The 72,089-nt window shown below is 45.7% G+C and overlaps 1 protein-coding gene and 1 long non-coding RNA gene across 3 annotated transcripts in view; one reads left to right on the top strand and one right to left on the bottom strand.

Annotated features, from left to right (window-relative positions):
• Positions 1–4,457, bottom strand: part of LOC119402709 (uncharacterized) — a 10,575-nt gene extending 6,118 nt beyond the window's left edge. The window contains exons 1-2 of the long non-coding RNA XR_005185891.2: positions 4,266–4,457; positions 2,428–2,510 (exon numbers count right to left, since the gene is read on the bottom strand). This is a non-coding gene — a long non-coding RNA (uncharacterized LOC119402709). The remainder of the gene's footprint in view (positions 1–2,427; positions 2,511–4,265) is intronic.
• Positions 4,458–26,434: 21,977 nt separating this feature from the next.
• Positions 26,435–69,659, top strand: LOC119403191 (phosphatidylinositol phosphatase PTPRQ). 2 transcript variants are annotated; one of them, XM_049418146.1, is made up of 14 exons: positions 26,435–26,650; positions 28,200–28,282; positions 30,684–30,910; positions 32,774–33,079; positions 38,974–39,285; positions 40,156–40,449; positions 40,653–40,970; positions 41,876–42,805; positions 45,323–46,270; positions 46,548–47,501; positions 48,885–49,820; positions 50,488–51,420; positions 66,268–67,275; positions 68,244–69,659. In XM_049418146.1, exons 1-14 carry the CDS (start codon positions 26,564–26,566, stop codon positions 68,582–68,584), a joined length of 7,677 nt encoding a protein of 2,558 aa, XP_049274103.1. In that variant the 5' UTR covers positions 26,435–26,563; the 3' UTR covers positions 68,585–69,659. The 2 variants fall into 2 exon arrangements, with proteins under 2 accessions (XP_049274103.1, XP_049274104.1); XM_049418147.1 differs by lacking the exons at positions 66,268–67,275; positions 68,244–69,659 and adding an exon at positions 53,063–53,722.
• Positions 69,660–72,089: the final 2,430 nt, after the last annotated feature.

The following is a 72,089-nucleotide window of genomic DNA, read 5'->3' as shown; positions in this document are numbered from 1 at the left end:
GCTTAAAAAGTTTTTTTCTTAAATTCTATAATTACTGCCCTAATTAATGTTTGTACGCCTCTAAAAATACCCTCTCCCACAGTAAAGGTAACGCCGCAGGTAGCACGCAGATACCTCCTTTCCGCGATTTTTTAAAAATACTGGACACATTTTTTTAAACACTCTGTATATGATACATACGTCATGCCGGGTTATCGTCAGCTGTAGCTCCAGTGTTGGCTCCACTTTTATAGGTGTCTAATAAACATTACACTTGCATTGTTATGATTCAGCAAGCTATATTCAAGCGCTGCTCGACCCCGGAGGAATACACTAACGAAAGTTGCATATGATATTCACATCACTGCACCGTAAGGTGCACTTTGTTTCAGTAATACTGACGTATGTGCTCTAAACTGAGTGCAGACGTTACGTCATACCATAAGTTACTCTTTAAACGCCAGTGTTGTCGACGTGCCTGGTAAAGCCACGATGTGCACACAACTACTACACTTAGAAAAACGTCGATCCACCTTGTAACGTTTGGCTCAAAGACAGCAAATGCAGCGTAAACTGATTCACTGATTCACTCAATGATTGCTTCGCATGAAGGCGATTCCCGCAAGGCGTGGGATCTGCCGAATTTTAAATGCGAAGCATTTTTTTAGCAAACCTCTGGCACTTTGAGCGTTTCTATCTATCTATCTATCTATCTATCTATCTATCTATCTATCTATCTATCTATCTATCTATCTATCTATCTATCTATCTATCTATCTATCTATCTATCTATCTATCTATCTATCTATCTATCTATCTATCTATCTATCTATCTATCTATCTATCTATCTATCTATCTATCTATCTATCTATCTATCTATCTATCTATCTAACCGCCTACGTCTGGGTGCTTTCATGATCACCTCCTTAACTTGGTGTAGACCAAAATTGGCATGGGAGGGTAAAAGGATTTGACGAATATGACTGTCGGGTCATAACATAAATAACGTGAAAATCCTGTCGCGTACGTCGTCAAATCCTTTCCTTCAGACACGTGTGGCACATACCCGTTTACTACAAGCCGCGGTGTACGGGTATGCGCCACAGGCGATTGACAGTATATATCTACCCAGGAACGGCGAGAACAGACATTGGTATCTTAAATGCGAGAGCGTTAAGAAAAACCGACATCGGTAGCGTTGACCCAACGAATGTAAAGAATGAAAATTAGGATCCCAGCAGGAATAGAACCCAAGCATTCTGCGCGGCAATCAGGTATTCTACCACAGAGCCACGCCAGGTCTATAAATTGGTTTGGAAAAGCAGCTTATGCAGGCGTAATGTCGGTGCTACGTCAATTGTGGTTGTGGTGCTGGCTATCAAATTTTGCAAGAAAGCAATAAACACCACATGATACAACTACGATGTGTACTCCTACGATACAGGCGTCTTATCAGATTAACGTCTGTCGTTCCAGTGTTGACTCCGCTTTTATAGCAGTCTAATAAACATTACATCTGTATTCCTATGATTCAGCAAGCTATATTGAAGCATTGCTTGACCCCTGAGGAATGCATCAACGAAAGTTACGCATGATATTCACCTCATCGCACCGTAAAGTGCACTTCGTCCGCCAGAACGACGCAGTGTCATCCTCATTTCTTACGAGGCTGGGCGATGGCCTCATGCTGACCGAGGATGATGCCAGATTGACGGACAGCCGCTTTGTAGACTAGGCTACGTAGGCCACGTACGCCCAGATAGCCTACGAATGCGACAAGCGGCGTCCACTGATGTTGGTCTACCTAGCACTATCCAGGCCTACCGGCCTCGACGGCCTATACGTCACCAACGCGAACGGTGACTTCAGGTTCCGAAATGTCGCCGGCTCTATCAACAGACAATTTGTCGACGAAAGTACCGAGGCATCCATGATTTCCAACAGCTGTGCTATACCTGATACTTCACTACACAGGGACCACTCGTCAGCGCCATCACGACCGAATCGAATAACAAGTCATGACCAGCTGCTGGTGCTCAATGACCACGGTGAGGATGACCTTGTTCAAGAACTGTCTAAAACTTCTTTCACACATGCACTCGGGTTCGTGAAACGTGCCTGAGTTCTCCATCATAAGGGACAAATATAAGCACTACATATCAGCTTACCGCTTCTGGTGTTGGTAATACCCACGTTGCCGTTGGCAGCGTTACCCAACCGAAAACAACTGGTTGTATAACACATATGCTGCTATTCAACATATATGTGTGCGTATAAAATTTTTACAAATCTTTATCGCCATTCTTTTGTATCGTTTCGCTCAGTAAAAAAAATACGCCAGTCATCTTACCGCCTCATGCTTCGCAAAACATCGACTCCCACGGTAAGTGGGATATGCCGAATTTTTTTGATACACTATTATCATAGTATTATACAAAAGCTCTTACCTTTTGTATAACTGTACTTGACTGCATTTCTTGTAGTATAATTAAGCGAAGAAGCTGTCATCACTTTTTCATCAATGACGTGTCTAAAACGTGGAAATGTACAGCTGATGTAGACGTTATGCTTTTCTAAAGCCTGTTCAAAGTTCACTTAAGAATGAACGCATGATTGTTCCTCTACGCGAAGACATGGGGGCGTGAATTACAGATGCCCTTACCTGGTGTGACAGCGACAGATAATTGGTGCTAGAACGAGAGTGACAGAGGTTGTGGGACACCGAAGAGTACATAAATAAGCTTGAGACATTGCAGTCATGCTTATTGTTGCAGTATACTTGTAGACACCGCGGTCCGCCGCGGTGCTGTAACGGTTATGGTGCTCGGCTGCTGACCCGGAGGTCGCGGGTTCGATCCCGGCCGCGGCGGTCGCATTCCGATGGAGGCAATATGCTAAAGGGTCGCGTATTGTGCTATGTCAGTGCTCTTTAAAGGACACCTGTCCCGATTACCGTATTTACTCGCGTATTGACAGCACTTGTTTTTCTTTTGTCGAAAACCTGAAGTAAAGTTGGGGAGGGCGTTTAGTATGCGGGGTCAATTTTATGCAAACATTTTCGGGCTGAACAAAAACGCGGTAGTGCAAGAAAAAGAAAGCGAAAAAAGTTTGAAGGCGCTTGAGCTTCGCTTTCAACAGTCTAAAGTGATAGCGTAGTTAGGCCTCTTTCGCATCGCCTTCTAATTTGCTATAGCTACGCTTCGCTTCTCGGTGGATACTTCAACTCACTCTACCGCGAGGAAAGCGACGTCTTTACGCGTAACATTGGCCGTTTCAAACTGTCCTGGAATGCCTAATGCAAATAAAGTTTCGAAGTGCCCACTACAGCATAAGTCATCACTCAGTCGCGCATAGAACACCCCTACTAAAGCGTTCCTTCTGTCGTTAAATATTTACACGTTTCTTTATGGAATCCATATATTTTTCATATTTAGTCAATCCTCCATACATGGAACTCACAAAAAAGCAGTAATTAGGTCGATATATCGCCTAATTCGATATAAAACATCTAAATAATTTACCTTAATTTGAGAGCGAATTTCGGTGCGCAAGTTGGCCTCACAGTACTGCTCAAGGATAATGCAAGAAAGGCGGCTTTAGGGCACTCTGCGTGGATTTTTGTTTTGGTTTCTATTTTTCTGTGGATTGTACTTGGGGTGGAGGGTTATATGCAGGGCGGGTTATACACGAGGAATTACGGCGTCGCTGTAGACAGCTCCTGAACATGTTCCCACGCATCTATGCGCCTTCGTCGGGCGCTGTAAACCTCTAGTCCACCTTGGCTCCCATCTCGACCTGCCACTAACTGCTGGCTGGTAAACAGATTTCGCGAAGTTAGTAAAATACGCTCGAAACTAGTAAATGAAAGCATTTACTAACCATTTACTAATTTTTTTTCTAAGAGTGTAAGTTCAACTTCCCGTGGCGCAAATTTTTGTTCAGTTTTTCTTTGCCATCTGTTAGTATTTATATTTTGCAACGTAATATCCGTGACGGAAATACGTCAGTGGAGCCCTGGTGGACCCCGGCAAAATTTTGCGTTAAAAGAGGAAGTTGAGTTTGATTAATAAACCGTAACCGAAGGGAACGTCAGTCTCTCTGTCTTCTGCAGGCCCTTGCATGGTCTCGATAAGAGCGAGCATGTCGCCCCGAGATGCTCAAAACTGAAGGCCAGCGCCAAAGATCCGTAGAATCTAGCTTGCTTGTTCCACATCTTCGTAAGGTCCAGTCCTTGTACCTGTATACTATAATGATATATAAAGCACATGAATTACGATGTACGTACACTGCCTGCGTAGCTGTAACCAGATAGCTGTACTCCCGAACTCCTTCTTGCGCACTTTGATCTAGATTCCGCATTTCCACACTCCAGCAAGTGTAATTTGTCTTCAACTTTGTATTTTTGTTATCATATATAGTCGCCGACATCAGTTCCGTAGCTTTAATTTCGTAATATGTGACATTACTACTTTTGTTTAAGCTCTGAAATGAAGGTACATTTTAGAGAAGATTGCTAAGAAATGCGACGTACTTTCGCGTACAAGCAACAAAATACATATTTGCGGTTATCACACATGAGTGATCCTATAAAGACGCGAATATTCGTGTCCTTATTCTCCGCATTCTTTTGCTACTGCTTTATAGCGAGACTCATCGCTTTTGTGCGCTTGCGCAATGTACATATACACGTTTATATTGAGCAATTTCATGCAAAATAGTGTCTAGGGCCCCAATTTTATTTCTTACTGTATAGCACTAGACGGTAGTGTTTTTGTGCGTAGGAAAATGCTTTACCGCTACTCTGGCGGTCTTTTCTAATTTGTAGCTTTGTGTCTCGATGTTGTGAGGGAACTGGATGCCCAATATAGATAGACGTTGCTCTTGCTACATGATGAAGATTAGCATATAATCCTCTGTCCCAGCATACGGCAAGGCTTGTTTTTTTTGAAGCTTAAGCTAAGGTGGCAGCACAGAGACATTTTGAAACAAGCACCCATATTATGTTCATAGTCATACTTATTACAATACGCGATAACATCGCGAGGCTGTTTAATGTTCTAGGAGGAAATAATAAAACGAAACTATATATTTCGCACGAGCTACGTTAGTAGGAGTAGCAAGGATTGCTGATATTATTGCAGTCCAGTTAGCGAACGTGAATAACTGTTTTCAACTTTAGCGCATAGGAACAGCACGAGACTAGAGAAGGCACACCGGGGTCTCGTTCATGACACCTGCTCGTCTGTAATCCAATTACTTGCGCTACACTTCCAAATTTTTCAATGTTTACAGACTTGTTATGAATAATGTAAGACACGATGCGCTATTGCGAAGTTAACAGAGATCAGAGTACGCTGAAGTTTTATGAGTCCTATAGGTGCGGTGGGTTGTGCTACATTCTTTACGTTAAAAATGCTAAAGAAAGCAATAACGTGTTTGAGATCTAACAATCAATCATATACGTGTACTTTATGAATGGCGTGGCTTATTTTTGTGGCCAAATTAAATGACCCTAATTATTACTATGCGTGATAAATACTGTTCAACAGATAATGCCGCTGGAGCCGATGTTTCGAGACGTGGACTTGCCTTATACAGGGCAGAAAGTGACGCGGCATCACCTGTGTTCAACAACTTTTCATCACTTCCTGATCGCCTCTGTATTGTTTCGATTTCTGAATTATTGTTAGTGTATCCTAGAGAAAAAAAAGAACATCTGCTATACGCTGCTGAAAGGCGTGGGATGTGTTCCAGTTGCGTGTTCGGGATTCCAAACTGATAATCATTTAACGGAGATATTTGCATTATTTCAGCGTGGGCTGCCGTAGTTATAAACTTGTAAAATGCCATGAATAGCGTGGTAAAGAATATAGGATCGGAAAGCAACCGGATGGACCTTTGTCACTACAGTGCCACTCGCGCTTATTTCTCTATTGCCATGTTCCCATTACACGTGTTACCGAAGCCCGGCGCAGGTCGCTCAGTAATGTATGGGAAGCTTCCCGATTTTTGTGGACTGCATCGACGCGGCCAGCTGAGTTTTTTCTCGAACTAAGGACATCACCCGCGATAGCGCTGTAAGGTTCTATCAGGCATGTAAAAAGCCGAAGCATTTCACGGACAATCACATTAGCGACGATCGACGATTGTGCTCGACGCTATCGTTGCTCGGAGTGCGTCGCTTTTTTTGGGCATAGGTTAGCCCGATAAACTGTTTCATCTTTAACTTAGCTTGGTGCTCTTCACCATCACGATCACGTGGCAACTCACAAACACCTTGGCAAGGGGCACAGGAAATAGAATAGGTCGATCTCTTTTAAAATACAATATTTCATTAGGACTGAGGGCGGCTTTTTTCTCCGGGGAAGTTCAGAACAAGGCTTTCGGTGCTATAACTAACAGTCGCTAATAAAGCCGATTGCTTGCCTACAAAGCGGCCAAACTAACCAAACCGCGATCAACAACAGCCACGTGTTGACAAAGAATTGAAAAAACAAAACAAAAACAAAACGAACGAGATGGTCAGACCTTGTCTGTCGCGTGTGGAGCACTTCTTAAGTCACTTTCGCCGCAGTACAATCTCGTGATGCGAAAAAGCATAAATATTCGAAAGGGGCTACCATCAGTCACCGGCCACAGAGCATATTGATGCTTAATTACACACGCATGAACGCATCTTATAGTAACAAGTACCATTATGATCACTGTCGTCTAAAAACTGAACTGGCAGTCATTCATGTCACCCGAAAGGTTACAGCATTGGCGTCGCCATAGGGCCTCGCATATTAGGAAGCGATACATAAACATGAAACAATCAGTCATCTATTTCACCTGCTCTGGAGCAACTTAAAGGTATCACGTCTGGTGGAAAGATCAACAAGAGAAACAAGCGAAATTAAACACAGCACAAAGGAGTAAAGAAGTACAAAAGAAAGAAAATGTCAACCATAAGTAAGAAAACCATGGTATAACGCCATGAAATAGCACAAGAAATGCAAAATGACGCTGGCGATAAAGCAAGTTCGCAAAAAAAAACACAGTAGCAAAGCTCAAAAGAAGTTGAAAAGAAGCAAATTAAAGGCACTCGAACAATGCGTAAAATTATTAGAACAGAGCAAAGCTTGAAAAACAAAATCATAGTGAAATGTAAAAAATATATTATGGTAAATGTTATAATAACGGTATTAACAGACGGTTATGTGTAAGCTACAATAGGTACCAACGCGTGAACGTGTATGCTCTCTGGCTGTCTTACGTTCAATTTGAAAAATGATGAAAACAAGAAGCCCTGGACAGATGCTCATTTGCGTACTTTTCATTTGCGTTTTTTTCTCGCCGTGTCGTGTGATCGTAGACAAAAAACACATGTACTCTTACCTTCTCGCTTATATCAAGGTTGTGAATCCTCAGGCGCTAATTTCCGACTGTACTCCCATGTTTTCTAAATGATGATAAATCATCCAGCGCAATTTCGTTGCGCTGGTGATGTGTTCTTCACTGCGCAAAACGTTTTTTCGAAATAATCTTTATTTATTTATTTATTTATTTATTTATTTATTTATTCATACTGCTAGCATACATGCCGAACAGGAGTTGCTCAATCGGGCACAAGTTCATTATTTTAAAAACCAATATTAACGGGAAGAAAATGATGAAATGAAACGGGGAAGAAATTGGCGATTATGTCAGTCGAAACTTTTACGTGCCGATTCTAAGTTTGTGGGAATGATTATAGAGGACATTTATGTTTCGAAAGGGTGTTTCTGTGTAGATGGGGTACACTTCGACACGACGAAAAAATTTGTAGGAACCTTCAAAAATCCAACATTCATACCAAGGTACACGATGTTTTGAGGAGGAATATATTTGTTTGAAAAACGCATTTACACATGGCTGCATATATTAAATGACAAAAACAATTCTATATTTTCTATGCACACACAGTATTGAAAAAATATTACGAAATTCTAAACGTTACCGTCCATGCTAACTGGTACTCCCCCAGTTTCTCTTCATTCTGCCAAATTGGATGGATCTCTTTCGCATCAGAAGATATGAATAGAGTTGTAAGCGCTACGAGCGCGAAATAACTCATGGCTATCAAACGCACTGCGAGAGGCCGCAAAGCTTTCAGCTTTATATCTAAAAATTGTGACGTCTTACTAAACGAAACTGTCTGTCTCGACTTCTTTTGTGCGTACAAGCAGCCATGGATTTTAGTACTGACATTTACGAGCAAAATCCCCCAATGACGCTTGGACTCGACGATACGTTTTTCAACCCTTTTATAGTATCAGCCAGAAGAGCGCATAAATGCACATTCTTCAAAATGCCTTTTTAACTGCCACTAAGCAATGCACTGGAAGCACATTGTGCGCGATGCCCACCATTGGAAACGCCGGTGCCACCGTCAGCGTGACGTGCATGGCAAGATCACGTGGTCGATGCGGCCGCGTCGGCTGCTTGTGGAGCGCTGCCACGTGCTTTGAAAACGAGTTTCAATTTCCACCTGCGCTGCGGTCTGTTCAAATGCAGAGGTTTTCGCGCATTTTGAACACAGTTGGACCCATTGTGATAGGAATCGTTCCCTCCGAAGGCGACGAAAACGCTGCTCTACTTCTATAGGTGCCGCAGTGTCAGGCTTACGCAACGGAGCCCTGGTGCCAGCCTGCGCCGGTACCCGCGGGACAAGAAACTGCGGGAAGCGTGGGTTGTGAAGCTAAGAACCGGCAAGCAGCCATCAGCTAAGTCGTGTGCGCAGCAAGCCCTTCCGCAACGAAGACTTTCGCTACTGCGTCGGGGCTGTGATGTTCGGCGAGCAACAGAAAGCGCGCACCGAGACGATCGCTCGCGCGCTCCTCCCGCCGGCCAGTGGTGCTTATCTGCCGCAGGGTGGAAAAGGCGCTACCTTTTACCAGGTGCGATACTACTTCAGAAACTTCCCGCGCGACCTGTTAATCTTTGGCCTCGTGCACAGCGCCAACAACATCGGCTGCAAATACTTAAGTCATTGTTTAGATACGTTGGATTAAAGAACTCACAGATTCTCTTATGCATTCCCCTTAGATGACTGGAAGGCGAAAGCCATCTTCTTCTCTTCAGCCGATATATTAATTCTCCCCCGCCCTCCTCCAAAAGCTTTCTGCACTTAACGCGGTTTTTCATTTTATCCGTGTTCGGCCCATCGATCACCGAGGCTGTGCAAAGCGACGACAATATCATTTGAATACGTCATCATGTGTCGTCACGTTAAGTGGCGTCATGGTGACGTCGTAATGACGTCACAAAATTTGTCGATCTGTGACGTCATATGGTGGCGTCATCACGTGTTGATGTTTTGCATCACCGTGTAGACGCCGCCGACGCGGGACGCTGCGGTCAATCTTCCCGTTTGATTAGGCATCTATGGCTTTCGCCTTCATAAGCCGCACGACATTTGCTGGTGGATGTACATCGCGAGCGAGTGAAATGCTGCGGCTGTTGTGTGCTGCATTTATGTTAACAATAACATTCTTTCAGTCAAGCTTGCGTTCTCCTGACGTAAACACCACGTGCTTAAAAGCCCACATTTATTTGTGACACTCTCAAACTCAACTTGGCCTTCTGCGACCCCATGTGGAAAGAAAGAAAGAAAGAAAGAAAGAAAGAAAGAAAGAGAGAAAGAAAGAAAGAAAGAAAGAAAGAAAGAAAGAAAGAAAGAAAGAAAGAAAGAAAGAAAGAAAGAAAGAAAGAAAGGAGCTAGTAGATCGGGCACGCCGAGCTTCGCTTGCCGCAGTTTTCCTCATAGAGGAAGGGCTCCTGCATTTTTCTACTCCAATCTCGCGCAATTCAAGGTTTCCCTCATATAATGTTTTCCGCTGATGCATATGTTTGCATATGATGCGCAGTTCTATGGTTCGTATATATGGGCATTCTCCAAGCGTAGGTGCGCAGTCCAGTGGTGACGACACTCGGCTTCGGTGCTTATGAGGCCAAGTTCAATTCGCAGCACTGACGAAATGCATGACGAATGCACAGATTGAAATTTCGCTTTTGGCGGGTGTACATAATAAGTTTGGCTGCGAAACGAATATTTCAATTTTTATTAAATGGATGAGTCTGTTGTTCTCACAGCTTTTTAAAATGCTAGATGTCCGCCTGACGCACATAAATTGACGCTTGCTGATGACGGCTATAATCTCTTCTACGTTTCCTCACACCATCGCTATTGCTGCGACGAAAGCTTTTTTTGACTTCACTCACTGACCTTTATAACTGATAGAAATGAATCTACTTTGACTTTTTCGATGAAATGTCCTCACTATTCATGAGCTTAAATACGCCCTGTTCACTCTATTTGACTACGCCTTTCATGGCACGTCGTCAAAAGCTTCGAAATTGAACTGTCGTTCTAACCCAGCTAACAAATGCTTCCACTACACCATGCGGAAGAAATATGAATGAAATCGCCTCCTTGCTTACACCGCCAGCAACCCCTGCCGCATGTCATTCATTCCTGCCATGTGGAACATGCAGTTTCGTGCCTTTATGTATTGGCATGTAGATTATTTGCGCGTGCGTTGCGACGGTGACGTGTGCAGCCGCGAAGTGTGCACAGACGTAACTCTATATCCGAACTTGCGGCCAACAAAACAAAACACTTACATGGATTTGTAAGGGCGAGCGCGGTCGTCAGTCGTTCAAAAATATACCCGCCACGGTGGTCTAGCGGTTGAGGTGCTCGACTACTGACCCGCAGGTCGCGGGATCGAATCCCAGTCGCGGCGGCCGCATTTTCGATGGAGACGAAAATGCTACAGGCCCGTGTGCTTATATTTAGGTGCGCGTTAAACAACCCCAGGTGGTGAGAACTTCCGGAGCCCTGCACTACAGGCGTCTCTCATAATCAAATCGTGGTTTTGGGACATTAAACCCCAACCATTTTCTCTTTCGTGCAAAAATATGCCCTTCGTGTGAAATGGGTCACTTTACGCGAATTCGTCGTCGTGCATTACAGCGTTATCCCTAACGCTTAGGTAAAATCTAGAATGGACTCAGGTATGTACTAAGATATATTCCGACTGACCGAAAACATTCTGAAAGGTTCTCACACATTCAGGTGCGACGTGTGCCGAGCGGTAACACGTGCAACACGAACGGTAACACGTGAGAGATTGCTCGCCAATGTGACTGCATTTTGCCTTCGATGTGGCTGTACGTTATAAATTTTAGATGACGGTGATTTCTGTTATCATGATATCTTGCCTGTGAACCTGAAGTACAGCTGTGGATAATATTAAAAACTGACACCGTTTCGGTTTTGCACTGTACAGTCATTTTTCTCTTTATCTTGCCAGTTTAATGTTTTGCCAACATGGTGGTACAGTCGTTCTTGTTTCCATAGGCGTTGCTGCCACGTTCGTGCGCATACGCTACACTGAAATGCTTGCCGATACCGCGCAGTGCGTCGTACGCTGTAGAAAATACCACAGAGAGTGCCATATAGGATTGCATATTTGGTTCGTTTAATGCTTTATAAATTTAAATAGTAAAATGTAGAACCACGAAACTAGTGACTTGCTGGGCTGCCTCTCTTATTCACTGTGCGGAGCCGTGAAATATTGTGTATGTAAAAGAGAATGTTATACCGTGATGAGAAAAAAAAAACGTTATATGTACGAGATTGCACAACACTGCACAGGTACTATATGTGGACAGAAAAAAAAAGGACTCAGTGCATTACGACATATATACTTATACATCCCAACTCGATAACTTTCAGTTAGCCTCATATTTGTCATTTAGATATCTAAAACAAAATACATCACAACTTGCTAACTTTGAGTTAGCCACACATTTATTATTTCGATATCGAAAACAAATTCTAGGTGCGAGCTGACGGATAGAAACACAAAGGTGAGGGTAGTTTGAATAAGCAGGAGAATGTGCCTCACACAGGCTGGCCTGTGTACGGCACAACCTCTTCAATCACCAACTCGTCCCGCTCGCTGTTTTGATTCTGATAGTATCTCCAGATGCCACCGGATTTACCCGCCAAGCATTAATCGAAGCCTTCCGGCTTCCTGAAGTGTACGACGCTTCCGATTACGAAAGAAGCAACAACAAATAGCCTGTACTCATTGCGATGCAAGACGTGTGTCTTAGGCTTTCAGTATTATGCATTTGAATGTCTGGCGTCGTTTGTTGCTCCTGTGGTACGTTGCCGAAGCCGTCGCGGGTGTGACCTCTTCACTCTTGCCGCAGAAGACTCCCCGCCGTTTAATGGTGTCCATGCACGGACACAGCAGGAGAGTGCTTGGTTCGCCGTCCGGCCGAGGTCATCGGCTCTGTCCGGCTAGTGTTGCCGGTGATGATGAAGTATACGACAGGTTACGACCTATAGGTGGGACTTGGACGAAAAGAGATGCGGATGAAAGGGGTGAAACAGTTCACTCCTCGTTGGGAGGGTTCACAGGTCAGCAGATAGCACTCTATTACTCTGCAGGCAAGGAATGTCACGGCCGCCGACTATTAGCGATCCTTCACTGCCCTTGAAGAATTCTGGTGGCCATGTGGCGTACAGGAGATCGCTACTCGTTTCTCTTCAGTTGCAAGCCTTTCCTGTCTCTTAGAGTCAATGTTCTCTTAAAGAAAAAGGGAAAGTCGACTTACTTGTTACGTTAGGTTTAGGTTAATCGTCGTCACTTGAAGGTCTGTTTGGGCTTCTTGGAAATTTCATTCGCACTAATAGCGGCGGACAAACAGCCTACTTTTCTAGCATATCCTTTCGGGAGCACCTCCCAACTCACATCAGACAATCCTATACGTTATGTCATTCTAATTTTTTAGCGGATGGTTTATTTCTTTGGGTATTCTTTCACATGCAAACATACATGCACGAAATTCTAGGTTGCGCGGTTTGTAAGCTACTGCGCGTTACTGATACTCCGCATATACTTTTTCATTTATGTAAAATTCTTTTATGGCCTAAATACAACATCATATTTGTATGTTGCTGCATTTGTTCTTGTTTCATCAGCATCATGTCTGTTTTTATTTTGTGTCGTGAGAATTTGGCACAATTCATGGAAATAATTATGTGTGTAGTGGATTTAACGTTATGTCTGTCACAAGTTATTGCTTTTGTCTTTACTACTTTGCATCGTTTACACTGCTGTACTCAATAATGTTATTCTATGCACAAACTAACTCACTGTCCCCTTACAGCTCGGTGCTGTCGGATCTCCTTTTGGATCTTCATTTATGTACTACATTTAACACAATAGAATATTATTTTGATTCGTAGTGTTTCTGGTATGACCTTATGTTTCTTTATCGGGTGTTTTACTTTAGGCTGAGCAGCTTGCTGCTTTTCACCTCCTGTGAGCGCCCACGCTTTCATTAAGCGAAGCATGTGATCGCTGTCAGTTCCCTGAGATAAGTAAGTCAGTGCCACAGCTCTGATGTAAATAAACATGCGATAAGCAAATAAACATCAAACATTGCCTACGTTCATGTGGCTTCGCTGCGTCAACGGATCAAGTGTAAGTCTGTGTTAAGCACTGCATAAATTTCGCTATATTTTCTGCTTGTGATACAGATACCTTGCTTGGCAGTAATGTGCAAACTGTGGGAAACATAATTGTAGCAGATGATGGCGCGTTTTGTAGCAAGGTAATGAGCAATGTAGTAAACATTGCATTTGCCTATAAAGTACTCAAGTAACCACACTAAAAAATCTTATCTGCATGCAGATTAAATCGTTAGCATTGAATAGCTATTACTTGTATAATGTTCTCTTTTGTTCGAAGTGACCTTAAGTGCTGTAACAAGGAGGTAATCAGTGCAGTGTGTAGTAAAGCGTTGCAACTTCGCCCATGGAGCATATTACGCCCAGAATGCTTCTGTCCATACTCACAGTAGGCAATCTTGTGCTTATTTATTCATAATATTTATTCTTGGGTTTTTGCGTGCCAAAAGCACGATATGATTATGAAGAGCGCCGTAGTGGAGGGTCCCAGAAATTTCGACCACCTGGGGAACTATCTTGTACACGTTCTGTGACAGAACAGAATGAAACGCAACGAGAGGGCGAAAGGGTGCCGCATGGGATTGGTCGAGGCTCGTTTGACCATCAGACTTGGAAATAGCAACTAGAAGAGGCAGTGCTGTCAATCATTTTGGCAAAGAATAGGCACAGAACTGACAGAGACACCGTTCTCTCCGATATGACGGATACAGAACGGTCTCCGGACGACCTGGATTGGATCGAAACCTAAGAGCTTGGGCCAGAGAATCGAATTAGCCTGAGGCACCAGCTAGCACGGGCCCAAGTAAAATTCCAGTAGGTAGGATATGTAAATCATAGCGGTCATTCCTCTTGCTTGCAGTGTGTCGGGCGACGGAGAAAGGAACCAGGGTCAGCGTTCTCATTAAAAAGGAATTATTTCTATATCTGCGTTAAGCCGCGGTGATGTGCCAAACGTGCCGAGTAGGCGGCGTGGCACACTCAGTGTACACTAATTTCCCGGCTATTTCTCTGCGCCTACGTTCACTGTGCGTGAAACTCTTGAATGCCTACCCTACCCGTGATGGAGGCAACAGCGATATCGTCACCAAAGGTGAGGTGCGATTGCTGAGCATGCACTGCTGTCAAGTGTAATTACCTAGGTAGAGAACCACAATGGCAGCAGCTCTTCCACGAGGTGTACGGCCTGCGCGGAGAGCATGCCACTAGTTTCCCAAACGATGACAATGCCACCAAATGAGGGGGCGATGATTCGACACGCCCTTTTTTTTCAGGTCTGATTGCCTAAGCCAAATGACCACGATGGCAAGAGAGACATATATAGAGAGGAATAGATGGAAAGAAAAGGCAGGGAGCTTAACCTTGTAGTAGTACCCGGTTTGCTACCCTGCACAGGGGTCGAGAAATAGGGGTCGGAAACTATAACCTGCGCGGAGTGCGTGCCGAGAATTTCCCAAGCGATGTCACTGAGAACAAGTCAGAGGCCGACAATTAGGCAGGCCCTTTGGTGAAATCTAATTACATACAGCAAAGGATCACAATGGTAAGAACCCTTTCACGATCTCGGCGACATGTGTGGAAACCATGCCTAGAATTCTCGAAGGGTACAACAGCCTAATAGCCGAAAAGCTGATATAGGCCAGCGAAGTGACAGCGTAGGATTCCACAAGAACACGCCTCTGAAGGAGGGTTTGTTAATTGCCGATGCTCAAGGTACTTCTGGTATCCCACTGAGAGTGGGCGTGGCCACAAATTACGCAGAAATGTGGCAACACTAATTAGAGGCACCCACGCAGCGAAAAATCGCTAAGAGTTCTAGGCTCTAACTTCGGAAAAGCAGAAGAGCAAGACTCTGTCAATCTCTGCTTATATCATCAGTGTTCTTCAAGCTGTTCATTTGTCTGTGCAAATATTTCGCTGCAATTTATCTTGAAGCTTATTACTTTCAATGAGCAACAACAAAGTTAGCTATCAGTATTGTGTACTGTAAAGAGCATTGTTTACAGTTAAAGCAAAAATGCAGACAGAGAGGTAAACTCGTCCTGTGGTTAAAACACAGCACAAGCAAACGGAACTCGTGCCTTCCGGTAAGCAGGTGAACTGTTCGCGCACTCACAACATTTAGGAGCTCATCGCGTCACCGTTTAAACTACGTAAGCTCAATCCAGTTAACGTTAACTGAACGTCAACAAAGGAGTCTGACGCGGTCAGAGCGGCAGCTCGTGCCGTTGGCGAATGCTGTGGCCGGTCGTCTTGATATGCACTAAATGGTTCCACTGGTGGGCGGTGAAGATAGGACAGAAAGGACGCGCCACGGAGCGGATGGACAGCGCGTTACCTGGCGGCTTTGTAAGGCACACGTGCAAGCCCGTTTATTGGACAGGGGAATTGAATATCACCCGTTTGCAGCCTGAAGACACACGGGAATCTGTACGGATTTCACATAAAGCTTCTTAGTTGCCGAAAAATTTGTCCTGTCCCGGGGATCGAACCCGGGGCCAACGCCTTTTCGGGGCGGTCGCTCTACCAAATGAGCTATCCAGGAAGCCAGCAATTCGCAGCGCGAGGGCGAATTATTCGACAACTACAAGCAGAAGGACACAGAATGTTGCAAATGAGCTCTGCGGAATCCCGAAAGGTGGCGGAAGGGTTCAGAAAGGGAAACTGCAAACCAGGCATTGTGCTTTGCAGACGTCCTTCGCAAAGCCCGCCTCGATATTGGCAGTGGGTCCATTGAATACTATAACAGAATGCAAAGTTGCCTGAGACCTCGCGCGTACTCAGCCAGTGCCTGGTCGGTCTGCTGCCTTGGTCGCTTGTTTTGTACTGTAGCGTTTTCGTGTAGCTTGCCAACTCTGTCGGATCTCCACGGGCAGTCGCTGCCGCCTTCTTCCGCAAGCCTTCCTATTATGGTCAGAACTTCATGGTGATACCCATGAAAGTGCTTCTTTATTTTAGTGAATCTGAAAACATTGAAAATGCTACGAATGGCCTACGTAATGTATATGCGCTCAAAAAATAATGCGGAACGCCGGACAGGTGGCCGATCGTCGGCGGAGCACACCGTTGAAAAAATAGTGTCACGGTTCGCGCGAGCAGACTTCCTAGGAAACAAACCCAGGGCACCAAGATGTCTGCTACCTTGTTCCAGAAACCTAGCGTTATGTGCATTCGTTGTTACAGGCGGGCTGGACGGATCAAGTCCGGGACACGCTATGCGCGCGCGTTGGAGCATAACCACTCGCGAGTTTCATGTTCGGACGTGTGATTGGATTTCGTGTGGCACTGAGTCAACAATGATAAGGCTGCCAGTTAGTGTATTCATTCAGAGACCTCTTCTTTGCCCAACTGTAAGAAAATCAGGATGGTGATCAGACAATGGGCAATTACGGCAGTGATGCGGCAGCACAAACGGAGCTATGTAGTTCGTAATAACGCAAGCGGATGTCTGGACAGTGCACTACCCGGGTTACAATTCTTGCGACCAATGGTCCGACGAGTCTGTGGGCGTTCACATCAGGACGCTTTTCTTGTGCCGTGTAAGGAACTTAAAGCAGTCACCTTTTGCTTTCGATATGCGGGTAAATTTTTGCATTGCGGGCATGCCTTTCACACGGACTTAGACGAGAGGTCAGGAAGAAGGAATTCATCAAGCCAGCTTTTAAAAATTAACTGAGGGAATTTATGCTCAAGGTCTATTCTTACTGGCGTACTCCCAGATACGGATATGCTAGCAGCATTATCAGACGCATACAGAAAACTGCCTCAAAGGCTTGTTTCTTCGTATAATGTGATCGTTTCAATCTCCGCGCACTGACAAAGGTCACAAGAATGTGCGCTGAAACAGACAAGTTGCTGTTTGGGCTCACCTGCTTCTTTTTTTTTTTTTTTGAGCTGACAAAAACAGTGTTGCTGTCACTATCTCAACGCGCGTTTGCATGTTTAGTGTTTTACGAGGGCAAGCGGCAAAGGCGGTTTGCAGCAGGGTATCGCAGCAGGGAACTGCTTCCAACAGAGAGACGTGCATTTCTTGTTTTCTGTTTTGCGCTGCTAGCACGTGTCGTCTAGTCGAAATGCAGACGCCGGCGAACGGAAGAGGGAAATCCGGCGCGCTCCCAGACGAAAACGCACGAAGACTTCGTCACATCCGTAAAGGCTTGCTTCACGACTGCGACATCAACTGTTGACGTGTGGCCTACACGTACGTGCGAATGGTAGAACTCGAAGAAAAAAAAATAACAGCGCATCTTTGCATTCGGGTATACGTACGCCCCCAGAGAGCCCGTATAATTTGGGCAGGACTGTTCTCACGACAAGATCTAATGCGATGTCGACGCATAATGTGCGTCGTCTGACACGACTGCATATAGAGCTGTGCATTACAGGCAGATAGCTAGAACATTAACTATAAATAATAGCGCGTTTTGCTGTTTTCATCGAAAGTGATCGTGGGAAGGGGTACGTGAAAGCACTGGTTTCCTTCAAGCTACGCCGAGCACCTCTAACCAAACGCCAAGACAGCATGCTCTTTGAGGAGGAATCAAGGCCTTCTAAAACGCCTTGCAAGGGATCGCGTTTGGACGTAATGTGGTCTTCATCTATGCCTTTTACAGAACCATAATTTTGCAGTTGGGAATTTCCGGTACTCTTTTCGTGGTGCATTTTCCGTAGCACTGATGTTTCCTTAGGAACTTGCTTCGGCTAAGCCCGCGCGTTGGGATGACTGACGCGTTTTAGAAGCGAAGCACCTTAAGGCCGAGGCTTGTCCATACGTTTGGCGTCCGTGCGCACGGCACAGCACCGTGTAAAATGGAAACATCAGGATTAACCATAGGCTGTATCGATCATATTTTTACAGAACAATATAAAACACTTGCAAGCACAATCTCTTTATACTAGTCGGTGACTTCAACGTACACATTATGGACCTTAGGACCTAGTTTTGTCGTCGACTCACACTGTCCGCTGTCACGCTATATAGAAAACCGTTGCTATAGTCGAAACATATATCTGTGTATACGAATAAAAACAAGGTTCACACTAGACAAACAGCAATCATAATTGTGACAGAACAATATAAAACACGTACAAGCACAAACCCTTTATACTAGTCGGCGACTTCCACGTAGACATTGTGGACCTTAGGAGCTAGCTTTGTCGTCGACTCTCTATGTCACTCAATTTACATTATACGGCTCAACGCTGAGGTAACGCACGGTTATTAACCCATACGATACTCAGAGCTTCGCCCACTCGTCATCATTTACTTCGTGGAGATGCGTGTTTTTTGTTGTTTTTTTTACAACGTCGACGCCGTGCCCATTGGCCATTATACTATTTGTATTGGAATACTAATTTACACATGCCAATTTCTGTTGCCGTGCTTTTGTGTTTTCTCATTTGCATTTATTACATAACTACGCCTCACTTAGGACCACAAGTTTCGCCTCCTGTGCTTTGCTTAGTTTATTACCTGCCGGCTTCATATGTATTTGCCCCGTCATAAAAGCCTTTCATGCTCAAGGGAAGCCGACCGCCTGCATGGGCTGTTCGTATGTGTTATGGGACATTGGCGTATAGCGAGGGTGAGTGGTTGGAGGGTTGTAACACCCCCTCCTCTCTAGCCCAAAATTTTAAATTGCGCATGTGTATGTATGTGCACACATAAAACGCACGCATGTACAAAGGTCGGCCCCGAAAAGAAAAAAAAAAGTTCTGGCTGCCCCTTATTATGGCAGGGTATACGCATGCGTATGTATCGTTTACGGCGAGGCAAGTGGCGAGACACTAAAGTTGGTGGGGGGAAATTTGACCACAAACGGAATGACGCCATTCTCCGTCAATCTGTTTGATGCGCATTTGCTGAGCAATGAGTACATTGAATCACATTTTTTTAAGTTACCGCCGTGTCTTTATATTATTTTGACTAATGTTCCTTTCGTGCGCGGCTTCTGTAAAAAGGAATAAAGTGAAATGTATGAGGTGACTTACGCAGCCAGCGCGAGATAGACAACGCCGATTCACCGATACCGCTTGGTCGCACTTTTGCCCTCCCAGTGTGACTCTGTCATTGCATAACAACGAAGCGCTGTGACCACACGCTTTCTACAATTACCGGACGTTGTGATGAAGCGTCAAGGCATATTAAAGCAACATTTTGTATAAATGAGATTGCACTGTTCCAAAGAAACTTCGTGAAACTAGGGCCCTGCACAATTAATTGGAACAAAAAGTCGTTCCAGTTGGGTATATCTCTGCGAGTTGTTTTCTTCCTAATCACAGAAACATCCGCAAATATGCGCCATTCCGAGGATTCCTGAATGACTTCACATTATTATTTCTAAGGAACAATGTATTTTAGAAATTTGAAGCCTGTGTTAGGTTGAGTATCAATCCTCAGGTGTTTTACCACACGGGAGAATGCTTAGATATTTGGCAGCGGCCCAGTCCAGTCGCTGAATCAACTTCAGCGCCAGACCAGCCCCGCGCTAAATGGCAGATGAGGTAACGAATACGTAGTATTTATGCTGCTTCAAATTCATAGCGTGAGCTCTCTGCCACTATGGCGTTTTTATGTCACTGTGTACGAAAATTTAGAGTGTTTGTCAAAAAATTTACAATCTTTCAGATTTGTCCCTATCTGCATTCGATAACTTTGTTCTTGCACTTTGCCTTGCTGACAGGAATGGTACTTACTCAAAATACAACTATGGCTGTGCAATATATTCACACATATTCACCAAGTCAATAACTTCCATGCTTACGAAGGAACTATTTCTGCTCTGCTGCCGTCAAAAGTTATCAAGTTGATCACTGATAGCTGGCAGTGAGCAAAAAAAGCTAACATAGGGCGCAAACATGAAGCAGTAATGGTTTACTGAAATGCACAGCTTAGAAAAAAATCTTTACGAAGATGATTAAACAATTGATGTAAGTGCAATGCTTTCCTTGCACTACTAAACGCAGAAATACAAAGGTGCCGGCGTTAACCCAATAAAACACCCCGTCGTTCTGAAGCAGTACTGATTACGATCAAAAAAGTTGATACCGCGCATATACTGCGCCTTATGCGAACGCACACGTATTGTAACCGTTTCGGTACTATAATAATATGTATATTTAACACAGGGTTTATGGGACACATGCTTTATTTGAATAGGTGACACCGGAACAGTCATGTGTGCACCGTATCTAGGCATTGTACCAGTTTCGTGTTCGCTGCTTCTTTGTGTCCATCGCGATAAGGCTGAGCGTTTCGACCTTGAACGCAGCGAGTTATCGTCATGTGTTGCAACGAAACCTGGGTCATGGGCTGGGTTTTTCTGCATTGGCACGAGCTACATGGTTTTACCGGAACGTAGTAACACCTCAGAACCCTGTGCTTATCTCACGTATTTTGCGACGATTACGACACAGTGGCCGGGAGACAACTGAATGCGATAAGATCAGGAAGGCGTAAACGTCATTTGTGTCTACTAAGATAAGGGAAATAACTGCTAAACAAGGTGAAAGGAGGAGCGGCCTTATGAGCATTTGACAATTTTGAGTGGTATTTTACGTGGGCAATCTGTCTACAATGTTTACAGCGGCTACCTAAGGATATAACACGCATGTACACTTGTACATGTACACCTTGGCAACGGGCGGGGCTCGGGAAGCCTGGACAATATTTGTCCAGTTTCGGTCTAGGCCAGGGACAACAGGCATATTTTGCATAGCGGGCTGAGCCAGCATTTGAGCCACACTTACTACATCCACATTTTCAGAACGAATGGGACAGTCTTCAAAAACGACGCTGTACTCATAAATTAAAAATTTTCCATGACATCTACCATTCACGTACTGGAATCGACCGCGCGAAATATTTCCATGACCCTGATTCGTGACCCACTATCGTGGTCTACGATAGTGGACCACGATTTAAAAATAAAAGAAATATTCTGTAGAAGTACCATGTATAAAAAGTCCTTTTTCCCCAGTACAATTACAGCCTGGAATCAGCTACCATCACACATTGCGAGGATAAGTCCAAATGCGGCGTTTGTCCAGACGCTCCATGATGTTATTGTATAGGTATAACCATGTTGTGATGTACTAGTATAGTTATGAACATGTTTCTCCTTCTACGCATGTAACCTGTATTTTTGTATTATGCACTTTATGATCCCCCCCCCCCCCCCACTGTAATGTCTATGAAGGCGCTGTGGGTATTTGATAAATAAATATTAGCAGGCTCTAATACCTGTATTGACCCGGCCGACGATGAAAGCCATTGATCTCACCTGTACTAAATTTTTTTTACTACTCATTGCCAATCAAATTTGTGATGTTGCAGGAAGTGCTCATCTAAATGCGTCAACTGAAGGCACCGTTATTATATCTGTCAACACCTTGGAAAGTAGGTGTGTAACTGGAAACAACATTTGTAACCTTCTGCCACTCGTTCTCAGATTAAAAGTGCTGCATAGCAACAGATTCCCTGCTATCCAAGTAGAAAAACTATTTTTGAGGAACAATAGCTTTCGAAATTATTCCTCACAGGCTCTCAGACATTAACGTATCGGAAATGCGGGGTTGTCTGAACATAAGAGCCATCAATTAAGCATTGCTAGTGGAGTGGTGCAGTGGATACTGGATCCAATATCGCGGTTTCCGCTACCATCCAAGCCGCCGCAATCCGCAGGCAGCAAAAGAAGAAAAAAAAAAAAAACCCTCTCGTGTACAGCGCATGGGATCCACTAAAAGGAGCACCAAAAGATTGAAGGAAATTGTGACCCTCCCCCAGTGTGTTCCTGGAGGCCGAATCCACATTTATGGAATATCAGGCACTATAAATTGACATGGAAAACGGATGCTGATGTTGATATTCGCTCGGCATGTGTGCCAAAGAAATCTTATCTCTTGTACTCGGCCTTCTTGCCTTTGTGCTAGAGCGGTATATGTTATCGCGGCCATGTGTGCTAAATGATAAGCGCGACCATCGTCCCCGTGATATTTTCTCTGGAAACAGTTCTTGTAACGCGTGGCCGTCGTGCAAACTAGGACGGCTGCACGTTCCTTATAATAAGCAAGGGACGTCTCCTAATCGATTGTATTGAGAGCACATATAGATAAGGTGTGGAAGACGCTATCACTAACAGATAAGGAATCAGTTCTGTGTTCGCTATCGAACGAAGTCGCACATAGCTTTCACGCCAGAAACTTTCGTAAACACAGGTGACGGTCAAGATGGGCGTGAATTCCGCTGCCGAAACATGGCGGCATCAAAAAGAAAAATGCCGCGTGAATGTCATATTCTACGCGCAGGATGCAAGTGAGCTCATTAATGTTCGCGTCGTCAACATAGCCGAGGAAGAAAAATGTTCTTGAACAGGTGATCATCGCAAAAAAAAAATAATAATTGTTCATGTACGCAAACGGCGAAGAACACCAATATGTTTTAATGAACAAGGAAACGTTGGGCGGAAGTCGATGCTACGTTTTAAAGAGCTCCTCGCCATCTGTGGGCACAGCGCATGAGCAAGTGCGACGCCCATATTACTGGGTAGTAATCGCTCGCATCCTCAAAAATTATTACTAAAGGCCTGCGTTCCGCTAAGAAGATAAATTTTAAGATAGTAAGTCACGCGCGCTCCCTCTCGATGGAGACGCGCTTGGGATGAAAGGTGCTTACGTAACAGACATATTACTACGTAAAAGACGCAGCTCGAAACATCACTGACCACAACCCGTCAACTTGGTCGTCCGTCCAATTGAGTGCCAGCAATAAGTGCGCTGCGAGGAAAATTGTAAAGAGAATTAAAAGCAATAGAGATGGTGGGCCTCGTCACGTGAACATGGTTACCTTCTCGTCTCCGTCCAACACTACCTAGTTGTTCCGTCAGGTGGGTTGACCAAGCGTTTGGGAACGCTTTTCGAGGCGATGGAAGAGACCACGTGTGCTATGGCAGTGAAGGCAGCTTACTGGTGAAATGGCGGCAGCGCAGTTGACTGTCTTCCGTCCTGGCTAATAGGGAACCGATTTTGACAACTCTTTAGTCTACCCCCCTCCACACCAAGTGGCGCTTCACAACGTCCCCTGAATCACTACATTCTAGAAGGGAGCCAGGTCAGAACGCTTCTCGCACACTCCTGCATTCCTCACAAATGTAACGTGTCTGCATTTCTCCCTAACCAATATTCAGAACATCCACTTTTCCCAAGAACGCCGGGGAAAGCACGGCGAGATTTTAGCACTAAAATAAGGTTTAACTAGAAGATGCTGAAACACGCTGGAAATTTCTTCATTACGAATCGTTGAAAACGCGTGTGCTTAAAAGAAAGAAATATGTTCTGCCTTCAAATATAGTATGAAATATAAGTTACTGCCCTTCGCCAAGAAGGAACTCTAAATGAATGAAAGTAATGCCCCTGCGGGAGGAGAGGTTGGTATCGATGCTCTTCACTTGGTCTTTCGTAACATTTGCATAAATGTAAGCACATAAGCTTTTTGTGCATGATATGGCATTCGAAAAAGAAAGCGGTATTTTTTTCGCAGAATCACAGTGAACAATGGAAGAAAACTCATCATTGTAACAAACCACAACGGTAGTTCAATGACTAAGGCTCTGCGCTGCTAAAATCGACGATTGCGGGTCTATTCCTTGCCACGGCGGCCGCATTCTGACGGGTATGAAAGGCAAAAACGTCCGTGTACTTCGATTTCCATGGACTGCAAAGGAGTGCAGATGCCAATTTGGAAAAAAAAAATAATCTGCAGTTGCCAACCATGGCGAGCCTTAGTGGAGGGCTTACTACGAGGCGGTATAGTTGTTTATTTTGCCTCTATTGAGCTGCAGCTCTATTGAGCTGCAGCTCTATTGAGACGCGGAGGGCGGGCCGCCGCAACGTGCAGAAAGGGAAGGAGAAGGAAAGGGTACAAGGGAGAATGTCTTACACGGTCACGAAAGCATGATGTAAGAAATAAGACACAAAAGTTAGTTCGCGGGGTAGTGTTCAAGTTACGTGCTGATGCGGGGGCGTGAGAATCTAAATTCGAAGTTGAGAGGGCGAGTTCCCACGCTCGCCACCGTCACATTATGATTTTGGCTAGGAAAACTCCAGACTTATTAGAGGTGATAGTGGTGCTAGTTGGGTTGTATTGACGATTTGAGACATATCTAATTAGCGCAAGAAATACGAAGGACAAGGCGTAGGAAACAGACAGGGCGTAGCGCAGTGTCCGTACGTATGCCCCCGAGTTAATTTCTTCGCGTTCTTAAGATAACTGGCTCTTATCATACAGGAGTTCCTACGATGAGCGGTGGTACACTGGTTCACTGGTTACTGCGCTCGGCTGCAGTCCCGAAGGTCGCGGGTTCGATCCCGGCCAAGGCGGTCACATTTCGATGGAGGTGAAATGCTAAGGTACCGAGTGCTGTGCGATGTCAAAGCACGGTAAAGAACACCATGTCGTCGGAACCACTACGGCTTGTCTCATAATCATGTCGCGGTATTGGCACGCGAAACCCCTGATATTGTGAGCACAATATTCACAACATTCGTCCTCCATCTACTTCCCTGTATATAATCATCACTATAAGAGTCATTTTCGTTCCGAGTACTGGTCGGGCGGCTCTGCCGAATAAAACGCGTCAAGACCACAACTGTGCTGCTGTCTTTCAGAGCGGTGGAGGTGCGGGTTGAGCAAAATATTCACTATTATTAATATTATTATTATTATTATGATTATAATATGAAACTTCGATATATATATATATATATATATATATATATATATATATATATATATATATATATATATATATACTGAAGAAGCTTTTCCAATGGGCCAAACGTACTTGGGAAGAGAAGAGACACAACTAAGCGGTTGTCTTAATTTTATTTGCCAACGGTTTCGACCGGAGGACCGGTCTTCGTCAGGGCTTATGAGCAAATACAGCGCTATGCGAACATCGCATAGCGCTGTATTTGTTTCGACCGGAGGACCGGTCTTCGTCAGGGCTTATGAGCAAATACAGCGCTATGCGAACATCGCATAGCGCTGTATTTGCTCATAAGCCCTGACGAAGACCGGTCCTCCGGTCGAAACCGTTGGCAAATAAAATTAAGACAACCGCTTAGTTGTGTCTCTTCTCATATATATATATATATATATATATATATATATATATATATATATATATATATATATATATATATATATATATATATATATATATGTATATATATAAGGCTAACTGTTTTCAATAAATACGACTGGTGTGCAAGTTGGTACTGCATATCTTATGTTTTAGCGCAAGGGAAGGAAAAAAAAAAACGAGGACGCAAAAGCAGACAATGAGACCCAGCGCTGTGTCTTCGTGTCTCGTTTTGCATCCTCTTTTTTTTTTTTTGTTGCGATAAATCATATAGTACTAACTGTCTTGTCAGTTTGAAGTGGGGTCTACGAAGTGTCCCATCTTGACAACTACATTTTTGTTTACAATGCTGAACAGCCACACTTTGACATCGGAAATGATGATGCCACCGGTAACTACACCGGTTCGGACGTGCCCCGCACCACTATCTGGATTTACCCACTGTTGACGCTAGAACAATGAGCTGTCAGAGTCACTGGTCTCCATCCCTTAGAAATTCTCGAGCGGACACGTATCGGTTGTTAAAGCTCACGTATACTGCGTAACAGCAAGGGAAAGGGCACGTGACTTTCTCCTCTACTACGGCTTGCACATCCCTTGGCGGAGAGATCGCGGCACGTGCCTTGCCGGTGCGAGGCGCAAGGGGGGACTGGCCCAACCACAACGGCGTGGCGTCACTCCCGGTGGCAGCGACCGCCACCGCGAGCTTGAAACTTTATCTGCCCGGTGCGCGCGTCGACGGAATGGCGGGAGGGATGGCTACCCTCCTCTCATCTGTCGTATATATGCAGAACCACTGTATTCGGAAGTTCAGGTGCTGGTCCTGGCCGATCTCTGGCGTAGACGACTTGATGTGCGCGGGCCGTGGTAGTTAAGACTCGCGAAATTCGCGAGTGTCTTCACGGTATCCGGATTTCAGACTCTCTATGCTTTACGATGGCGTTAGTTTCGCACATGGCGAGATGGAATATTGCTTTTCTGCTGGCTTTTACATCGCTCGCAATAGCGACCAGTAACGCTCAGGTAAGCCTGTGATTCATCTCTATCGCTAACTAAACGTAAATATCCGGAATGGCTTTCGTTTTTCGGCGCGATATGTTTCACAATCGTGTTCTTCACGTCAAAGAGCCTCTGAATTCTTGACCGGTGTCAAGCTGATACGTGAGACGTCTCTGTCTAGTTACTTGTGCCAGAAACGTAAAACAAGCTCACGGCCACAAAATGTGGTCCTTGCTGCACATTTTGGCTGATAACGGATAATTAAGCTAAGCTATAGATGTTCACATTCATATAAGATAAGGCGTGTGCGAATGAATCACTTTGGAACACTGAGTTACGGTTATATCAGAAATTTTCATTATTGAGAGAAAAGAACAAGTTGACCCTCTGACACTGTGAGCTTACCTGTAAGAGCCTGTTTTCCTGTGTACCTGCAAACTAGTGCGTTGGGATATAAGATGTGTATGAAATAACAAGTCCCGTAGTACTGACAGCTGGCTTTCACCAAGCAGTATGCACCTACTGTTCATACCTTGTCCTGTGGCGGTCCTCCTTCAAGTACGACATGATGCCAATTAAGTAATGGCAGCGTCCGTACTTAAGCGGTCTTATGAACGTTCCTGACTGATCCTGGTACACCGACTTAAGAACTTACAAGGTGTCGTCCGTAGGCAAAATTTTCAGTAAAGAAGGAACTCAAGGCCGAATATACATCAACGTTCTGGCCATGTGGTGCCTCTCGGGCTAGCTACATTAAATAGAGAACGACAGGCAATGCATCGAGATTGATAAGTTGTCGGAATCGATAGATACGGCGTCGGACATATATGGAGTAATAGTGCGGCATGTTGTGAGCGATGACAAGAAACTTTAAATGCGGTCACTACGCATACTCTTAAAGAAGTCACTTTGTTAAGCAGCAGTCTCAAAATGAATGATTATTACACTTCACATATTTTTTTCTTGAAGTTCTAGGTCACAGCAGAACGATACCGATTGATGACCCTAGTTCCACTCTAATATATATGTATATGCCCTGGAGGCCGCTCCTAACCTAGCAAAGTACCTTAAGCTGTACAGCTATGATATAATATTTTGGTAGTTCGTACTTACCAGTCGAGTCATGAGCAGCTGTTGTACCAAAAACTAAACATGAATTCTTCCTTGCATCATCATATGTGTATCTGGGGCTGTAAAGTTTATTTTTGTAATTTTTTGATTGCTTGAAGTGGCTTAAGCGACGTGTTGTAGTTTTTATTGTAAATATATCTTGGTTTTATACTGGTAGTAGTTTTCCTAATGTTTTTAAGTATACCCGTAACTTATTTTTTTACATTGCCTTTTCACTCACTGTACGTATCATTATGCATTTTAGCGCGGATTTTTCGTTGTTTTGTCTCGTATATTTTTCTAGTTGCTTTATTAGCGTAAAAATAAAAAAAGATGAAGCATAAACTAATAATTATAATCAATCAGGTTTCGTAAGCAATGTGGCGATTTAATAAAGTACTTGCATTTATATCGGTAATGCGGAATAAGACTCAACTTTTTTTTTGCACATTCTTGTCAACAGGGTCACAGCTGCCCAATGCCTTCGAACCTTGACGCATCGAATGTGGCATACAACACCATCACATTTCGTTGGGATGTTACCAAGTGAGTTACTACTATTCGGTGTGAGTGAATATACTTTATTTAGAACTGGTCCGGCAGTTTTCTTTAGGGCGAGGTGGGAGAGAGAGGGGATTAACCCCTGTCCCGTCCCGTCCCATGGTAATGATTTTTTTTTCATATATATCAAGAAACTAAGTGCAACAATTTTTCATCCTTCTGTTTAATCCGCAGTGAAGGGTGAATAAACGTAGGTCTGAACGCGAGAACAGAGCGAGCGTACGACGAAGAAAAAAAGCACGTGGTTGTTACTGTGCCGAAAAAAATCATCGGCGTATAATTTTTTTTCTGGACAGGCAAGAGCTAGTTAAAATTGACAAGTTTCGGTTGTATTTCGCTAATTAATTTAACTCTACCTTTTTTTGCAAATAATATATTTCAGGGCGTAGCCGCTTGCAGAATTTTGGTATTCACTATTTACCCCAATCAGCGGTCTTGTTTTCTTTTTCCGAAAGAAAAGTGTCTTGCGTAACAGCTTTCGCTTGAAATTGGCTGAAAGCTTTATAACTACGGCAGCAAATCTGCATTGCAATTTTGGACCTCACGCAAGCAAAATAACACTAATTTCCGGATAACTTACCGATATGTGGATATGGGCTCGCTTTACTGGCCCTATATTGGCCTTAATATAAGCCGTATTGAGAACTATACCTGTATAACATATATGATGCATCAACCATCGAATATCTGATGCGTACACCTGAACCTTCAAAATGCTTTTAGCGAAGTTTACGAGGAGTTAATGACAGAAAGCTAAAGAAAGTGTGGAGCTGAGCAGCCCTCATTGTTTCTTTTCTGTTTTCTCTTTCTTTCCTCCTCCCTTTCTTTGTTTTTCTCTCTCCCAGTTCTGTCTGTCTTTTTTCTCTCTGTATTTCTATTTATTCTTATTGTTCTTCCTGTTTTGTTTTCTGCTTTTCTTTCTCTCTCTGTCTATTTCTTGCTTGCTTCTTCTTTTTTTCTATTTTTATACGTGGTTTTGCCTGCGTTACGCCAAGCGACGACAGCATACGACAGCCCGGGCCCCTAAAGTGCTCCGCACCTATTATCATCAAGGCGCTTGAGTAGCAAGAGGACCAAGACTTCCCTTTGGCGCGGGCGCTCGCTCAGTATGCTATAGATGGCTAGGCTATTCCTGGTTTTGCCTGCGTTACGCCACGTTACCACAGCATACGATGGCAGCATACGACAGCGTACGACAGACAGGGCCCCTAAAGTGCTCCGCACCTATCATCATCAAGGCGCTTGAGTAGCAAGAGGACCAAGACTTCTCTTTGGCGCGGGCGCTCGCTCAGTATGCTACAGATGGCTATGCTATTCCTGTTTTTGCCTGCGTTACGCCACGTTACCACAGCATAAGATGGCAGCATACAACAGCGTACGACAGACCGGGCCCCTAAAGTGCTCCGCACCTATCATCATCAAGGCGCTTGAGTAGCAAGAGGACCAATACTTCTCTTTGGCGCGGGCGCTCGCTCAGTATGCTATAGATGGCTATGCTATTCCTGTTTTTGCCTGCGTTACGCCACGTTACCACAGCATAAGATGGCAGCATACGACAGCGTACGACAGACCGGGCCCCTAAAGTGCTCCGCACCTATCATTATCAAGGCGCTTGAGTAGCAAGAGGACCAAGACTTCCCTTTGGCGCGGGCGCTCGCTCAGTATGCTATAGATGGCTATGCTATTCCTGGTTTTGCCTGCGTTACGCCACCTTACCACAGCATAAGATGGCAGCATACGACAGCGTACGATAGACCGGGCCCCTAAAGTGCTGCGCACCTAAAAGTACAGTTTAGAGTAGAATGACCAGTGGGAGTGTGGTATCGCATTTTTTGCTCACGATCTACCAGCTGTAATTGAGGCGTTTAGTAGAGGAATGTGGCTTTCGTCGCTATTAGTGAAAAAAATATATGGACGTCCCATTTTAGGATGCTATATAGCGTACGAATGTAGCGCTCGCATATTAAGGATCGCCTGATTCCCACAGAGGCTGAGAGCTGTGTCTCATAAAACAAATTATTTTTCACCCAGCAAGCTTTATGAATGTCTGCGCGTGGTTGTCATAGAATATTGTGACAGTTCCGCAGTTTAGCCGAAGAAGCAGCCATCCGCAAATGAAAAAAAATTATCGGTTGGTCGTTTTGTCGCAGTGCTTATGAAGGCATTGTTTTGCATGAGATAACTGCTAGTTTAAAGCCATCTGCCACCTGGCAGTAGTCAGCCTGGTCTGTCCCTATTTCCTCTGTGTCCCTGAGTAATAATATACATATCAAATAATAATAATAATAATAATAATAATAATAATAATAATAATAATAATAATAATAATAATAATAATAATAATAATAATAATAACAATAATAATAACAACAACACTTCCCTGCAGGTACATACCCAATCCTGTACATTGCACGTGCATGTCGTCGGGAAATTACGGCGAGGCGTGCTCAGCGAGCAATACGCCAAAGATCTGCACTACAGGAGTGGCTGGTTACACCAGAACACAGTCAAGCCTTGGTGTCTACACCAACTACACGATGTGCGTGCAAACGCAGTGCTCCAACAGCAACTTCTCCACTGCTGTCTGTAGGACCTTCAGGACATCGCCTTTGGGTGAGCCGGGATGGTCTCGTTTTATAAGAGTAAGGCCGCTCGTCGCACCAACGGCATCGGTAGATATATAGAAATGAAATGACATGTACGGGGCAATGATGTGAGGGGAGTAAACGCGCGGAATATGCTGGGCACAAGACAGTGCCGTGTCGTGATTTCAAAGTGTCATAACAAAGCAATTCTCTCTCTTTCTGTCTCATCGTTAAAAATTATTCTTCGTAGTAAAAAAAAAATGTCAGGAAAGGTCGCAGTCCGGAGACGCGATTGAGAAAACGAAGCTAGGCAGAAGCTGGGGTGAGTTCGCAGTAGTTCATGGTGGTATTCGGCACGATGCACAAGTGATGCACAAGTAAAGAACACTGAATCAGAATTCATTCTTCCTCTCTGCACCCTTAAAAAACATTTGTGCATTCGCCTGACAACTGTTCTGAAAGGGAAGGCTGTTAGGCACTAAACTGTTCCGAAGAGGCAAGCAAGCATGGTCGCAGTTTTGCTTTTAGGTGTCGATATCTCTTCGATGAGGTTCGCAGCCTTGAAACTGACATGTGCTCGCTGTTACGTGGTCAAACGTTCGGTGGCAGGCGTACGCACGTATAGTACGAATGTAAGAGAAAGGGAAATATTTACATGTTTACTAGATAAACATGTTCACATGTTGACCATCTCTACTGTTTTTTGAGCTTTCATTGATTTCCGAAGACTGTTTGTAAATAACAGTTCAAAAAGGGTTTTAGTTCATTCCAGTGGAAACACCAAGTGCAACGCATATGTTGCGTCTTGATAACGTAGGTTGACTAGCACGCAAGCACAGCAAAGAGGCTAAAAGGGCGAAGTTGTAATTGTTTTTGCTCAATATGGAATGTTGGCGAACGTCGCCTCACATTTCGGTGTTCCTGAGTAGGGCGGCTGTGAGTTTGGCATCTTACAAGGTGCTTAACTTCCAAGCAATGTCCTGTCACAATACGTCGCAAAGAGAAACGTGGAAGTCATATATTCATTGTTTGCAACAACTTTATTGAGCGCTTGCGGGACGTGCCCTCGCGCGCAGCCGGTGACTCAAATGAAAAACAAAAAGCAAAACGGGGGTATGTAGCACAAAGTATTCTTCAATGAGACATAGGTTATTCGTGTTTGAGGCATGCTCCTTCGCGACCGTTTCACCTGTGGCGCTGGGTTAATTTTGGTATTTGTCACCATTATAGTAAAAAATAGCGAAGTGTGGTTTTTGCGCACGTTAGAGGCCCAGAACGCAGTTTTAGGAACGGTGCACAAATTTCTTGAAAAATTGTTCTCGCAAGGATGTTTTTAGAAAAGTCGTTTACCTAGCTGTATGTTTACACAAGGAAGGGGCGTCAGTTAAGGAATGGTATGCGCGGGGATGGGGTGGTGGAGGCAGGGGTTCCTTTGTCCTTTCTGCACTGGTGCAGAGTTAAGCAGAGGCTCCTTCCCTACTAGTCAACCTGCTTGACCGAAAACCTCAACATCCCCAAAACCAGGTTGAGTTTTTCCAGTCACGTTGCATACGGCTGGAATGAACAATGTGTAAATAAACTTAAAGTTTTTGCCGCATCTTATTTTGTCTTGGTCCCTAAATAAACAGCTTATTCAGGTTGCTCTTACATCATTCCGCTCGAGCGTCCCGTTTAGATAAGACAAGACATTTACTTTAACCATCGGACATAGTTTGTTCTCTGAGGCTTCGAACACTTTAGCACATGGAGCTACAACAGCGACAAAGTATAAATCGCGCCTATTGTATCCTATACGACTTGCCCACTAATGTATTTCGTGAGTGCTGAGCAAGCTTCTAGAATTTTATCATCCAGTGCATAAATCAAGTGATTCAATCATCCTTTACTACAGCGCCCAGCCAGCCGTACCAGATTTTCGCAACGAAGCACAGCCCTTCGTCCCTAGACGTGAGCTGGCGATACCCAACAGCCCTAAACGGTCCTCTGGACGGCTACCGGATACGTTGGTGCCAGGCGACCAATTGTGTGCCAAGCCAGGAGATACTACCCGTTCACGGAACGCGCAATTTTCGTGTGACGGGACTGCAGCCGTACCGCCAGTACAATGTCTACGTGGCCGGCTTCAACGTCGATCCCCACAGTGGCCAGACCCTCTACGGAGCCGAAGCATCACTCAGCGAGTACACACTACCAACATGTGAGTACACACATATAAACACTGGATGCTTGCATCATCCTGTGTCGTATTTTAATGCGTAATTAAGGTCTCAAGCCGCGAAAACATGGGCAGCCTCTGTAAACAAGAAGCATAAAAGCTATAGACGAAAACCAGTAACAATTGTCTGTGCGCCTGTACTTGTGACAGTCTGAACAATCTACTTCTCTGCGTTTTTTTTTCTTTCGCTAACTGTCGTAGTAAATCCACACTGATTCATTCGTAACATCATAAGATCTCGTGCATGTCATAAGTACGTCATAAACGCGGGATCACTCACAGTTGTTTTGTACTATAGCAAGATATCTTTAGTATATTCGCCGAGGTGTCTGTTGTGTATTTATTTATTTATTTATTTATTTATTTATTTATTTACATTACCCTCAGGGCACATAATGGCGTTACAGAGGGGGTGGGTAATAAAACAAAAAAATGCAGTAAAAACAGAACACAATAATACAACAAATTAATTAGAATACATGTTCAAACAATACTCAGTTATTAGAGGCTTAAGATATGATCGCTTAGTGCAGTCTTGAAGGATGACACGTCCTCAATGGAGGCGATTGTTAAACGGCATCGTGTCTCGCGTATTCAATCAAGCAAAAAGGGTGAGAAAAGTGAAGCAAATGCTCGCTCTAACATATATATATATATATATATATATATATATATATATATATATATATATATATATATATATATATATATGTAATGTTGAAATGCTGTGCTGGCATAATTACGACATTAGCAACGTTATCGCATTATATTGTATATTACACTGCATCCTATGAAATTGCCTTATTAAATGTACAAATTTATCAATACAAATAAACAGCCACTTCTCTTGCTAATTCAGGGCTTTCTCAAGTGAAAAGAAAAAGGGCTTAGCCGTGCCCGATCAATTCCTGGGCTACACACAACGTGCGTGCTTCCATATCATTTCATGGTGTGCAGTGGCGTCCACTGTACACCATGAAAGCGTGGCCGCGTTCCACGTAGTGCCACTGCAGCCGGCGCGGGCGAGCATCTAAACGTAGAGGCGCATGCGCCCAGGGACACACGCGGGAGTGCACGGTATATACTTCGCAGTGCCTATTCTGTGATCCAGACCACAGAATAAAGTCCAGCTTTATTCTGTGGACCAGACCACAAAATAAATTGTAGCGTTATTTTGTGTACCACATAATAAACTTGTGCGCTGTGGGCCGTGCAGAATGTACTGTAGCCCAAGTAGCCCACCTCTCTTGACGACGGTTTCTATTCACCAGGCCACAGAATATAGTCCCAATCTATTCTGTGAACCAGACCACAGCGTAACTGCAGCTTTGTTCTGTGGACCAGACCACAAAATAAAGTGCAGCTTTATTTTGTGGACCACACCAAATAGACTTGTGCTGTGGACCGTGCGCACCAGACTACGCTGTGGTCCAAACAGCCCACATCTCTTGACGGTTTCCTGTCACAAATTGCGAGGGTTTATTCTGTGGTTTGGTCCACACAATAGACACTGCATCCCTCCTCCCTTTGGAAGAACAGAAAGTTGGGCGAGTTTGTACTGATTCCTTGACGACAGCTCTCTCGCGAATCGTAATATTTGCTCGCCGTTTTGCGATATTGAAGACGCGTATGCGTGAAAGATTCCTAATGCGAAGGCGAATCCCTGCTTTGGCATATATTGCTGTTGCGACATATGCGATTATCGATATCAGCCGCAGATAAACTTGTTATTGTGAACGGAAGCAGCAAAAGGAAGGCATAACGATAACAAATTACAGCGGTTCTAAAATTTCGTGCACCTGATCTATCGCGTGCGGCACACTGAAGTCATTTTCACCACAGTACGCTTGTGTCATGCAAAAAAGTGCACTAACATTTGCACGGGGGACTCGAATTTTGAGCAATCCTTCTGAATAGGCGCGGCCATAAATCACCCGAAAAAGAACCCTACCGCCACCGCGAAAAGAAAACAATAATAACAAATGACAGCGTGTATAAAATTTTATGGCCTTGATCAATCGAGTACGCGACGCTTAAGCCACTTTCGCCGCAGTACACCAGTGTCAAGCAAAAAAAGCGCAACAAGATTGGTGAGAACCTATTATAGTTGTCACTGGACACAGCACACTTTGTCACTTAAATACATACGCTTGCACACACCGTATAATTACGAGTACTTGTATGAGCGTCAGCGTCTGAAAACTTTACTGAAACAACTAAAGTAGCCCCTTGCCAATCTCAGTGTACTTTTTTTTTTTGCATGACACTAGTGCACTGCGGTGAAAGTGACTGAAGTGTGTCCGGACAGATAGATCAGGGCCAGAATATTTTAGTAGCGTCGCCCTTTGTCGCTGTGATTCCTTGTCGCTGTTTTTCGTGATATCTGTGGCCGTGTTCGCACAATTGGGAAGATCGCTCAAAATTTGAGTCTCCCGTGCAGATCTTAGTGCATTTTTTTTTGCATTACGCAAATGTACTGTAGTGAAAGTGACCTAAGTGTTCCGCACGCGATAGATCAGGTCAAGAAATTTTTAGAAGCGCTGTCATTTGTTATTAAACGCCATCCTTTTGCTGCGTCAATTCACAACAAATTTAACTGCTTTGGCATGTCAGAACAGCAAGCATGCCAAAGGTGGGCTTCGCCTTCGCATTTCGAACCCTTCACGCATAAGCGTCTTCTATGCCCGGAAATAACCTCCTTGGTACGGACTTATTCACAAAACTGCGAGCGAATATTGCGATTCGAGAGAGAAGTTGTCGTCAAGGGGGAGGGAGCAGTGCCTATACTGTGGACCAGACCACAAAATAAACCCTCGCAAATTTGTGAGAGAAAACCGTCGTCAAGTGAGGTGGGCTGTTTGGGCTACAGCGATGTCTAGTGCGCACGGTCCACAGCTACATCCACAGCATTGGTGTGGTCCAGAAAATAAAGCAGCACTCTATTTTGTGGTCTGGTCCACAGAATAAAGCTGGAGTTTATCCTGTGGTCTGGACCACAGTATAGGCACTGCGTATGTACTTTGTGTCGTCTGGTACATCGCTCGAGCGAGCCGAGCCAGACGCCGCCCTTGCTTGGCTGCAGTACAGCGAGAGCGGCGCGCTCGTGTGCGCCTGCGCCACTTCAATTCGATGCGCTCTGCGCAGCGCCAAGATAATCTGGCGCTCTGCAGAGCGCTGCCACGTTGAGCCGTGTTCACCCTAAAAGTGGACGGCCCTGTACATTCCATGGCCGCTGATATAAAACTTACAACTGAGGTGGCGGCGAAGCCTTTAGAACCAATAGGAAGTACATTCGCATTTCGAATATTGGCTTTTCGGATTAAACACGGAACCGAATAAAGTGGTATTCCATCTATAATTTAAACGTTTCGAACTTCCATAGTGCGCTTTACCTTTTAACATCAGCGCGTCAGAAAAATGGCTCGATATTCGTCTATGACAAATAAAACATTACAATATCTTCCGCAGGCAGTGTACTGTCTCCCGAATGACGGGCTATTGAAAATGTGGATCTTTTTTTTTTTTTTGCTTACGTATTTGGCATTTTAAAGTCACTTTCCTTATTGCAATTATTCACTTGCATTTTTATCGGTATACCATGCGTATACATTTGTTGTCAACTGACATTACGTGTGTTGCCTTTGGACATACGAACTGCGGAAAACAGTCTTAATGCCTAAAGAAACGTGCGCTCACCGAAGGCGCGCCTTTTGTCTGCTGCTTCGTATTAATTTTGTCAACAAGCTAGGAAGTATTCACAAACAATAGAGGCAAGATAAGCGAGAGAACGTCTTTTGTGTTTACACGTGTGTTATCCTGGATATTGTACACAAAACATAGATACGTACCTAGTAGAATTGCCTATATCTGATAGTCTCGGTGAGTAATGTGACATTGGTGCCATGGGTGTGTTTCTTATCTTGACCTTATAACCTGGGAAAATTATTTCAAGCGTATCTATGTGTGCTCATGTTCTTATCGGCAGGCAAATGTTTTGACACGCAGATACAATAACGCTTAAAGGAAATGTTAGATTATCGCCGCGTGCCTACAATACGTTCTGTATGCTATTCCGATGATTTAATGTGTATCCACAAGATTATTACGCACATGTATGGCAAATAAATGGAAAATATATGTATGTATGTATGTATGTATGCATGCATGCATGTATGTATGTATGTATGTATGTATGTATGTATGTATGTATGTATGTATGTATGTATGTATGTATGTATGTATCAGGCCCGTGGCCAGGGGGGCGGGGGCTGGAAGCCCCCCTTCCCCCCCCAAATTTTGATGACACATAGTGTTGTATCGAAAAGAAATAATGAAAGTAGGCGTTTTTCTCAAATAGTCAAGGATTTCAGCAAGTGGGCCCTCCCCCGAAAAAAACGCCAGGCAGCACAGTCACAGCGAAAGCTGGAAGAGCGGCGTTTCTAGAGCTCATTGCAAGCTCTCTTGGGGCTACAATACAAGTACACTAGAAAGGTACCCACTACGCCACAAATCAAAATTTTTGTGAAGTTGGGAAGCACCCACAAAGCCATTATTCGTCATTCCATGGAGAAGCGAGGCACCAGCTACACGTCTGTAAGGCATTATGTGCACTTTGTTGACGTGACGACTGATGACGATGAAGAATTATGGCTCAGCCCTTTGTAATGGGTTGGAATCTTTAAACGGCCCACCAGTTATGTAATTTGCATTGGGTGACGCCCGGTCGCTATTTCCCTCTCCCGTCATGCTGTATACGTTGACGTGGAAGAGAGACGGGGGGGGGGGGGGCGGAGAACTTTATTGAGACCCCGAGGTAATGGATCATGCGCTTATGAGCTTCATTGGCAACCAATACAAGTGCACTTGCGAGGAACCCACTACGCTATAAATCATTGTAATCTTACTGAGACCCCGAGGAAGTGGATCATGCGCTTATGGGCTTCCTTGGCAACCAATACAAGTGCACTGGCGAGGAACCCACTACGCTATAAATAATTGTAATTTTTTAGAAGTAGGGCAGCAGGCACTGTGCCATTTTTCGTCATTCTACAGAGAGCGTTGGTACCTGCTAAACGCATGTAAAGGATTATGCGCACTTTGTTGATTCTGCGCCTGGTGACGATGAAGAATTATGGCAGAGCCCTTTTGTAATGGGTTGGAAGCATTCAACAACCTACTCGTTGCGCAATTCGCAATTGTTTGACGCCTGGTTACAGAATTCGCGTTGTGCGATGCTTGGTGCTTATTTTAATCTTCTACCACGCTATATTGCATATGCTAATGTGGTTCCTTCCTGACATGAAGCCTGTATAGGACCTTTTTGCAATGCAGTTTCAAGCACCGGCATGGCTGAGAGGTTGAATACTGGGCTCCCACGCAGAGGGCCCAGGTTCGAACCTCGTTCCCTCCTGGAATTTTTTTCTTATTTAGTTTTTTTTTCTTATTTCGAGCGATACTGGTTACGGACACTGGCGGCGGCGGCGGCGGACAACTACGGCGCCAAAAACGGCCGGAGAAATGATCTCATAACAGCTTCGCTGTAAAAAATTCCTGGCTACGGGCCTGATGTGTATGTATGTATGTATGTATGTATGTATGTATGTATGTATGTATGTATGTATGTATGTATGTATGTATGTATGTATGTATGTATGTATGTATGTATGTATGTGTGTGTGTGTACGTGTTATGTATGTATGTATGTATGAAATTCCATACAAACATACGCAGGTATTGGAACGGCATAGGAGTGTTCCAGTAGGGGAGGGTCCTCTAGACGGTGTGTCAGTATTCTACAACCATTTCTTAACACAACTGCTCCAGAGAATAGACCTCCAAATAGCTTACGCCCATATTCTGTGTTCGCTACATTACAGACCCTTCCGAGCCATCTCTATCCTTCACAAAAGTGTCCACTTCGCAAGTGAACGTTGTGGTGGGCGTACCCAAGTACACCAACGGTCCCATCAACGGATACGTGCTGACGTGGTGTCCCAAGCTGCGCTGCTACGGCGACTACGTGAACACTCGTGAGATCGCACAATCCAACGCGGGCACGCAGTCTGTTACGGGACTCCAGCCATGGACGGAGTACGAGTTCACCGTGAGGGCATTCAACACCATTCCTACGGACAGCCAGCGTGCCTACAGCGAAGAAGTGAAAGGAACCGTCGTACCTATGCCATTCTGTAAGTCCTAAGCGGATGAGCTCAATGCCTAGTTTGGGAATAATGAAACATGCAAGTATAACGTAAAACATTAGGCGTACTTGACGATTCCTTTCCTTAAAGACGTTTAGCGTATGCCATCTCAGACAAGAAAAGCGTATTTGACTCTGTTTTGTGATCCCCGACTTGCCCCGTACACGATTGTCTTTAAAGAGACAGGTGAACTCTCTTTAGAGATCGTTCTATGCTCTCGTCGCACAGTTGTGGGGCCAAGACGAGAGTTAACGAGTCTCTTGAATGAGACTCCTATACTTGGCAAGTCGCGACTCACTGAAAAGAGTAACACATACACTTTTTAGCATGTTACGAAAACGCTACGTCAGCAGGAGATTGCTTAAATTCTCTAATGCTAAGTAACCAATTTTCGGTTTCTGTGCTGCCTTGTTTTTTATGCTTTTCCATCCACAAATATTTTTTGAACATTCACTGGCGTTACCGACAGGAAAAGAACCCCTGGATATATTGCAAGCTACTGGCCATTTGTCTAGGACCTCTACTCTAGAGGGGCGTAGCCAAAATTCTTTTTTCCGGGAGAGGGGGGGGGCAGTCTCAATTCTTCTTTATGTATACTTGCACAATTGACAAATTTCGGAACAGTTTGACCCCTTCACCCCCCTACACCCCCCTACACCCCCCCCCCCACTTGATTACGCAAGTCCTGCTAAGTAGTGTATAGGGCTTAAATTACCGAATTGCAGTGCAAAATTTAGATCAGGAAAGCAGCACCCCGAGGCACAGTACCTGCTGCAAAATAGCACGACACGCACAATAGAGGGATCTGATGGTAGTAGTGTGTTGAAATTACTGATCTTATATTTATCCTGTGTGCAGCTCCGAGTGGTCCACAGAACTTCAAGGCGACTCCGCTGAGCGCCACTTCAGTGAAGCTTACATGGGACCTGCCGCCGCGATATGATCTGACACCAACTCATTTCCGGCTATTCTGGTGCACCGGAGGAGACAAGACTTGCTTCAACGTGGACGTTGGGAACGTGAGGGAAGGCATCATCTCTCCGCTGGCACCATACACAGAGTACCGCTTTATGATCAAGGCTCTGGTGCAGTTCACTTCACCGTGGTTAAACAGCGCCGTGTCGAGCACCAGTGTGAGGACATGGCCAGGTGGTAAGTAAAAAAAATCACTCACAGTTCGTGATGCCCCGTTAGTACGTCGTACTTGCACTCTACGACGGGGAGGAGGGGGGGGGGGGGGGGGGGGAGGGGAGTTGAGGTCAAACCTCCACATCCCCTTCGCACGCCTGTGCTCTGAATTGCTCAGAAGACGTTGAATGATCAAATACAAACAAGTGCCACTCGTGTTCTTCCAGATCCCAGCAGACCCGTTGACCTGCAAGTCGTGAGAACGAAGGCAACCGCAGTGGATGTGTCCTGGAAGGCACCGTTGGACCCTGCTGGCCCCACAACCGGATATCGTGTGCGCATTTGTCCCGAACTCGGAACCTGCCCCGCAATCGGACTCGTCAGCCGCCACAAAACGCTTAACAAGAATGTACACAATCATTCATTCTTCGGACTGGAGCCGTATGCCCAGTACCAGGTTCAAGTCAGTGCGTTCAACAGTCTCCCGGACGAAAAAACAGCCGAAGGGGACGTCGCAGTCGTTTCTGTGTCCACAACTCCGAGTGGTGAGTTGTACTGATCATGTTTTGAAGGTAGCCGTTTGCTCACACCAGCTTATATTACCGCAATACTTTAACTGATAAGTGGAATAGCTTTTGCATTACAAAAATCGGCGCCGTGGAGCGCGCCGGCATAATGAAGATTGTTTCTTGTCTACTTCGCGACCCGGACAAACGACGGGCATAACAGCTCTGCTGTAAACCTAAATGTGCGGAATCAGTTATAGAGCTATGTTTTTACTTTGAGCGAAATATACGACATGCGCAAAAGGAAGGAAAAACATATCCTTGAGGGAGACAGCTTTATTGGGTGAAAATTGTTTTTCTGATGTCTGAAGGCCACCTTTTCAGCGCTTCTCACTGCCCGTAGTTGGGTCTCCAGGCTGGCGTCGAGGAGGATCTCGCCTTCCCAGGCGTCGTGTGAGGGAGCGGTCACTAGTTCATTGGCGAAGGGGGAGGGGGGGGGGGCTTACACTCCCACAGGACGCATGCGAAGTCTGCAATAGCGCCGCATATTATGCAGTGTTTATCGAAAACGTGATGGTATATGTAGCTGAAGAGTAGCAGATTAGGGAAAGAATGCGCTTGAGGCGTCTCCGCGGGATCGGCTTTGCGCGCGTGCGTGTGTGTGTGGGGGGGGGGGGGAGGGAGGGGTCTTTGTTGAGTGATAGCACACTACATAACGATAAATGGAAGTCACAGAAAGTGAATAACCTCAGTAAACTGAGAGTTGGCTAGTTTATAAAGCTGTCGCAATATAAGAACACCACGAAAAATAATCAACAAAAGCAGATATCCTTGCTTGATCATCAAATTCACCAGTATGGTAAATTTTACGATCACGTGTACTTTATAGTTCTTGTGCCATCTAAACTTGCGTACCCTACATTATTTCTTCTTCAACCTCGCAGAGCCAAGCGAACCGACAAACTTGACTGTCCAGACAATCAGCAGCTCTGTCCTTCTGGTTACGTGGCAGCCTCCGAGTCACAAGAATGGGCCAGTAAAGGGCTACAACGTCAGCTGGTGGAAGACGAGTCACAACGCTACACACGGCGTAGACGAAGTCACCACTACCTCGAGCAATTTCGTCAAAGGCGAAGCGTCGTCAATAACGATATCAGACCTTCTTCCGTACACCACCTATGCCGTTAGAGTTGCCAGAGTTAACGTCGACGGCAACACGACCTTAGAGGGCGCCGCGGCACATGGCGAAGGCATCACAGATCCCGAACCAAGCCCACCACCCGTTGACCTCACTGTGGAGGCAGTGAAAATCAATGGCACGGTGTCCAGGCTTAGCTGTAGTTGGTCACCTCCAAACACCACTGGGAACCTGCCCGTTGAAGGTTATCAGCTTCAGGTGTGCATGGTGCAGAACGCGTCAACTTGCTGGGACGGCAACACTACAGCGGAGCAGCTGTCGTATGTGGTCGAGGCCGTTCCAAACTTCGAGGACTACGTCGTCACCGTAAACGCTTATGTGCTGAACCATGGTCGCGTAGTTGTGGGTGAAGCAGCCACCGCTACTGCGAGCACGGCAGCGCCGGAGATACCTGTCATCGCGAGCGTGAACGCAACGGCAGTCAACGCAACGACCATCTACGTAGAGTGGAAACCTGTGGACTCAGTTAACGAACTCGAAATCGAGTACAATGCGACAGTCTTGAGCGCATACGGGGAGGAAGTGAGCCAAGTGTTTGTTAGCGATTCTAGAGTGGTGTTCACGGAGCTACAAGCGTGGACAAGCTATACTGTTCAGGTCTCCGCGTGCGTGAAGCGAGGATCCAAGCGACAGTGCGGAAGCGCCACCACTGTAGTCGTTCGGACGTCGTTGACAGGTCAGTCGACAACTGAAGTGCCGCCGACTCCTACGTTGGCCTCATAATAATCTAGAGCATGGAGAGAGTGTGAAACCTTGAACAACATCGTAATCTAAATATTGTACGAATTCTCATTTAGCTGATCCAGTTTTTGTTCACCCCAGGAAAATTGCTTAAAAATGATTCAGGCCCATAAGTTCACATACGGTAAAATGCCGAGCAAGCGCCCCACCCGAGCAACCGCCCCTCTTCCTTTTTCGGGAGATCTGAAATAAGCGCCAATGACCGAGCAAGCGGACCTCCTCCCCCTCCTCCCCTGTGGCCACATTTTTTTTGAAGACCAGCATCGCTTGTGTAAAAAGATCCACAAGAATGAGTACACTGAATGCGTATCTAATGTTGTTTACGAAATTCCGTTGCCATGTGGACGGTCGTATGGCGGTCATCGTTCACCGGGTGTGGCATATCTAATGCCCTGATGGTACGGAGAATGGTACGCGGCACGGCAGGCTCTCCGGTGCATTTCATTAGAAGCAGGGATGGGCATTCTTTTATTTTTAGCGCCTCTCCCACCGCCATCTTGAATTTCGGTCCGGGACCGAGCAAGCGCCCCCCTCCCAGATCTGGTCGGATTTACCTTCACCGTAAAGGGGGGGGGGGGGGGGGGGCTGCTCGACATTTTACGGTACTTATATCCGGTAAAACCTTTACCTCTGAACAGTTCTCGCGATTTGCCATTAGGTTTCTTAATTGCACGTAGAGCAGCAAGACGAAATCCCCGATCGTAAGTTAAAAAGCACGAAACGCAAACTATGGAGCATCATGCACAAAATCAGACGCACAACATTGCGTCAACACTTGTAAAGGAATCGAACACACTTGCGTGAATTTTGGCTGTGTAGTGTGCGTACCATGCCAATAGGAACCCTTCGCGCATATTGTGTTATATTTTTGTTTTCCCATTACAGATTACGCCAAAATTACACTGTAAGAAACAAGAAATTTTATTCATTTGGCGAGAGTATTACGTTAGAAGCTGGATATCGTACTAGGTTCATGTGTAAATGCAAAACGTTCCCATTCGCTTTGTAAGTATGTAGCTTGATGGATAATTGAGCATAGCACATTGCATTTAATGCTGTTTGCGGGGTAACGTCACGGCCTATTCCTGTTTTTGTAACGCGTTTAGTTATAATATGTATGTGTTCATGTCTGTCTTGCGTATCCCTGAAGGTATTGTCTATCGTTTGCAACAGAGTCGCATGCACATTTTCCTGGCGAAGGTGAATTATCTGTATCTTCAAAATAGCATGTACGCGTTTCTCTAATGAAACATCTGAGCGCTACTCGCGTCCCTTACGAGAAAACAAATCAGTGAAATTGTATTGTACAACCAGTCGGGAGAATTAGGGCTATGTTGAAACATACGTCCTTAGTCCGTCGTGTAACTTGGTGCTATTAAAGACATGCCCCGGCATCTTTCAGTGAAGCAATAAATATCGTCTATTTGTACCTTTAGGCGTGCTGTGTTTCTTCACTGTGGCCAAGCCTCAATGGTGGCGCGCAAGCAATGGAGTGATTATGAAACAAAGAGAGGCAGTACTATATGCTCTTTCTAATACATTGATTTCCCGCGGCTGCCTCTTCTATGCATACTTTCGCTGCATCATACAAGCTGAGCCAAAAGTCTCTTCTTAAGCTACACAGGCTTGCTTATGTGCATCGCAATTATAATGCCTTTCTGCTTATAGCTTTTCAAGTTTTCTTGCCGACCCACTAAACACAGTGCCGCTTGTACATCAGCTACGTACATAACGAAAACTTCACTGGTTTATAAAGTAGCCGAAGAAGGCTTGGCGATAGTAACCGCAACATCACATCCTAAAAGGACGGAGAAATCAAAACTAACTTGAGTTTAAACATCGACTTGATTGCCATGATGTCGCTAATCACACAAAAAAACCAAGCTTTCTCACGGTTGCTGTAATCTCGAAGGCTCACCGCAATGGCCACCGTTGATTTCAAAGGTGAGCAAAAATTTTCTAATGTGATTTCCCTAAAATTGTGTGTTTGTGACTATAAATGCGTTCGTTTAAGCTTTATGCCGGGATATTACCTAATATCTGATTATTCGTGCTTGTCTTCAGGTTAACTATGCGTGTTTTCTCAAGATAAGATGTTTCATTAGAGAATGTTGGTTACAAATAAAAAGCTGCATGAAACAATATTGTCAATTATCACTAACGATATCATAATTCCTTTTAATTCTTTTGTGAACTAATAGGTAGGCCCCTGAGTTAAGTGCGGATTTAAAGTTACTGAAATGTCAGCATATTGAAATTTCTTGCATGAAACCACATTGTATTGCTCAGACATTCGTGTCACGTGTGCCACTGGCGCAACTTGGATAGCTTTGAAATTGCAGCAAAATGCTTGCTTAACTATTGTCTCATTGATTCAGCAACACAGATATGCTTACAACATCACGTACACACATTTTATTCTGATCACTTGTTTTTGTTCCTATTCTTACAGAATCGAGCATGCCGACTAGCGTTCGCACAACCACGAATGGCACTGCCATACACGTGACGTGGGAAGAGCCCTTGCACCCGAATGGACCACTAATAGGATACAGCGTCACATGGTGGTTAAACAACGCTACCCTCAATGACAGCAATGGCTCGGCAGAATTGCCTAAAAACACCACGTTTCTGAAAGGCCCTGTTGCTTCACACGTCATCGACGAGTTGCAATCACCAGCCACTTATGTCATCGAGGTACGCCGAGTCAACGAGAATAACTACGCTCTTCTGGAAGGTGCTGCCGCTCGTGTCGAAGCCTCAACCACTCCAAACTCATATCCACCACCACAGAATGCCAAGTTTACAATTCGCCGGGTAAACGCTTCTCATTTTGCGATTAATCTAACGTGGCAACCACCCCATAAATCCGTAAAGGTTGATATTGAGCGATATGAACTCTTCATTCAACGCATTGAAGAGGACAAGTCGTCAGTAGTCTTTACGGTGAATGCTGTCACGCCAGGGTATCTCTTTGAAGTCAGCGATATGAACCCATTCGTTGAGTACATCGTACAGATTAGAGCATATGTGAGGTTCGGAAACACCGTAGTTAAGGGAGAAGCTGCGGAAGTGCGCATAAACGTTGACGCCAGACACCTTCTTGTCGTGTCCAATGTCGAAGTGAAGACATCGGGTGAGGGTGTCGCCGTAGTGAGCTGGCAGTCAAGTGTGGGCATCAACGTCGCATCAAGCAACACGACGACGTACGAGGTTAAGCTGATATCAACGGAGACTGAAGAGGGAATAGAAGGCATCGCCACGAGCTCACTTCAAGCAACGTTCACGGGCTTGAAGTTGCGCACGAACTACACAGCACGGGTAAAGGCATGCGACATCAGGGGTCACGTGCGCAAGTGTGGGAACGTCAGCGAAGCAAGGTTCCAGACACCGAAAGAAGGTTAGTGGGTCTTATGGGGGAGATACGGTGTTAAGAAACATTTTCATGCTACTGACAGACTAGACGAGTGCTATCATCAAACTCACAGAGTTGGAATATAGCGCTCGTATCGTGTCTCTGTTCCTCGATTGTGTCTTCGTTTTTTGCGCTACCTGCTCATGTATGCAATATCACAAACGCGCCCAGATTTCACTACTTGCAAAGATACCATTTTTGCGCGTAAAATTTAGAAGCGTTATTTAGCAGTGGTTAATTGTCCAAAAATCTACTGTTACAGATGCCACGCCTCGTCCAACAGACTTCAGCGTTGTTGCTGTGAATTCGACCGCTCTGAAGGTGACATGGGAGATGCCGGCGCTTTCACGTGAAGTGGTCGTTACTGAATTCCGCATCCTATGGTGGCCTTCCGCTACAAAGGAAACATCCGAGTCCGCCGCGGATGGACACACTAGAATTCACTTCGCAAGCGCGAACGAAACAACATTTGTCATCACCGGACTCGAAGCCTACAAGAGCTACGACGTCGAAATAGTCGTTTTCTACGTAGAAAACTCTGCGGTCAAAAACGTATCAATCATTTCTAAAAGTAAGACCGCACCGAAACCATTCGCACCACCCACCAAGGTAACGTTCGCTATTTCTGGTGACGTTGACGAATTAACACGAGTCAGTATCTCCTGGGAACCGCCTACGCACTTGACAGGACCGCGGTTACAAGGTTACTACGTCGACGTATGTCCGATTGTGACGTCCAGTAAGTCGCCAAGCGGAGCTGTTTGCAAGAGGCACAACACGACCTCTACCACTTTCGTCACGGCGCTGGAAGGCTTGAACAGGTTTGAAGCGTACACCGTATTTGTAAGCGCGTATACCGCACATCAAGGTGTTGTGATCATCGGAAAGCCGGAGGAAACCTTCGTCACCACAGATCCGACGCCTCAGCTAAAGGTCGACGGGATAAAATTGGAAGTCTTGGGTAACGATAGTCTCAAGATATCGTGGACGGGAGTTGGCCTATCAGCTTCAAGATGGAGAGCTGTGTATACAGTCAGGGTTATGCTAAAGAGCACAGGTGACCAAGTTTTTGAGAAGGAAGTCTCCACCGCGGAAGTTAATTTCACTGATTTCAAGAAAGAAGAGTATGCGATACACATTGAGGCCTGCATTGTACGAGGTGGTGTCAAGAACTGCGGGAGACCAAATACAGCTAGTGTCCAGCGTTCGGCCTTTGGTAAGTGAACAGCAAAAATACTCGGGGGGGGGGGGTGCAGGATTTATCAGACGGTGTTGGGGAGGAGGCAGTCAGCTTATAGGAAAGGGCTCGGGGGAGGGGGGGGAGGGTCAGCCTATGAGCGAAGCTGATAAGTTCTTTTCTAGGGGATAGACATCCGAAAATTAAGGGGGGGGGGGGGTAATCCGTGCGTGGTGATACTTGACCCGACCGCCTGTCTCCTCCAATTGAAAAAAAAATTAATTTCATTTAATTATTGCCGTAATTGCTGTGTCTACTCATCTTAAGATATCTCCCACCACAGAAAAAGTTATTCCGAAGACAACGAGCAAATATTCCATTTCCTGTATTTTTGATGATTGTCGGAGAGATTTCTTGAAACACCTGATATAGGCATTTTATGCTCAACAAGTGCACTTCAATGCTGAAAAACACAGAAAAGCTCACAACTCAGCCAATTAAGAGCAAGAATTATCTTCATTGCTAAGGCTTAAAGAAGCTGTTGCTCCCAATTATTGGCCTATTTCTTATCAAAATGTCACAAAAAGTCGATGCTTGAAAGGTCTCGTAATCGGCACATCAGTTAAGTGTTCAACATCAGATGTGTTATTTGCACCTATTCTGAGTGTACTGAGGCCATCGCACCTGACATTGACATTCGGTCTCAGGCCTGCTGGAGAAAAATTAACGAGTGCTTCACTTTGTGTTTGGCTTCTGGAAGCAGCTGTCGCCAATATTATTACAATAGGGCTAGCTTCATCTTTACAGTGATAGCGTGCGAGAAAGCTAACAATGTTTCAGTTGTTTCTCGTCGTCATGCTGAGCTTGAACAGTGTTGTATAAGATAATTCGATTCCAGAAAAGTTGCGCAATATTACTCCGTCAATTCTTGACTGTTAGGTCAATGTCCGTGGTTGTTATGTCGACACTACTTCAATCTGTGCGTTTTCACCAGCCTCCTTAATTGAAGGACTACTCTTGCCTGGTATCCCCAATGTTTAAAACTTATTAGCGAGAAATTATTAAACTGGAAAGGCTGCGAAATTATTCCATACGCCATTCTTGTTGTACAAGCACGTAGAAGAAGTGTATACTCTCAAAATATTTAGTTTGCAAAGTGCACTTGTCCATGAAACGTTTACCAGGCAGCATTCGTGTTTTAGAGGTCATTATGTTCGTGTTGGACGCGAATAATTTTGTGGTCGTAACACTTGACGCCATCTTCTACATTAAAGAAATGTGCGTGCAGCTTGAGTGCACATAAGATGGCTTGGGTATATATTTACATAGAGTTATGTGTTTGCTCCTACCGAACCTGCGGAAGTCATGATACGCGGCTTGCTACACAGTTTTTATGCATTTTTTTTCTCGTTTTCTTAACAGTGCAGGAGAATAAGCAAGTCAGCATTCAAACAGTGAACAGTACGGCGATTGCAGTTATCCTGAGCCAACACGCGGAGATGGAGCCCACTCTGACCGGATTCAAGATCTCTTGGTCGGCGTCCAAACCTGATCCGAACGACACGTCGCATGGAGAAAGCGGGGCGGTCTTTCTACCGCCTAACGCAACCAGCTTCACCATCGATAATCTAATTTCATTCGAGGCTTACAATGTCCAGGTTACAAAAATCTTCACCGACGGAAGCTCGCAGTGGGAAGCAGTCGCCGCTAGGAGCGAGACCGTCACCGATCCAGAGCCTTTCGCAAAGCCGACAGGAGTGGTCTTTGAATCGAGCTCCTCTGGCGGCAACTCCTCACTTGTAGTCAACTGGAACGCCCCTACCTCATCTTCTGACACACCAGTTGAGGGATACATTGTGTCTATCTGTCCTCGGCATGAAACCCCGGAAGGAACAGGCGCCTGCCACACGTACAAAACGTCTGCGTCTTCACTGCACGTTGATGCATCAGGGCTGAGAAGCTTCACTGAATATGCGGTCGAGATAACGGCTTACGTGACCATTAACGGAAGAGCGATCAAAGGAGAGACCATCAGGATGGTTACAGTGACCTCTCCTCCGCCGATACCGGCCATTGAAAATCCAGTAGTGTCCAATACGGTCGAAGGAACGTCGGTCAAGGTATCCTGGTCCCACCCTCAGACACTTACAGAGTATGACGTGGTTTACGAAGTTGCGCTGACTGAAGAAGCTTCTGGACGTGTCCTCTCAAAGACTGAGATGAACGCTACACAAACGACATTTGAAAACCTTGACGTTTCTACCGAATACACTGTGTCAATCATCGTATGCCTTGTCAGTGGGAGTCAAAGAAAGTGTGGTAATGCCAGTGCCATCTTATTCAAGACAGCTTCAAAAGGTGAGTTGAGGTGAAATCATTGAACCCTAATGTTATTTCCTTGTTCCATGTAAGTTTGGGCATAGAGCTTCACGAGGTACAAGAAGGAGGTTGGAGTCAACATATAAACGCATTTTCGAAGTGGCCAGTTTATTGCTGTTTAATGTCGGAATTACTTCCCGAATCCCGTCTAACCGGTTTATAGCTATGATTATTCGGTTGGGTCCAGGTACCTTTAAACCACTGAGGCTTTGTTTATATATCCTTCAGTTATTTTAGGAGGCTGTATATTAACGATGACTATCTTTAAATCAGGATACCATACGCTATAATTTCATGCAAAGCTCTAACTTGTGTTTCCGAATGCCGTCTTGAAATTGAAGTGGGGAATTTTAAAGCACATCATAAGAGTTCATTTTATCCTGAGAAGTTGAGGTTTCTATGATGTCTCCGTACTTTGTTTACTAAGAGCCGTTATCAATACTGTATTAGATGCGAAGCCTGATTATTAACAAGCTTGTATAGGACCGCGTGTCGGAGCTAGGCGTGAGAACCGTTCAATTATACGCTCGGTGGAGCGACAACTGTGACTTATAGCAATTTTACACGTCTGTAGCTCGAATTGTTGCCGGGAACTTTGTTTACTGACTTTGCTAGCGCCCCTTATGGACATTATCCTTGTTTGCAGATGTCCCCAAGGAACCGATTCACCTGCACATCAAAGCCATCAACAGCTCCGCTCTTGTCGTCACCTGGCCCGCGCCGTTGACAAACGCCACGCCATTCGAGGGTTATGTGGTTACCTGGTGGAAACAAAATGAAACATTCCAGGAAGAAAAGATGACCTATAGCAAGGCACTTCCTGTAGATCGGACGAGCTTCGTAATCAATGACCTAGATGCAAACACCACTTACCACGTAAACGTCTCCAGAGTCTACAAGGACAGCGATGCGGACAGAATGGACTCGGAAGAAATGCTAGCAAGCACGCAGCTGGACCCCTATTTGAAACCTACTGGTTTACGCGCGGAGTACAAGGTAAACAGCTCACAAGTGATCGTCACATGGGACGCATTCCCAGTGCGCATTGAAGACTCTCCCGTGCTTGGATATATCACCGATATGTGTGTTACCACTGGCAACAGCACGAATGTTGAATTTGAGTACTGCGATCAAAGAAATGTATCCGCAGGTTTAGCGGAAGCAGTCTTCACAGAAGTGGAAGGCCTGACTGACTACCGCATCGATGTACGAGCCGTGGTGAGTCGAAGCGACAATACCAGCGACGAAGGAGAGCCAGCGTTCGTTTACATCCGCACTCCAGCCCCGCCTTTGCCTGACCTAAGACACACGCTTCACGCTGACGTCAGTGCTACCAGTGCGACACTGTTTTGGCGTAGACCTGTGGGATTTGACGACTACGAAGTTATTTACCACGTCAGTGCGTTCAGTGCGTCATCGCAGCTTAAGATCGACAGGACGACTAACCTGACGGAGCTGACGTTCCAAGGCTTGGAGCCAGGTGCAAACTATTCTGTGGAGGTTGATACATGTCTCATCAGAAGACAGCGGCGACACTGCGCTGGCAATACCACTATGGAGTTCAAGACACTCCCAGTCGGTAAGTCTGCGCAATGAACCTAGAATTTTTTTTCTAATTATTTTGCATTTGACACCGCACATTTGACGCATGAGTACTTAGAAAAAAATTGCCTGATAGAAAAGTAATACCTTTGATCCGTGAGCGTTTGTCTTGTCTGGTATTCTGACACTGCCATTTAAGAGCGATATGACGAACATGGAAATAGGAACACCCAAAAACATCTTAGCATAGTGAATATGTTAACTTAGTGATAAAGAAAAGAAACAGTCGTCCATACCAAAAAGAGTACAGATAGCCAAACCACCAATAAATATTTTGAGAAACAGGAGATAGAAAAATTTTCTTCATGCGAGCAACCAGATATATTCCCGGCGTAATGATTTTTAATATGCTCGTAAGTCGAAGTTTTTCCCCAGACCATCTGAAATATTTACTATGGTTTACGGTAGCAGAACTGAAGTAGCTTTTGCTTCATGCCACGTTATAATGAAAGGCTGTGTTTATGTAATGGTTCAGACTAGCTAAGCGCTTGTTTCATGCATCTGCGCCATAATTTCTGAGGCGAATATAGATGGCAATGTGCACTAACAATAGAAAAGAACATTGTGAATTTTCTTAACATCCACAGCCTGTTACATTATATAAGTTAGCTTAATTCACTATTTAAAATTTGTCTTTGCGAGCGTTATATAAGAACAAAATTCACTGCCGGTGTGCAAGAATTATGCAGATGATGAACTTTCTCACAAACACATTATTGCATTCCGAAGCTCTCAGAGCCCAGTGACCAAAAAAAAAAAAATCAAGAGGTACCATAAAAGTGCTGAATATTTCTTTATTCTTTTAAAATATTAGACCTTTATAGTGCCTTCGACAAATCCAGATTTCACGGGAAGTATAGATACGTTCAGAACGGTTTTTCTATCTTGCTCGAAATGCACAGGAAAACAGATTTCAAAAGCAAGATTACATTAAGAATGGGATTCATATTCAATTTTATATGCACGCAGCATTTACTTTTGTACTCTGAGTTGTTTCCATATGCTCGACCTATATAGCCTCTACGCACGTAAGTGTCCCACAAATTCAATTCTGGGTGCGATTACTGGTTCTCAAGGGTATGTCTAACTATTCAAGACGGTCCACACGAGCGTGCACCCGCCATAAAATAGAAAGAGAAACTGACGTAAGCAAAGCGCCGGGCATATATCGAGTAAACATAAATAACCATGTTAAAGAGATATCGACAACACAACTTTAATTTACCTATTGACTCTTTGTACCAAATGCCGATACCCTGACCAGTACGCCACAAACGCATGCCGCACCTGGAGGGATTGAACACATTTGGAGATGTCTCGAGTGCAAGCAATCGCGTTCAGACGCTTGGCGCGTTTACCACGACGCTGATGGTTTGATGATGAATTCACCGAGTTTCGTCTGGTCACGGCTCTAACGAAATTGGATGTACATAAGTATTCTGTGAAGCACTTCACCAGCGACGAGCCTGCTGTGTCGTGTGATTTATCCTCATTTATCTCAAGCGCATGTCTTAAATATGACTAAACTTAACATGCTTTGATTGTGACTAACACGGATCGACGGCTTCTCCCGTAACATTTTTTCATCTGGCTTTTTTCCCACCACCTCACCACAACAGACAGCACTGACTACACACCTGAGGTCTCAGTGAAGGCCCTCAATACCAGCGCCCTTGAGGTTAGGTGGCTACGACATCACATCGATTCCAAGACTCCGGAAGAATACAGTGTCTCTTGGCGACCCAAGCGTAGCAACCGTGCCACTGAAGTTGAAACGAGAAAGATTTCGTTCCCACCTGGATACCACGGACGCGAACTTGTCATCAACGATCTTCAACCCTACACAGCATACACCGTTTACGTGACATCTTCGAGCAATGTCCGCAAAGACCATTTCATTCTTACACTTACCACCGGTCAGGGGACCACAAGCCCACTGCCCAGTGACCCGCCTGAAAACCTGACACTCGATGTTCTGACGGAGGACGCTTCTGTAAAGACTCTAGTGACGTGGAACCCTCCTATGCATACAGGCGGTGCACCAATCACGGGATATTTAGTTGTGGTGTGCCCCGTGAGAGATGCCGCCACTGTCGCAGCATCCAGAGCGAAGCCTGGTTGCGAAAGCCGGAAAACGACACCGGACGTTAAGAAGACTATCTTCTTACAGCCTGCGTCAACGGGAAGAGATTACGTGGTCGAAGTGAGAGCTTTTGTCGAGCACGACTGCCACACCATTGAAGGACAGGTGGCAATAGCGATGTCGAGGGTGAAGTGAACTGTTTTCCTTGCACGTCAGCGGCACAACAAAGCAGTAAAGCATGTGTCATGTTTATCGCTAAATATCGTTTAAAATATTTTGGCACACATTTGAAACAGTGATTGAAGGAACAGCGTGCAATCACAGCGTAGATCACATTGTTCATTCTCAACAATAGGATCCGCAGTTTCTTGTAAGCCAGCATCATAATTCACTTAGGTCAAAAATATTACTCCGTAGCGGCGCTTAGAACAAGGAACAGACATCCTATTGACAAAAGCAGCTGTCAAGGTAATCTTATATCTCGTTTACAATATGGTTTTGGCGCTTAAGCAGAAGAATATTCGTTTAGATCCTAAAATACCTTGTGATCTCGCTCACAGTTCTCCTCTAAGCTTTTAATATGTTTCCTACTCTGCAGGGTTTCTAATCTGAAAACAGAAATTCGTGTTGATTTGGAAATGCCATATTACATTACGGAGCTCTGCCATGGCCTTCTAATTACAATAGCAAAAATGATCAGAGAATTCCCATCTTCATATATACTACTTTTCTACGCAGCAATATATTATAGGATAATTCTGGCTAAAATTTTATCAATATTGTTGCAATGCTTAAGAGGAATGTGAAAAAAACTGATGTTTCGTAGGTTCGAAGAAGCCACGTGATATCATGTCATTGCGAAATTCCTTCTTGAATCTCGCCATTTTCGAAATCTAAAAAAAAGTTAAAAGCGTTGCATTACACAAGTCGAAGGTCATGTTACTTGAGTAAGTCTCATGCGCGGGAGAAGGCTTCATATGTTTCGAGTGAGGAGTTACCATTATAGCTAGGTGGCACATTCTCATTGCTTAAGATGTTTCTCAACAAAAAAAAGTAATGCGTGTTGTCTCTGTGCCTCAGAACTAATATTTGTTGTGCGGAGATTGCTCACAAAGAGCGAAAAACTGTGGTGTACAATGTACAGTGTGGTCTTCTATGACAGGGAATACGCGAGCGCGTGGCCTCCTCTCTGGGGTGGCTGCTTACAGCACATTGTACAGCAAGCACGGCCACTTCTAGCGTCATCTACTGGCGAGAGAAATAACCAGATATGGTTGCTAGGCAAGCGATATCATGATTACAACGCCCTCACCATTCTAGCCGATGGCGCAACAGGCCTGGCCTAAGCTCTTTGTCTGCTGTTTCGAAATTGTGGTTGACGCGGGAGCGCACTGCAAACGTAGAAGCTATGCAGCTTCTCTTATACATGCTAGACTTAATCTGATTGAAAAGGTGCAATCTAGCAAGCAAGCGCACCTTTCGAAACCTGACGCGATCAGTCGGGCCTTGTTAATGTGCTCGCAAGCATATGACGCGATAACCGGAGATGTTCAGCCCTGCCGCCACTTGATGTTGTAAGCAGCCGTCGCAGAGCGGAGGCCACGCGCTCGCGTGTTCCCTTTCATAAAGGACCACACCGTCCTTCGTCCATTATTTTAGGCATGGAGAAAAGCCAACTTGTTATTTTGTGTTACTGCACTCGCAACGCCATGTCATCAAGCACCACAGCAAGGACTGGATGTCGCAATGCACACTGCCAGCATTTTGTATGTCATTTCTGGACCTTCTTGATAGACTGTAGGGTCAACGCAAGAACGGTGTCGTGATGGTACCGCTTTGAGCACAATAAATCAAAATAATCGATGGATACGTGTGCCTTGTTTTTATTCTCATGTTTACGGTACGTCTGAATTTATAACACAGTCACTTGCATAGCGTCCATGTTTCCCATTATTTATCACACTCCAGCACTGTCGCAAACTCTGAAGAGAAGCTGCGCACGTTCTAGGTTTTATCACAGTAACAAAGAGCACAATTTTTCATATTTACAGCAAAATAATTTTACTTGATTACAGTTCTCAGCAGCTCCCCCAAACTGTCATATACGTTCCTCACCATGCTTGCGGGGAGCTATCTAATTATCTAAGGGAGATAAAAACATCAGTTACGATTTAGTGACACACAGCCGGAGTCACAATATTTGAACTTGCGTATTAGTATATGATTTGTCATCAGATAGAGGCCTAGCTAAATCTCTTCTGTAGAACTTGCAGTGTTACACGATACAGTTAAGGTCTGCGAGTGTGTACAGTGGTTTGGCGTGAACTCGATGTAATGAACGCTCGATATAAAAGAGTGAAGCGAAACAAAGTCGATGATATGACCCTATAAGTGTCGCGGTATATTCTGCGAAATTGCGTAACAACATACATACAACTTGCATGAAACATTAATGCAACATCGTCGTTCTGCATCAGCTTGTCAGCCACAAGGAAACCGAAGCAGAAATTCCCGTTGTAGTGTAGTAATTGCGAGCCCACGCCTCATTCAATACAGAAAGGTGCAGTGAGCCAGTACGGAACATTATGCTGTGACAAAGGCAAACATGCTATTGACATAAAGCACCGTTCATAGGAAAGTCATGTGACACCAGGGTGTGACTTGATGAAGGGGTGGCTACTCACAGCTTGTTTATATCAGCATTTCGAGCCTTCTCCGGTGAAATGGCCGGTGAACGAGCCCAGTGCCGCATCAGGAACACTGCCGAACCGAAATAACTTGAACTTGGGTGAGCTTGTATGGTTCTATGAAGAGCCTTCCTGGTTAGCCGGTTGTAACAGAAGCCCAGTTCCGCACCGAAACACTAACGGGATGGAAGAAGTGAATATTAGGCGGCCTTGTGAATTTCCCTTCTTTGTCGTCGCTGTCAGCTGGTCGGATCGCACGCCCAGTGCAACACCAGCAACACTGCCGGGGCCCGGGACGGAATTAAAAATGAGGCTAGCTTGCGTGCTCTCATGAAGAGGCTTCATGGCAAGCTGGTCGGGACACAGGCCTATACTCGCCGACAACTTTTCTTCGCCACGAAGGGAAAGCGACGGGGGCGGATCTTCTGCATATATAAAACTTTCAGCATTTTTAACTACATCGCGGGAGTTTCGACCGCACGTAGTATCAGGGCACTACAACGGCGATAACCTGCGAGACAGGCAGTACTACGCGCAGGCGCACAAGGCAGCGCAAGCGAAAACGTCCTCTGCCACAGCTTTCTCGCGAGCTTCAGGCGGTTGTGCCAAGCTGAGCGCGGCAGTGTGCTGTCTATAGCTCCGTGCAAAATACCGATTTTTCATCCGTTTGTGTGCGTGCGTGTAATACATAAAATCAAGATACAGCAAAATATGACCTAAAATAAAAAAGAACGGCCATGCTCTTTTCTGCGTGTGAGCGCTACAACAAGCACCAAAATATGAGGCTCTTATTTGTGTCACTAATTCGGCGCGTCGTAAAAACAGACGCGTGGTGGGAGTGCAACGGTTCGTGTAGACGCGTCACCATTTCCACATTATTTTTGGCAGCGTCATCAGAGTCATCAGAGTATCGAATTGGGGCTTGAGGCTACTCGCCATACGCTCACGCGTTTTCTCTCACATGTGTTACAATAGAACACATAAAAGGCGCGACTTTCTCGCAAATGCACAAACGCAAAACCATAAAGCACAAATTTCAACAAATATCAACATCTCACCGGTGTGTGCTGCCTCCTGTCTCGAAAAGCTTCCTGAAGCAAATCAAGGCTTTTTTTTTATCCTCACGTAGAAAATGGACGCCACTTTGGGACTACATTCATTAGCGGTAGCACTCGCGCAATGTGGCACTGTATACTTGGCTTCATTGCCAACAAAGTTGTCGGCGACTATGTATAGTATCAAAGCACAAAAGCTGCCCAGACGGAAGAACTGAAAAATGCGTATGCTCAAACTCTTTCATGAAAGTAATGAAGCGCAGGAAAACACGACGGCAGAAGACAGTGAGCAAGTGGCCGTCTATGCTTGACATTCTTGTGTCGTTGCCATTTTTGCGCTTCACTGCCTTACCCGCGAAGGTGGTCTAGTGGTTAAGGCACTCGACTGCTGAGCCGAAGGTGGCGGGATCGAATCCCGGCCACATTTTCAATGGAGGCGAAAATGCTTCAGGCCTGTGTACTCAGATTCAGGTGCACGTCAAAGAACCCAGATGGTCGAAGTTTGCGGAGCACTCCACTACGGTGTCCTTCGTAATCATATCCTGGTTTTGGGGCGTTAAACCCGAAGAATTATTATTAGGTTCAATACCTTCGCGAGACCAATGATCTTGGTGATGTCGCCAGTCTGACGGCACTGGCATGAGCGGGGATACCTCAAGTGCCATGTGGCCGCTGAGAACCCGTTGGTACAACGGAGTTCAGTTGCAAGAGAGCCACAGGCGCCGCCTCCAGCAAAGAAGAGAACCTAGACAGAGCCGGGACAGCAAGAGGGCATCAGGTGGTGCCGAATCAGAGATTGTTGAAGCAGCCCGCGATTATGGCCTACGCAGAAGCTGGTGCATACGGCGAGTCAGTAGGTGGCTGATACAGAAGACGCTCAAGCGCGGCACAATCAGCCTTGGTGCCTAGGCCGACACAGATCCGGTCAAGTTATGCACCTGAGTACATTGGCCATCGGCCTCCACCCGGGTTGAAAACTGTCGTACATACAGCGTCTCTTCATTGTTCAAGAAAATGTAACGTGTAAAATGCGCGGGAGAAGTTCCTACTACAATGAGAGTTTATCCTCGTAGTAATGTCTGTGTTTACGGCGCTTGCTACTAAAATAAGGCTTCTAGAGGCTGCTAGCAGCTAATTATCTATCCTATTTCCTGCATCAGAAAGGGCAAACGCGCTTAGCCTCGTAGAAATCAACAATTGAAATAAAGGTAACGCGTGTGACCTTCCAATGTCCGCGCTTGAATTTCATAGGCCGTAATTTACGTACTCCATATTGCGTGATGTTTAAATAGCGTACTATTTTACGTGGAGCAAAAATCTACGTTGTAGAGTGCTTTCATTGAAACGACGGATCGTCTAGACTGTTGTTTGCTCCTTGGTATCGGATATCTCAGACTTCTGCCACATCTGAGCAGATCTGATAGACGAAACGGGCAGGGCGACAGTGAGTTAATGTGACATTTATATACGTAATAAACAGATGCATTGCATATTCGGCGCTGGGGCCGAAAGCTTATCGGGCTAGCACTGAGATGCGACGACGACCACGGATTTCATCGTTCGCTGTCCCTTTGTCTCCGCACGGCTCGGTTATTTGTTAGCCCTGAGATCCGTTGCATCAGCGAGCATTTCGAAGCCTCCAATCATAAACCGCCGTAGGTTGCTTGTTTAAATCGGACCAGTGGATGAGAGGGCTTGCCGCCCGTTGCGTGAGGAATTCACGTTGGTTACGTCAGGTGCCCGGCAGGAGTTGCCGTGGGTTGCATGTGCGTCAACCTTTGAGGCCTGCATGTCCGGAGCGGCAACACCTTCCGGGTTTGCCGCTCGTTACATCAGGCACCTCTCTGATGTTGACGCTGGTTGCATCAGGTATTCCATCGGTGTCGACACCACTTGCGTCAGGCATTACACCGGCTTGAATACCACGCTGAAGCAACGAATTTTGAGTGGGAAGTCCTGGCACAACATTGCCGAGCTTGTCAGATTAGACGCCAGGAGACAAGCCTACGTCCTGCCTATGTGCTATCTCCGCAGATATCTGCACATATGCTGAGTAGTGAAAACACAGCGTAGGCATTCTATAAACGGAAGCTCAGAGGAAGAGCAGTACCGGCAACTGGTGCTGCTCTTCGTGGAGTCGTGGAGAAACCAAAGACTGGTCCTTGGTAGGATGCCTGGCCAATGTGTATGCTATCAATATTAAGCGCCCTCTTACGTATATTTACAAGTTTTGCGAATGAAGGTTACGCCGTCCTAAGCGACACAAATAAAATATCACAATCAAATGAAAAATAAACACAAATCTGCATATGTTTCACGAATCTAACTCACGACGTTTGCCGCAGAAGCGTAATACTTTAACCATTACGCCGTCAACACTCTTTTTAGGCATCGATGTATGATAAAACACCGTGCGAATTTGCACGCGAGGAGGTTATCACTTCGAGACCCCTTATATTGCCCTATTTATTTGGAAAAGAACTTGTTGCAACGAAACGAATCATGTAAATGGGAAAACATATGCGTAGAAGGATTCCTTCGGGAGACGCGAAGTAGAGCGGACGTGCGTTCGATGGGCTCCGTCGCCTACGGCCGCTCGAGCACCAGTTCGTTTCGTCGGTTTGTTGGACTCTAGCCCCAAGGTCAGGCCTTGACGAACAGACACCGAGGATATCATCATTTTCGAGGTGAGTCCTCGTTTTTCTCGTCTTCTGGGTCTTCGAAGTGTGCGACGCGCCGCATGGTGAGCTCAGCCTAACCCTACCGCCCGGCCTATCGGCGAGCAGCCACCGCCGGCGGCTACGCCCGAAGACCGCGTTAGCCATGATGGAGACCGTGGAAGGTACGGACATCGATCCGGAAGAATTTAACGTGCCGGGACAGTGGTACGTTAGCAAAAAAAAGGGGAAAGCGGCCCCCCTAGAGAACAACGAGGCACGCCAAATGGAACGCCAGGCGGAACGCGACATCGAGCGGCAGCGCGCCGCTGACAAACGCGCAGGGAGAAAGATAGCGGCGAAGTCGGTTGAAAGGCAAACTGCCCGAATTCCAGACGGTGCCGAAAAGATCATCATGAGACCTCGCGGTGGCCTCGTACGTCTGCTGAAATATGGAAGTGCCTATCTGGCTGACGCAATACTCTGCGCGGCAGGCGTCAGCCTAGACGCGGCTGGAGAGGACGTCTTCTCGATGAACTCGAAACAGCATACCATTCTCGTCGCCACCATCAACGCAGAAAGGAAGAGAAAATACGCCGACTTGAAGCTCCTCATGTTCGAAGGGGAAAAGATCGAAGTGACTACGTACGTCGCTATGCCGGAGGACTGCGGAAAAGGCGTCGTGCATGAAGTCCCTTTGACGTACTCCGACGCCGATATCTTGCAGCGGCTGCGAACCTACGGGAATCCTCCGGTCCTGGGAGTAAGAAGACTTGGAAAAACATCGAGAACAGTTTTGATATTGTTTGAAGACAAAGAGGTGCCACGGTGGGTGCGACTCACACCCATGGCGCAACGCTGCGTAATTTACCGCAAGAAATACGAAGTTTGCATCGCCTGCGGACGGCTCGGACACCGCGATGACGTCTGCCCGGACCCCGCGAAAGTGAAATGTCGTGGCTGTGGCATGGAGCAACCGCCACAAGGCCATTCATGTGAGCCCAAGTGCCAACTGTGCGGGAAAGGACACTCGCTCGGTGACAGAAAATGCAGAGAACTTTACCGCGTCCCCTACGAGGTGAAGAAAAAGCAGTGGGAACGTAAGATCAACATGCGACAACAGCAGCAACTTCAGAAACAGCAGCCAGCTGGGGAGACCGCTGAGGGGACTCCCCGGGGTCGTTCTAAGGAGAGGCGCGACCACGAAGACTTTTGTGCCACAACGGACTCCTTCCCGAGGCTGGAGGAGACCACGGAGCAGCAGCATGGCCGCTCGAGCTCCCACACGCGGGGCCGCTCTGGATCCCGATCCAGGGAGAGATCGAGCTCCAGAGACCCGGCGCAACCGTGGCCAAGGAAGCGGAGCCAAAGCAAGGACCAAAACAGTGTAAGCTTTGGCAGTGGGGTTTCCCAGGCAAATGATAAGCAGGCCGAGGAGATCGATAAATTACGGAAAGAGGTTGGGGCGCTTAAAGAGGTCATCGAAAAGCTCACTCAGGAGCTTCATAGACCAAAACTGCAGGCGCGCACGGGCTCCCCCTCCCCCCAAAATGTGCAACCCAGATTGGTATCTAAACCCATCCCCCCGGCCCCTGCGGCTGCACATCCTGCGCAACCTGCAGCACCGGAGGAGGAAAAGATGATCGTAGAATCAGCTAGACCACCCCCAATGAAACGCAAAGGGGAAGACGTTGATCCGTTGGTGGCACTAGAGAAACGATTAGAAGCCAAAATCGATGCTAAATTCGATTCTTTCATGGCCCAAATTATGGGAGCAATACGACAGACTCAAAGTCAGATTAACGGCCTTACCGGCGAAGCACAAAAGCACAGGGCAGAATTAGTTGCCATCGGAGAATGGCAATTAAAAGCGGAGGAAAATTTTGACCAGCTCCAACATGGCCAGAGGCGCACCAAGTGAGTCTTTGATCTGGCAGTGGAACTGTCGCGGCTTCCAACGCAAGCGAGCGTTAGTGCAACAACACTTGACGCTATTAGATGAGAAACCGCTAGCTATAGCCCTACAGGAGTCGGGCAAGGCAGCAAAACTTTCGGGATATCAAGCCTTTTCCAGTGACAAGGGAGATAAATCTCGCGTCACAACGTTGATTAAGCGGAACATTGCGGCGATCGAGCACGAAGTCAACTCGAGAGAAATTGAGGCAGTACTCTTAGAAATTCTTACGGGCCGGAAAGATGAACCGAGCGTATTCCTCTTAAATTTATACAGTACACCGCGGCAGAGAAAAGTGAGATTCAGGGCCCTGTTTCGCAAAGCGATTGAGGCAGCCGGGACGAACCCCTTGTTAATAGTGGGTGATTTTAATGCAGCGCACCCGGAATGGGGCTACTCTAAACAGGATCCAAAAGGCAGGCAGCTATGGGAGGACGCGCACGAGCTCGGCCTCACCCTACACACGGACCCTAGTAGTCCGTCAAGGGTGGGTAACAGCGTGTGCGCCGACACCTCCCCTGACCTGACCTTCTCCAAGAATGTGACAGATCTGAAATGGACGAATTCGGAGTGCAATTTCGGTAGTGACCATTTCATTTTGGCCTTGATTCTTAAAAAGGGGGTGAAGACGCGTCGTGCGCGTCAACCGAGGATCACGGACTGGGAGTTATTTAGAGATAAGAGAGATCAATCTGCCACAGATAAGATCGAAAACATAGATAAGTGGACAAAGACCCTCGCGCGTCACGTTGAAGAGGCAACTAAGACGCTTGACGGAGACGATGCCCCTGAAATAGCCGATAGCAAACTCCTTCACATGTGGGAGGCGAAACGTTGTATGGAGCGCAAACTAAAGCAACAAAAATGGAACCGTAATCTTAGAAGGAGGATTGCCAGACATAACAAAAATATTGAAAATTATGCGATCAAATTATGCGAACAGAATTGGTGCAGCAGATGCGATGAGATGGAGGGGGGCATGAGCCTTGCCAAAACGTGGGGTCTGCTGAGACACCTGTTAGACCTGACCAACTCGAAAACCCAATCGAGTATTAGACTGTCAAAAGCCAGGCACGCGTTTGAAAGAACAGACGCGGAATTTATGAACAAGCTAACCGCCCTGTACATTGGTGATACTCGCAGTACTGACCTCCCGGAATATAACGGGGCTCCCAATGAGGAGCTCGACGCACCCTTCACGGAGGCGGAGGTTAGGGCTGAAATACTGGGACTAAAGACGAAATCCGCCCCGGGACCTGACGGGATAACAAACAAAATTTTAAGAAACCTCGACGACGCTTGCATCAGCGCTCTGACAGAGTACATGCAAGAAATTTGGACTAAAGGCGTGCTACCCAGCCAGTGGAAGTCGGCAACTGTAATTCTAATTCCAAAGCCAGGCAAACCGCCGACAATAGAAAATCTAAGACCTATTTCTCTAACCTCGTGCATAGGGAAACTGATGGAGCGCGTAGTTCAGACCCGACTGACGCACTTCATGGAAGAAAACGACCTGTGGCCGCACGAGATGGTTGGCTTCCGACCGCGCTTGTGCACGCAGGACGTAATGCTCCGACTCAAACACGATATAATCGAATCGCGTTCCAGAGACGCTAAAGTAATTCTTGGCCTGGACTTGACCAAGGCCTTTGATAATGTTACACACGAAGCTATCCTCCGCGGTCTTCAAGAAATCGGGATAGGAGCACGAACATACGATTACATTAAGGATTTTTTGTCAGACAGAACTGCCTGCTTAAAGTTCCAAAACATTGAATCGCCACCAATTCACTTAGGGAGCAGGGGTACGCCGCAGGGCTCGGTTCTCTCTCCGTTCCTATTCAATGTGGCGATGCGGGGCCTCTCCGACGCATTGAAAAACATAGAGGGACTAAAATTTAGTATGTACGCGGATGACATCACCCTCTGGACTAACCAGGGGAGCGATGCAAGCATCGAGGAGCGCCTGCAGGTGGCGGCCGACACTGTCGTAAACTATGCTGCCAGTAGGGGTCTTTCATGCTCTCCGCAAAAATCGGAACTATTCGTGTATAACCCAAAGTCACTCCGTTGCAAGCACAGCTCGGAATTTGATATTAAAGTAGAGGGGAAACCCGTCCCAAAAGTGAACCAAATCAGAATCTTAGGACTATTCATTCAAGAGAATGGACATAATGATGGGATAATAAAAAAACTGGAGGGATTTGCAACGCAAGCCCTTGGATTATTTAGAAGGGTTGCGCTGAAAGGTCGTGGCCTGAAGGAAAGAAGCTTGCTCAAACTAACCCAAGCATACGTATTAAGCCGTGTGAGCTATGCCACGCCTTTCTTGGGCATCAGGTCTGAGGAGAAGAGGAAACTCGACTCGCTCATTCGACGGTGCATAAAAAGGGCCTTAGGCTTACCAATCAGCACCTCCACAGAGAAGCTTCTCTCTATGGGAGTGCACAATACTTGGGACGAAATAGCGGAGGCTGTTAAAATTTCACAGCTCGATCGCCTGCAGGCAGAGCTATCCTCGATATGGTAGGCCTTCAAACCGATAGGGGACCACGAGGCAAATCAAATATCCCGAAAGGCTGCCGAAAAAATCTAATTATTTCCCCCCTCCCTCGAAACATGCATCCCATATTCCACGCAGAGAGGAGGGAAAAGAGGGCGCAAACTCTAATCAAGCGCTTTGGACCAATGGACCACAAGTTGGTTGCGTACGTGGACGCGGCAAGTGGCAAGTCGGGCGCGGCGGTCGCCTCGGTGGTCGACGGCCAAGGTGCCCCCGTATCGGCCGCCACCATTAGAAGCCGCAACACGGAGACGGCTGAAGAACTTGCAATAGCGCTCGCTTGCGTTGGAACGGAAGCTCATTTTATAATTAGCGATAGCAAAACGGCCATCTGGAATTTTGGAAAAGGTCGCATCTCGCCCGAAGCGGCAAGGGTTCTGTCCGGTAGACGGCTGAACAGAAAAATCAGCCTAATTTGGACCCCAGCACACACGTCCGTTCCTGGCAACGAGGCGGCCCACGAGTTAGCCCGAGCTCTCTACTTCCGGGTGACTGTGGAGCCGCCCGACTGCCAGAACATGGACGAGCGTCTGCAAAGTTACACCGAAATCGTTGAAAATTATCGGCTACTTCGCAGAGTGGTGCCACCACCGGATAAAAGCCTGAACAATAGGGAGGCAGTCGCATGGCGGCGCCTGCAAGCTGGCAATTTTGTAAACCCGGTCTGGGCATATCATGTTCAGAAAGATGATAGGCCAAACGATAGGTGCAAGCACTGTGGGGCGAGAGGGACCCTCGACCACATAATCTGGGAGTGTGGTAGCTCCCCAGGGGCTAAATCAAATATCAATTGTAGAGAGGCCTGGGAAGCCCTGCTGCGGAGCGAAGAACCCGCTTCACAGCAACAAGCCATCCGCCTGGCGGAAGAAGCCGCGAGGAGTCAAGACCTCTTCGCCTGCTTCTAATCGCGGAGGTGCCGGCCCCCGTTGCCTAGGCCTGTGTGCCGAGGACGGGGAGTAGGGGGCCTCCTTTTCTGGCGGAACAATAAAGTTGTTATCATCATCATCATATGCGTAGAATTGAAGAGTTGAGGCTTTAAGCCAATTTGAAATTGTGTGGACTGGTTACAGTCTACACTCTGTTTTTAAACGACTTCCTCAGCAATTGTTCGTCGTGTATTCCGTCAACATGTAAAGAATGCAAAAGGCTCCAATCCTCTGCGTTCGTAAAAGCAAGAGGAGGTAAAATGAGTCAGTGCCAAGCTGTCGTGTGAACTTTCTTTATTTTTCTCCATGCATGTGCTGTGTCACACACTATATTGAACCCTCATTAACTCCATCCTAATTTCAGGCAAGTGCACCAGTTCGTACAGTAGTAATACTTGCTATATATGCTCATTAGGTTATCAACAAATGAGCCTACACCTCCATTTTGCATAATGAAGGACATGCCCGATTAGAGTCGACATAAAAGCGTTCCGTACGTTACTGTGCTTTAATTCAAATATGCTGTAAGCTTCCGAGAAGGCCCGAGATCTATTATATTTGTTACAGAATGCGTCACGTACATTGCGACGACGTATGTTTCACTTGAAGAGCGTTGTGTGCCCAGCGTTGTGTGTCCAGCGTTGTGTGCGTCTGCCTTCTTTCTCGTGTCCCGTGCTTTGCTATTTAGCTCAGATATCAACTCTTCTGCAGGGTGCATTCTCTTGGTGAACAGTGCATTTACTAAAATAATTATCGCCGTTGGTTCCTTTCTGATTATCGCCGCGCTATATACATCGTGACCTATATAAACTACATAAAAGTACATCAGGAATAGTAAAGCAGAAAACATTCCGGTGAGAAATGCTTAACTGAAGCTCTTTTTTTTTCGACTTTTCTAGGCTTTCAGGGGATCGTCAACAACCTGACTGCTGAAGCGCTCAGTGGTACATCACTTCGAGTTTCTTGGGAAGCTCCTGTTGAACAGGATGATCTGAAAAGTTACCGTGTATCTTGGTGGATACATCGGGACAACCAGACCAACAAGGCTGGCAACAATACGCTTACGATGTCTTCCGAAAGCGCAAGCGCAGTTATCGACGGTCTGAAGCCGTACACAACCTATGTGATTGAAGTCATTGTGCAATACAAAACGCGCCTCGTGAAGTGGCACGGCAGCCCACTACTCCAGTTAGCGACAACGAAACCAGATGGTCTGCCTGCCGTTAAAAGTGTCCACATCGCAACGACGACACGGACCTTGTCGTCATCGGACGTCGTTATCTCCTGGACTACCACTCAAGAAGAGACCTCGGGTATTGAGGTGAAATACCGTGTCTCACTTTGCATTGGGTCTAATTCAAGCAACCAAGTGTGCCGCGTCGAATCGGTGAACGCACCGCTCACGCGCGTGACGTTTGAGGGGGTCAAAAATTTTGCTGCGCTGGTAGCCGAAGTCCAGCCTTTAGTCAAGACAGAAAACAATGTATTCGAAGGAGCTGGAGTTGAGAACACTGGCCTTAGTTGGACACCCGACATTTCGGGCTTGAGCGAACTTACGGTAACGGATGTAACGGAGGACTCCGCGTTGGTTTCGTGGTCGAAAATACGAGATTTCGACAAAATCAATGGGGCGCATTACAACGTCATTCTGAGCATTCAGACTTCGCAAGACGCGGTCACAAATGACACAGTGAAAAGTCCTGACTGGAATGTTGCGGTCAGTGGTAGCGTTCCTCAGGAGAAAGGAGCTGTTGTACGAAATGTGACGACAGTTGACTCCCAGATAGAACTGGATAAGCTGAAGCCGTGGAAGAACTATACTGTCACCGTGACGCCCACAGTCGTTGGCGATGGGCAGTTCTTCGTTGGCAACATGCAAAGCAAGGACTTCACAACTCTAGTCGGCGGTAAGTTCAGCAACGTTCCATATCATTATACAAACGGGCAGTACGAGATTAGCCGTCCAAACTGATTGATTGTTTTCCTCGTGGCGAATTTAAGGAGAGAATAATTTAAGATCTAGGACAATATACTGGTGCATCATACCAGACAAAAGTAACTGTAGAAGCATTTTGTTGCTTAAACGTTTCAGATGATCAAACAAATCAGATTTGTCATATCTGGTCATTAAGTAAGTAGTTTGATTAAATGCGCACTCCGTATATCAGACAGCCAAAAGAACAGGCTATTAGTGGGTTGGTAATCAGATTACCTTAGTCTGCGCTTTCTAAGAACGCATGCCTCAGCACTTTAACACGAATACTAGATTCATACCCCGTAAAGCAAAGAATGATTCAAGTTTCTGTGGCAAAATTCAATTAGTAGAAACACCGGTGTGTATTGTCAATATTTTGCAAACGAGCGGCGAATGAAATAATGAGAATGAGACAAATTAGTCGTTCATCTTTTCAACGCTTTTACCTGGAATATATTGTGCGAGAAGGTGAGGCTTGCAAACATAGACGCAACAGGACCAGACAATACATATGCGCTTTGTCGTTGTTGTTTAGACGTCAATACTAGCGGAAAGGTGTGATTCAGCCAGGTTCTCATCCCCTGTGCAGTTGCTGCTGCTGCTCTCTTTCGATCCCCGTTTAGGGTAGTGGACTGCACGCAAACGCATATTTTTCCACTTTGTTCAAGAGGATGGGGGGTGGGGGGGGGGGAGTAAGCAGGGATAATTGTGCTTTCTCACAACAACACCCATCCTGTCTCCGCCATGTACCCTAAAATATCCACCATTGGGACGCAAAACATTCTATTTAACAGTGCATTATGGTAATTTATGATGAACAAATTTCCTGAAGGATTATATCAAATTCCTTTTGCCTAACTGTTACTGGTGCATATTTTGTTTCATTCGACCACTTTACAGCGCCTGGAAAGCCGAGGAATGTTACCGTAGAAGAAAAACTCGACGGGCACACGCTCAGGTGGCTTCCCCCGGAGTCGTGGAACGGACCTCCAGGCGGCTACGAAGTCAGCTTCACCTGCGTCAACGGGGAGGTGAAGGGCAACAGCACGAGCGTTACGCTCGAAGCGGACAGGACTGCGCTTCGCATCCCGACGCTGAGCCCGAACGTGCCGTGCACAGTCAGCATAAGCGCGTACAGCCTGTACGAGGGTGAACCGATGGACGGACAGAGAGTCAGGGTTCGCTTCACGCCTCTCGCCAGAAGAGAGGATGCCGCATTCGTGCATCCCACAATCAACTGAGCAGTTCAAAGCGAGAACTGTAATTGACTTGTAGGTACGGAATCCCCAAGGTCAGACAGCGCAGGTGGTACGAAATACGGAAGAAGTATACAATGGAGGCCGTGTACTTTAAACTAAGGTTCAATTGCATGAACACAGAGACATGAGAGCCAAAGAGAGAGAAACGCACAACAGAGTTCTGCTGCGCTGTCAATCTGTGTATCTATTTGCTATCACATTTCGTGCTCTGATATTAGGCAAAGTACTATCACCATCGCGGTTAGCGAAAAATAACCTCCAGTACATATGTCGCATAATTTGAGAGGAATTTTGACTTGTAACACAGCCCGAACTAAACTAAACATGAAGCCATTATCATTCACCAGAATCCAGCAAAAATGACTGGGATTCTTTTGCGCTTCCTGCGAGAGGCCGGTTTATGTGATACTTGGTGAGATATACTGCATGGAAAAGTTGCTCAGGCGTAGCAATTGCCGACCTCGTATGGTAGGCACCACCTGTTGCTAGGTGTAGAAATATCACCACTACCACCATCATTTTGCATATCGTTCAATTAAAACTAAGAGAACAAACGTGTACAGTCTCATGAACTAAACTAATTTTGTGACTCTCTTCTGAAATTATCACAAAGACCTTTGTGTCAGATCAACGTCGAAAGAAACCATTCAAGCGTACAGTTTCTAAATGCCTAATTGTTACACTGATGTGGTTTCGACTTCCGCAAAAAACCTACGAATGCTTACTCAGACACTTGTCATGGCATGAATCGCTACTGCGTAGCCAAATACGTGGACACACGCTGGCTTTGAGAGTACGAGGACGGGATTAATTCATGTGCGCCGGGGACGCAGCATATTACCCATGTGATGAAGCTCCCTCTACAGTCATTGGTATTAGCTTAAACCTTTTTCGATCACTGGCTTTACTCAACATACAAACATAACAAAGAAGAGACGTTTCGCCACCTATAACGGTGGCATCGTCAGTACACAAATGTGTCAGTACAGAAATGAGTACGTTCACATAGATAGTAGTTCAAGCAGCTCTGTTAAGCAGGGCAACGACGATAGAATATCCTTTAGGTTTATGCGTAAGGTTAGAACAAGAGCAAGGTGGACATGTCTCAGAATTGAAGCATAAAGCAAATGTTTCCTGGGCGAATTCTAGGCGAATAAAATTTGTCTCCTGTCTTGCCCACATTCTCAATGTTGTTGATTTGTTGAAAAGGTCGCGCAAATTCTTGTTCAAACTGTAATTGTCTATTGGTTTCTAAAACCACACTGTACAAAAAAGATCGAATGAATGAAGGGCTCATTCCTTTGTTAGACACAACTTAACGAAGCCAATTGACAACTACACTAGACACGGACAAGGGACATTATAGTTTTAAACTGTAGTGTAGTAGCTAAGACATAAATGGAACGGTGTTAAAGTGGGTATTGACTTCGCTAGGGACCAAAGCTACTACCTTCAGATAAGGACTTTTGTGACAATGTGACTAAAACCACATTTATTGACTTGACCTTTTCAGTTAGCAGCCGGCATTTTGACGTTTGTTGCTATTCTCTAGGCGCAGCTTTTACTTCTGGTTGTTCCTTATGTGCCCAAGAATATCCAGTTCCCGCGACCGCGTCATCGTCAGCGGCGAGAGGATACCGCGCTGAGAGTGAACAATTCTATTGCCAAAGGCCCTCATTCCTTTAACGCAGTCGATTCGTGCTACCTGACAAAGGAATATTGACGTGACAGGAAGCGGATGGTGCCATCACCGACCTACTGCGGCTGCCTCTACCATGAATCACTCGAAAGTTGGATGTTTTTCACCAAACATATGTTGTAAACAATGATTAAGGCTGTCCGGTTGTGTAAAGCCAATTGAGTGGCTTCATTGAACAAAGATTTTCCTACCTTGATTCGTGAGTTCAGAACAGCGTGAATCTGGCCTTCGGGGGTGTTTTATCTGAAGAAGGCCACAGCTCGGCCGAACTGTTGGAAATAATAAAGTTTAAAACTTATCGTAGGTATGTCCTTTTGTTTTTATTTGGAAGATTGTAACCCGGCCAGGATCGCACTAGCGGTGCCTGAAGGAACAGCAAAGCAGGGCGGACTTCCTGGTTACTCTTTATTTTTCTATTTCTTTCTTTCCTCTCATGCTCTCTATTTCTTTCTTTCTTTCTTGTTTCACTCTCTTTCTTTCTCCCTCTGTCTTGTTCTATGTTTATTGATGTCCCTTTTCTGTGTCTGTTTCTAGTGTTATTCTTTCTGTGTATGTTTTATCTGCCTTTCCATCATGTTTCTCTATCTTCTCTTTTTTTCTCTCTATTTTTTTCTCTCTTTTTATCTTTCTGCACTTTTTTTCTCGTCCATCTCAATTATTGCTTCCCACGCCGGACAAAGCGGCTCAGCCGGAGAGTGGACGTCGGGCGCACATGTTCGGCGAGTGAAGCAGAAGATGAGGACTAGAAGGAAGAGAGCGCGCGCTGGCAGATTTATTGCACTGGACGTGCTAAAAAGGCAGAGGCCGTTCATGATGACGATAGATTTCTGTCGGCACGAACAGACTTACGAGTAGCCTAACAGCTCTGCAGTAAAACAAACGCCTATTTTTATTACGTTTCGTCCGGAGGCTAGACTTTGTAAAGCGTAGAAATGAAGTAAAGATTTTGCGCCGCAATCGCGGTTCGTCTACCTCAGGTCGGGGCAAGGAAGAAAAGATAGAGATGAAGAGTGGGTAATAGGCAGAATTCGAAAAAAAAGGAAGCATTGGGACACCCCACTTGTGGTGCGAAGAGTGAGGAAACAGCCGAGGTGGCGGTCTTCGCTCCTTTTACCCCCTCCTCCTCACCCTCTCATCCATTTCCCATCTCTCGCTACACTACACTCTACAAGACTATGCTAAGCTTTATCGTCTCCCATCGCACCCAGTAGGACAGCACCCACTACACCATTATTCGTCTTTCGGCGTATAAGCGACGTACACGCTACACATCTGTAAGGTACTACGTGCACTTTTGATGCTGCATGTGGCTGATGACGACGAAGAATTATAGCTGAGCACATTGCAGTGGGTGGGAAGCATTAAACCACCCACTCGTTGCGCAATTAACATTGTGTGCTGACTGGTTGTTATTTTACTATTCTGTGAGGCTATATTACACAGGTTAACGGGATTCCTTGCCCGATATGACGCCTGTATAGGGTCTTCTTGCACACGAGCTTCGTGTACTGCTTGGCTCTGTGGTCGAATACTTGAATGCCACGCAGGGGACCCGGGTTTAAATCCTCTTCAGTGCTGTGTAGTTTTTCTTATTTTATTTTGTTATGTCTTTCATGTCTCTGTCACGCCACTGACGGCGACGCCGCTCAACGCAGGAACGGGCGGCTAAGAGCTGCGCTAAAAAATTCGTAAACAGGGGTGTGATAGAGTCGACGCTCCGACAAGTTGACTTGTCTTCTTCGAGGCTGCAAGTGCTTTCCTTAGCGCGACTGTGTATATGCTTCGTAT

This window comes from Rhipicephalus sanguineus, chromosome 8 (assembly GCF_013339695.2).
Source record: "Rhipicephalus sanguineus isolate Rsan-2018 chromosome 8, BIME_Rsan_1.4, whole genome shotgun sequence".
In the NCBI taxonomy this organism is placed as follows: domain Eukaryota; kingdom Metazoa; phylum Arthropoda; class Arachnida; order Ixodida; family Ixodidae; genus Rhipicephalus; species Rhipicephalus sanguineus.
The sequence above is the reverse complement of the archived record's forward strand: the minus strand, read 5'-3'. Positions and strand labels throughout refer to the sequence as shown.

Excerpts from the sequence above, each read along its gene's own strand:
- LOC119403191 (XM_049418146.1), top strand. The coding sequence starts at position 26,564 with ATGGCGTTAGTTTCGCACATGGCGAGATGGAATATTGCTTTTCTGCTG. Across the intron at positions 28,283-30,683 it reads TTTCGTTGGGATGTTACCAA|GTACATACCCAATCCTGTAC; the intron begins GTGAGTTACTAC and ends ACTTCCCTGCAG. Across the intron at positions 40,971-41,875 it reads TGTGTCCACAACTCCGAGTG|AGCCAAGCGAACCGACAAAC; the intron begins GTGAGTTGTACT and ends TCAACCTCGCAG.